At 42.0% G+C, this 57,994-nt stretch overlaps 2 protein-coding genes across 3 annotated transcripts; one reads left to right on the top strand and one right to left on the bottom strand.

Annotated features, from left to right (window-relative positions):
* The first annotated feature begins 2,423 nt into the window (after positions 1 to 2,423).
* On the top strand, positions 2,424 to 43,477 carry HLF (HLF transcription factor, PAR bZIP family member). Of its 2 annotated transcripts, none has more exons than XM_050920131.1 (4): positions 2,424 to 2,835; positions 4,579 to 4,914; positions 36,657 to 36,877; positions 41,389 to 43,477. In XM_050920131.1, exons 1-4 carry the CDS (start codon positions 2,730 to 2,732, stop codon positions 41,605 to 41,607), a joined length of 882 nt encoding a protein of 293 aa, XP_050776088.1. In that variant the 5' UTR covers positions 2,424 to 2,729; the 3' UTR covers positions 41,608 to 43,477. The 2 variants fall into 2 exon arrangements, with proteins under 2 accessions (XP_050776088.1, XP_050776089.1); XM_050920132.1 differs by having other exon boundaries at positions 2,426 to 2,835; positions 41,392 to 43,477.
* Positions 43,478 to 50,488: 7,011 nt separating this feature from the next.
* LOC127032184 (60S ribosomal protein L6-like) lies at positions 50,489 to 53,197 on the bottom strand. Its single transcript, XM_050919188.1, has 3 exons — positions 53,078 to 53,197; positions 51,796 to 51,846; positions 50,489 to 50,973 (listed from the first exon to the last, which is right to left on the bottom strand). Exons 1-3 carry the CDS (start codon positions 53,195 to 53,197, stop codon positions 50,536 to 50,538), a joined length of 609 nt encoding a protein of 202 aa, XP_050775145.1. The 3' UTR covers positions 50,489 to 50,535.
* Between the last annotated feature and the right edge of the window lie 4,797 nt (positions 53,198 to 57,994).

The following is a 57,994-nucleotide window of genomic DNA, read 5'->3' on the forward strand; positions in this document are numbered from 1 at the left end:
GGACTGTTTGCATAAATACCCATCAAAGTGCCTAGAGTAATCGATAGACACCCGTTTAATAGGTTTTTTTAAATAATGGCCATTCAAAAGCAAAGAGGGTATGAAAATGTGACGTGTAAATCTTTGTAAAGAAATGACTAGATCAGGGCGAATATATTTTTTTCTTTTTTTAGGCATATAACAAATGTGAAATAATTAAGGGACTGAGTCTGAGGAAAGTTTAATAGAGCAAAATAAGGGAAAGTACAACTTGTCTAAGTGATAACCAACCAGGATGAGACGTAAAAGATATAAGTGAGTACAGGTATTTGAAGAGTATAAACACCAAGGGTGGAGTGGAACTGTTTAAAAGGGTCAAACATAGTGAGTGCTCTGATCCAGTGATGAGGGGTGAAAACCTATGTGGGCAAAAAAAAAAGAAAGTGGGGTGTGTAACCAGGACCAATTGGGGGGGCGGGGGAAAGCCGGTACAAATTACTGGGGCCCGGCAGTCCGGAAGGGGGCCCAGGACCCAGCTTCCACGGCCCTGTTTAGCCAGTCCACCCTTGCTGGGGTGCCCGAAAATATTTTTTCATGGGGGCCCGAACCCACTCTCGGTGGCCCTGTATGTAACTGAGAGTGAGGTCACAGAAATTAAAGATGGAAAAGCCCCATCAGGAAAATATAGATAGGAGATCAAGAAACCTTCCTAATGGTAAAATCTGTGGAATAGTCTTCCATGGTATGTGCTGTAAGTAACAATCCTTCACTGACAGCAAGATGAACTAAAAGATCTGTTAGGTTTCCTTCATCTCTAACTATATGAAAGCTACAAAATAAAAAAGCTGTAGTGTGAAACTGTGAAGCTAGATACCGTGGTTAGTACCTAGATACCAGAAGAATGATTTGGGTGCTTCATAAATAGACTAGATAAATATAATGTCACTTCACCCACACCTCACTTAGTATTTTCTTGTGTCATCAAAATGAGGCCCCAGGGCAAAAAATATTGGGTTTTTTGGGGGTGGGGTGGAGGTGGAGGGGGGGTGTTCACTGTAAAAATGTATTTCGGTCCATTGACCTAAGCTTTGTTACAAACAAGAACTTTTTTATGTTTGTCAGTGACTTTGGGGTGGAGGGACGGACTCGCTTAGCTGCACAGACAGAATTCGAAGGTGCTGTTATACTGGCAACTGCCAAGAGCTAGATATACTTGCTGCTTCAAATTCCCCAACAAGGAGTGAAGTCTTGGTTGGAGTGTGAACCAACTGGTACAGGAATGTTCCCAGGTAGGAATAATTCATGGCAAAAGGGATCACCTGCTTCCAAATCAGCACCGTTCTGTTCTGTCCCAGCTATGAGCTGATCTCATCTGCAACTGCTCCAGAGCTTTCACTTATCTTTTTAGTGTTTCCAGCTCTTTCAGTGGTCTCCTGAGTCCTGCAATATTTGCTATTTTTTCTTTCGTGTTGCAGATAAAAGCTTGGAAGAAAAATAAAAGGAGCCTCACAAAAACCTAGACAAATAAAGAGAATCCAAAATGTATGTTTAAACTCATAAATTTTAAGCCTCCTGTTTTTGTTTGGGTATTTCTGGTGGCCTGACTCATGATTTTTGGATGCTTGGGGTTGACAATACTATCTATTTTTCTCTTTGAATGCAGTGGAAGTAGGGTGACCAGATGTCTGGATTTTATAGGGACAGTCCTGATTTTGGGGACTTTTTCTTATAGGGGCTCCTATTACCCACCACCCCACCCTGTCTCAATTTTTCACACTTGCTGTCTGGTCATCCTAAGTGGAAGGAGGGTGTCAACACCTCATGGGATAGGAACCTAAATAATTCCCTGACCCTTGTCTGATTAGTCCCATTGCAATGTTGATATTTGCATTTAAGCTTCTGTGCCCGCGTGAAAGTTTGTTGTTGTTGTTGCAGCAGCAAAGAATCCTGTGGCACCTTATAGACTAACAGACGTTTTGGAGCATGAGCTTTCGTGGGTGAATACCCACTTCGTCAGATGACATGCCACAGGATTCTTTGCTGCTTTTACAGATCCAGACTAACACGGCTACCCTCTGATACTTGTTGTTGTTGTTGTTGTTGTTCCAGGTGCGCTCTGGGCATGCTCTGACGCACCAGGACAGGTCAAACTGATTCAAACGCTGGTTACTGTGGAAACTACCCGAGCACCCGCTAGAAGCCCTCCCAGGCTCAATGGCGAGAGAGTCACAAAGTAATAAATAGACGGTGGTGTGGAGGTAACATTATTGCAGCCCAGCAGCGCTCTCCCTTCCGCAGCCGGAGCAAAGCGGGGCGTGGGCCGCGGGAGGGTTGTGCTGGTGTCACCGAGAGCAGAACCGGGCTCGACTCCCCCTAAACGAGTCAAGCGCAGTTCGCGCACACGCGTGGAAAATGCATTCAGGTGGGGACAGGAAACGCACTTGCAGTGCAGCGCTCCGCGGGGACTCAGCTGGCAGCTCCTCCCCCCGGAGGGCCTGTCCGGGGCTCTGACGTCATCCTTGCCCGGGGCTGCACATGGCTGCGCGGATGATCTGAGCTGAGCGGGTCTGGGCGGAGGAGTCAGCTGCCTGTTTTGTTGTTGTTGGGTCGGTGTGTTGGCCAGGGGGCAAGCGCAGCCGAGGCGGGGGGAGCTCCGGCCAGAACGGATCCAACGCGCTCAGCTGGCTCCAGCTTCACCGAGCAGTTCAGGAGATTTTTAGTATCATTTTTATTTTAAGCGGTAGAGAAAAATGTCTCGACCTCTCCCTTTGAACCCAACTTTCCTACCTCCGACTTACGGGGTGCTGAAATCCCTGCTGGAAAACCCTCTCAAGCTGCCGCTAAATCACGAAGACGGTGAGGCGCAGAAAGTTGCTTATATATAAATTGGGGAAGGGGGGGGTGAGGAGGGGATGGGGTGCGAGTCGAATGAATGTTACAATATTAAGTTGCATTTAACTGGTTAGTCCCAAGTAGGGTGACCAGACAGTAAGAGCCTGTATAAGAAAAATACCCCAAAATTGGGAATGTCCTTATAGAATCAAGACGTCTGGTCACCCTACTCCCAAGTGCAGGCATGTCTGGATGATAGTACCAAACCGCTGCCTTTCCAGTGCAGAATTCCACTCTTGCATCTGTTCAGTACATTTCCCTTGAGTGTTCTGCAGAGTTAGAAAAGCAGATAGAAATAGGAGGAAAACTGCCTGCCGTTCAGCTGTGAACCCCAGCAACATTTAGCTTTTGCAAGATTCGAATATTTTTATTTTTTAGATAAAGACAGTATGATAACGAACGATAAACATGATCAATACGTAATGAAAGACAACTGTCTTTCTTTTGAATCAATGCAGAGCAATCACTTTCTAGTGAGGCGATGGGTACTAAACAGCATGTCTTCAGAAAATAAATTCCATCTGTACTGAATGAAGACGGACTTACTAGGAAGGAGCAGGCAGCACATCTTCAAAATTTTCTTCCAGAAATGAGTATAAATTCTGGGTGACTGAAGTTTGAGCTTTTTTTTTTTTAGTTTTGTGACAATTTTACTTCCTGATTTTGCACTCTTTTTTTTCAATGAACATGTGTAAAACGTATTTGGGTGAATGGTAACTAATAAGAATTTTAAAGCTGAAAAATTGCAACTTACACTTTTGGGGGATGATAAGAAAATGCAGTCATAACAGGATTTTAACAGGTGTGTTATTACAAAAATGTGTGTTACTTAGAAAACGTACAAACTTCCCGCAACATCTATGGATTCTGTTCATAATGGTAATATAACTAGGAAAAAAACTATAATAATTTAGACTCTAGCAAATCAAGGGGCTAAATCTTCTTAAAATGCATGGTGTAATTGTGTCTTGCTAATTTTTAGTAGGAGTGTAAAGCATTTTCCTAAGTAAGAGTGAATAAGGGCACCTTATGTTGTTTTACAACTAGTGGATTCTTAATATTTTAGTCTGGGCATTTTTCTTAATTTTTTTTTACCTGTTTTTACATCTCCTGAGTATATTTATCCCAAAATATTTTAATCATTATTGTAAACATAAACAGCCAAAAATGAAGTAGCTTAACATTATTTTTAATTCTACAGATGATTGATATACGGTGTTATTACTTATTATGGGCCCGATTCTGCCACCTCAAAGCAAGCAAAACAGCTTAAGCTCAGTGGCTGATTTGTTGTTTAAGGACTGCAGGATTGGGCCCTTTTATTTAATAATGTTAAGGTATTTGGGGTTTTTAGATGACAACTGTTCCTTTCAAACACAATAAAATACCTGGCAACATCTGCCCCATAACTTGCTTGGTCAATTAGTACAGACATTCTCAAGAAATCTGTGAGCATTTATTTAAAGCCACACTGAATTCTGCTGAATTGTTAACTAAAAATAGACAGAACTGATGAAAATATGCCTACATTCAGTTCGTGGTCGTTTGGTTGGACCTTTTAATTCTGTGCCAGATGAAAAGAATCAAAGGACTTATGTATGTGATGAGATGTTAGGCTCTTACAATAGGAGAAAGTGGAAAATATCTTCTTGAAAATAATAAGTATTAACTACTCAGCACTTACATCTTTATTGTGTTTTTTACAAGCATTTGGTAAAGAAAAAGACAAAGAAAAGAAGCTAGATGATGACAGCACCAGCGACTCAGTCCCCCAGTCAGCTTTCTTGGGGCCAACATTATGGGACAAGACACTGCCATATGATGGAGACACTTTCCAGTTGGAATACATGGACCTGGAAGAATTCCTCTCGGAAAATGGAATTCCGCCCAGCCCAGCCCAACATGATCACAGTCCACACCAGCCAAATCTCCAGCAAGCTACCTCAGCAGCACCCTCTGTCATGGACCTCAGCAGCAGGGCATCTACATCAGTCCATCCGGGCATGGTGTCTCAAAATTGCATGCAGAGCCCAGTCAGACCAGGTAATCAGCCATAAGACCTTCCCTAGAGGTTCTTAAATGAGCCCCGCAAACAAATGAAAGAAGTAGATAATTATTTCTGACTGCGTGATTGACACTGGCAACATAGAGAAGTCCAACACGAAGCAAGTCATTGGCAGGGCCAATAATAATAATGAGGCCTGTCACGTGATTAGAAAAATTAATCGTGATTGATTGCATGATTAAAAAGATTAATTGCATGATTAATTGCACTGTTAAACAATAATAGAATACCATTTATTTAAATATTTTTGGATGTTTTCTACATTTTCAAATATTTTGATTTCAGTTACAACACAGAATACAACATGTACAGTGCTCACTTTATATTTATTTTTGCTTACCAGTATTTGCACTGTAAAAAACCGAAAGAAATAGTATTTTTTCAGTTCACCTTATACAAGTACTGTAGTGCGATGTCTTTATGATGAAAGTTGAACTTACAAATGTAGAATTACGTTTAAAAAAAACCCAAACTGCATTCAAAAATAAAACAATGTAAAATTTTAGAGCCTGCAAGTCCACTCAGTCCTACTTCTTGTTCAGCCAATCACTCAAACAAACATGTTTGTTTACATTTCCAGGAGATAATGCTACCCGCTTCTTGTTTTATAATGTCACCTGAAAGTGAGAACAGGCGTTCTCATGGCACTGTTGTAGCTGGCATCGCAAGATATTAGGTGCCAAGTGTGCTAAAGATTCATATATCCCTTTATGCTTCAGCCACCAATCCAGGGTACATGCGTCTATGCTGATGACGGGTTCTTCTCAATAACAGTCCAAAGCAGTGAGGTCCGACAGATGTTCATTTTCATTATCTGAGTCAGATGCCACCCACAGAAGGTTGATTTTCTTTATTGGTGGTTCAGGTTTTGAAGTTTCAGCATTGGAGCATTGCTCTTTTAAGACTTCTGAAAACATGCTCCACACCTCATCCCTCTCAGATTTTGGGAGGCACTTCAGATTCTTAAACCTTGGGTCGAGTGCCATAGCTGTCTTTTAGAAATCTCACATTGATACCTTCTTTGTGTTTTGTGAAATCTGCAGTGAAAGTGTTCTTAAAATGAACATGTGCTGGGTCATCGTCCGAGACTACTATAAGATGAAATATGTGACAAAATGCAGGTAAAATAGAGAAGGGGATAAACAGTTCTCCCCCAAGGAGTTCAGTCACAAATGTAATTAACACATTATTTTTTTAATGAGCATCATCAGCATGTCCTCTGCAATGGTGGCCAAAGCATTAAGGGGCATGCACATGTTTAGCATATCTGTCAAGTAAATACCTTGCAATGCCGGCTACAAAAGTGACATGCAAATGCCTGTTCTCACTTTCTGGTGACATTGTAAATAAGCAGGCAGGATTATCTCCTGTAAATGTAAACAAACATGTTTCTTTTAGCGACTGGCTGAACAAGAAATAGGACTGAGTGGACTTGTAGGTGCTGAAGTTTTACATTGTTTTGTTTTTGAGTGCAGTTATGTAACAAACAAAAATCTACATTTGTAAGTTATGCTTTCACAGTAGAGATTGCAATACAGTACTTGTATGAAGTGAATTGAAAAATACTATTTCTTTTGTTTATCATTTTTACAGTGCAAATATTTGTAATAAAAAATAATATACACTTTGATTTCAATTACAACACAGAATACTATATATATGAAAATGTAGAAAAACATCCAAAATATGTAATACATTTCAATTGGTATTCTGTTTTGTTTAACAGTACGATTAAAACTGATAAATTGCAATCATTTTTTTCTGAGTTGAATTAATCGCGACTAATCGACAGTTCTAATAATAATCTGGAGAAATGCTAACCAGTTCTGCAGGATTTTTTGCTTAAATCATGTCAAGAATCAATTGCCTGTCATCTTTTTCCTACTGGTAACCTAGCTATTAACAGGCTAAAACTACAAACAGAAGTAAAAATAGTAATACACAGATGCCACAATGTAGAATGAACAGGGGAAGAAAAAGGGAGAATGTACGAATTCTCTTTTGCGCTGTCAACAGGACCATATTCTTTAAGACAGAAGAGAATTTAGGGCCCCAGCTGTCATTTCAGTGGTAATAGTAGGGAGGAAGGTTCTTGTTTGTAATGTTGGCCGTATCATTGTATGTCCTATAGTCCTGTAACATAGCAGGCAAAAAGCACACACAATAAAACCGGAGAAGTAATAGTTAAACGTCAAGCAAGAAATAAAATACAAAAATTTACATCAGATTCTGATCTGTTACACTAGTGTAAACCCAGAGTGTAATTATTGACCTCAGTTGAGTTACATGAGACTCAAAGCTACAGAAGAACAGCTATACCGGGTCAGACCAGTGGCCCATCCTGTCTTCCGACCCTGGCCAATGCCAGGTGCTTCAGCGGGAATGAACAGAACAGGCAATCATCGAGTGATCCATCCCCTGTCATCCACTCCCAGCTTCTGGCAAAAAGAGGCCAGGGATATTCAGAGCATGGGGTTGCATCCCTGCCCATCCTGGTTAATAATTATTGATGGACCTATCCTCTATGAACTTATCTAATTCTGCCCTAAGCAATAGGCAGAGAAGGAAACACCTTAAGGCTGGATTTTGATCAGAGAGCCTAATTCAAAACCATTTGATGCCAATGGGAATTTTTTAAATCAGACCCTTAGTATCTCTAATGGAGTTATGCCAGTGTCCGAGATGATAACCCGGTGCATAATATCAACAATTTGGCAGAAATGGAGCAATAAGAAACCTTATGCTTTCAAATAAAGGGGCATAGTCTTACTAAACTTTGATTGTGACCTTACACTCCTACAACATTTGAGAAAGGCAAACTTTGCTGCTGGGAGCAGGAAACCACTCCTCTCTCCTCTGGTTGATCACTTGCCATGCACAGCATGTAATGCCATTGTCAGAACCATTTGATAAAGAAGCAAAATAAACAAATAGAATGACAATAGTTAGGGAGGAAAAATAATGTGCAAAAATCACATGAATTGGCAAAATTCATTTCTTATTTAAAAAAACATAAAGCTATGAACAGTGTTGTGGGCCCAAGCTGGAAAGTTATTCTGTGATTTTTTTTATTTACTCGCCTTGACACTGGCTAGTTCTTGTGAAACTTTTTTCCCTCAGTTTTAAGGGGCCTCAGAGTTTAGAGTGAACAGTAATTGATACCATTCTTCTAAATTAAATAACACTTCGAGTTGGCAAGAGGAAAAAACACCCCTACTTTTCTTGAGATATTTTTAACAAGCCATTGTGCACACATGTGATTCTCTCTCTCTCTCTCTCTCACACGTGTGCGCACACAACATTAAGACGTGATTATCCCTTGCCATTCTTTTTTCAGAAGCTCCTGAAAGTGAGCCAGCCTTTTAATGATCACCTGTCAGAATGTATTTGTAATCTGAGTTATGGGGTCAGCTGTTTGCATGTTTTTTTGCAGCCCATTGATTTTTAGTGTTTTTTTTCCCTGAGCTGTTTGCAACATTTTTGGGGCTCATAATCTTTTTTCACAAATGCAGTTATACTTTTTTTTACTATTGCAAAAGAAATCCAGATCTCGGTGTGTGGGGAGGAAAAGGGGAAATAGACGTGAGTGCAGTTTTTAAAATTTCATGGCACCTTCTATTGCCGAACAATCATGTAGTTTATTTTTCTCTAGAGGAAGAGTTGAGTTCATGTTTGTAAGTCACAATATTTTTTCTGTGCTATAACTGGATGCAGAGTAAAACCAAGAAAATTTTTAAGCCGCAACTTTCTTAAAGATAATGCAAATTCACTGTGTCAATAGATTTTAACATGCATCATTTTATAAATATCTCTGTTTTCACGCACTCTGTTTTGAGGAAACATCAGAATTCCAACATGGACGTTAGTATTTGATCTACTTTTAAAATCAGACTACAAATATATTTTAAACATATCAAACTTCTTAATATTTAAAAAATAGCAATTAAAACTGCTATGGAAAGACTTAAACAAATGTCCTGTTCTGAAATATAGACGACATGAGCTGCAGCTAAATTATTATTCATAATGTAAAAAATCATTAGAATGGAGGCATGCCATTTACACATTCCATGTGGATTTTATAGTCTGTTTTTAAAATTTATGCCTTGAGAAAGAAGTCTTGGTTTGATAGTTGAGGGCTTACTTTTTTGAATTCTAATTGGTCCTGTGCCTTGGCATAATAAAATAAATCATGACAACCAAGCAGAAGTCATTTTGGTAACTTAAAAAAGGATTACAATACCAATACAAATGCGATTCATATGGTCTTATTAGTGTTGGCATAACTAAGATGCCAGGGTGATAACTCTATCGCAGTTATATTAAAATGTTTGTATTCTTTTGTGTTCAGCATGCATCCTCTGAGTTTCATCCTGCTTAATGTTGCTAGTGCTGCCTGTCTTGCAGTGTGGCAGTTAATATATATAGGACCAAATCTTGCTCACCTCCCATCAGATGGTATTGGTTTAAATGGGTCTGTTCCCATGAATAAGACAAACGGAATGTGGCCCATAGTATGTGATACATTGATGCTAAAATATGTGCATGCATACGTGTGTGAGTACTGTGTGTGTATGTGGGGGGGGGATATATACATGTTTGTGTGGTGCAACAGGGGCTCAGAGATGTGTATGTTTACAACTAGGGTGACCAGACAGCAAGTGTGAAAAATCAGGACAGGGAGTGGGGGGTAATAGGATCCTGTATAAGAAAAAGACCCCAAAATCAGGACTGTCTCTATAAAATTGGGACATCTGGTCACCCTATTTACAACATTCATATGCAAGCAACATAAAATGCATTGTTGAAATTATGATATTGCATATCACATGTATGTGTACTGAAATTTACCTATTGTTTGAATGACACAATTAGCTCCTAAGTACTAACTTACTTTACCACTACTGGAAATTACCCAGAAACATGCAGTGACATTTGCTCAGCAAAGCTAATCTGACCTTAATTGTAAGTATGACATTACAGAATTATAACGGATTGGTTTTCTTTTAGGAAAAATGCCCCCCCCCCCCTTTTTTTTTGTATTGGACTGTGTATCTTTTACATTGTGGTTGACAAAAAGATAGGTTCATCAATTTATCATTTGTTCTCTGAGTGAAGAATGAATAAATTAATAATACCACTCAGAGTAAGTGGAGGCTGGATATAAAGGATACAGATTTTATTTGGATCAAGAGCTATCCAATATAGCGAGTGCTGCAAGATTAGATTCTGGTTGTGATTTTGTTTCATAATAAGGCATAGTGACTGTTCAGCTCACCAGTGCAATGTTACATCCTTCGCTAATGTGTAGATGGACTTGGAAATATTTTCTCTTTGCTATCAGGAGCACTTATCTCTGATTTAGTTGGTTTAAATCCATAGTCATCTTAAGGAATATGTTTCTGCAACGTTAGTTTTTTTAATTAACTTGTTCACTATGAACGCATTTTGTTGATGCTCCATATTATGTGTTTTCCATCTTTGCAGACCTTGTGTTGTCTTTGTCTGTTCTGCAGTAGGACCACAGACCTGGATTTGGCTATGGAGCTTGTTAAAGAATCCTTAACTGCTCTTCGCTGTTTTTGTGTGATGAATGTTGAATGTAATACTTTGCCGTCATCAGATGATACCTAGTTGATGATCACAGGCATCTGTTTAACATCTGGCTTTTTATCCGTCATCTTCATAATTTAAATGGATAGTGCAGCTGTCATGACAGAGAGTGGGTAGGGCCACAGGGGGCTCAGTTGAAGCTGGGGTAGGAAGAATTTCCTTACATTTTTGCTTATTTGGTGTATGAATACAGCAGGAGTGGAGTGCTGTCCTGCACAATGCATGACATAGTTCTTCCCCTTTACTCGCCAAAAAGATCCTGAACCGAAATGAGAGAAACAAGTTACCATTGGGAAGTTTCCAGTTCTTCCTCAGGGCTTTGGATCCAGCCCGCAGGATTGCCCCCCGTGGCGCTGTGGGCCTTGGGCCACTCTCAGAAGCGGCCGGCACCATGTCCCTGTAGCCCCCAGGCAGGGGGGTTGAGAGCTCCGTGCGTTGCCCTTGCCTCCAGGCACCACCACCCGCAGCTCCCATTGCCCAGGAATCGTGGCCAATGGGAGCTTCAGGGGAGGTACCTGGAGGTGCAGCAAGGGCAGCGCACGTGGAGCCCTCCTCTCCAGGGGCCGCAGCGCTTCCTGGAGCGGTGCGGGGCAGGGGACAGGGCAGGCATGCAGGGAGCCTTCTCTAGCCCCGGTGCGCGCCGCTGCCACCCTGAAGCCACTTTAGGTAAGTGGTGCCGTGCCAGAGCCTGAACCCCTCCTGCACCCCACCCCCCAACTCCCTGCCCTGAGACCCCTCGTACGCCCTGCACCCGTCCTGCACCCCAGCCCTGAGCTCCCTGTGCACCCCAACCCCATGCCCTGAGCCCCCTGCCACACCCCGCACCCTTGCCCTGAGCCCCCTCCTGCACTCTGCACCCCTCCTGCACCCCAACCCTCTTCCCTGAGCCCCCTTATACACCCCACTCCCCTCCTGTGCCCCAACCCCTTGCTCTAAGCCCCTTCCTGCACACTGCACCCCCTTCCACACCCACATTCCCTCCCAATCCCCTGCCCTGGCCCTGCAAACAATTTCCCCACCCAGATTTGGCCCTCAGCCCAAAAAGTTTGCCCATCCCTGATCTAGCCTCTCAGCACCATATACAGAGTGACTTAATCGGTGGCCTAGTCCAAGGAGGGGAGTGTTTTAACACCCCTTAATTCGGGTTTGCCTTTTCCCTCCCATATATCTTAATATTCCTCCCCTCTTCCAGAACAATTTTCATAATCCAAGGACTTGCATATTCTCAGCAGCCAGGGACGCACACAACCTCCTCCTAAGATGTAATGCTTCCTTCAAGCAATTACTAGATGCATGGTCCATGCCATGAGCCCCCTTACTGAGAGGTTGAGGACACTACCTCCCTGTGAATTTCTTGAACCTTGGACTGCCATGTGGAAGTGACCAGCAGAGCCATCAAGCAGGCCCATACCGAGTGCTGCTGCTTCACATTGACTCTCCCGTGAAGGCTCCTCGGAGTGGCTGTTGCCTGCAAGACCATGTGTTTTAGGCACGTGGCACTGCCCTGTGCAGCCTGCTCAGCATGACTTTTGCTAGAACAGCAGCAAGCACACGTTGGGCTGTTTGTTCCTGCCATGACCAGCTGATAGTGAAATCACAGTGAAATGGAAAGGTTTAACTGCATGGGCTGCCAGGGAAATGTAATATGCAAAAGCTTCTCACCAAATTGTGTTTTGGATCAAAGGAAAAAGAGACAGAGTATGTTTTGGCCAGTATAAAAATAGACTCTCTTTCATTACAAGGAAAAAAAAAAGAAAAGTTCTAAATGCACAAGCGTAGCTAATGCTGGAAGCAAGCACTTTGTGTACCCTCCTCACTCAGTAGATTTAGTTTTAATATTTGCTGTTAAATTGTAATTATTGGTTAATAGATTCTTTTTTATGTGATCAAGCAATTTAACTTATTTAGAGGTTAAAAAGTAAACAAGAAGGATGTTCTCCTTTTTGTGTGATAATTTGGAAATATACAGGGCCGGATTCTGCAAACTTCACATGGAGTAGCTTTTACCAAATGAATGAGCCTACTTGTGTGAGTAAGTGCGACTCAAGGTGGTAAGTAAGGGTTGCCAGTGGGCAGCAAGGGTGATTTACTTCTGGAGAGACGTTTCAAGGGTGAGCAACCTGTGTGTGTCATGATCATCTGAGTAATGAGCTGTGGTGAAGTTCTAAGAGCCTTCTTTCACATCTCTAAATGTGGTGCAGTATTTGACTAGTTCAGTTATTTGACCGTTTAAGAAGCCAGGGTATCCTGTAGTCTTCACATTTTGTTTCATGATATGATTAGGAGAGGGGACACCATCAGCTATATGCGAAGAAGACATGGATGTCTGTTTAGATGTAGCTCCGAGTAAACATTTAATTGTTCAATTTTCATTTATTTATTTGGCAGTAGACTGGAAAAGTGGGAGATAACTATGGCCAGATTCTGCCCAGTTAATCACACTGATGAGTAGTTCATTCCTCAAGTAATCCTATTAATGTTGACAAGGCCATATATAGTGACATAGCTATGGCACTGTAGCTGTGCTGGCATAACCTTGTAGGGTAAGTGTAGCCTACAGCAACAAAAGGGATATTTTCCATCACTGTAGGAACACCACCTCACTGAGCAGTGGGCAACAGAAACATTCTTCCACTGACCTAGCTGCGTCCACACTGGGGGTGAGTTCAGCCTGACTATGGCATGTATGGGTATGGATTTTTCATACCCTTGAGTGCCGTAGCTATTGCAATCTAAGTTTTAAGTGTAGACCAGGCCTGAGGTGCTGCACGGCAGGAGAAAGGGGTTGAGCAATCGAGAACTTTGTTTGCCCCCGATTAACTCTAAGGGGTGTGGGAGAAGGGAAGGGTTCTCCTGTCTTTCTGGATTTTCTGTGAGGTGGTAGCCAATGGTCATTTCTGTATGTGAAAAGACACTCATGCTCAGGGGGGTGGGATAGCTTAGTGGTTTGAGTATTGGCCTGCTAAACCCAAGGTTGCAAGTTCAGTCCTTGAGGGGGCTATTTAGGGATCTGGGGCAAACTCAGTAGTTGGTCCTGCTAGTGAAGGCAGGGGACTGGACTTGATGACCTTTCAAGGTCCCTTCCAGTTCTATGAGATAGGTATATCTCCATATATTATATTATTAAAGAATGCTTTGGAGCATTGTATAATCAGAAGCTCTCATTGGCTGGTGGTGCCTTGCCAGGGATATATTTAACAGGCATATTAGTAACTAAAAATGATGTTTTTAAAAAATAAACATTTCATTAAAACGATCTCACTTTCATCAGAGGTTAAAATGTTATGAATTCCAGACAAGTTCCAGAAAAGCCTGGGATGGATAGAAAAGCAGCATCTTAGCCAACCAGTACCCAAAGACACACATGCTATAATCTTTAGCATATAAAATATTTTGGACAGTGCAAGAGCTGGAAAACCACAAATTGAAAAATATTCAGTGCATCAGATTCAGTGGTGTTCAGTGGAGTAAATTACACTTCTATTGGTTGTTTTTCCTACTGGATGCCCCTCTTTGGCATGGAATTTACAATATGCCCATTGAATTCCAGATTGGTGCAAATTACATATTTTGCCACTTACTCCCATGGTCTGCCAAATGTACACCCTGGTTGACATCACCGCTGTTACTGGCCCAGAGCCATCACAGGAGTTGCACCTGTTACTCTGGGCTGCATTTGAGCCAAAAATTTGAAGGGCCAAATTCTGCCTGGATTTACATCACATACAAACCCATTGTTTAGCCGGTTTGACACTGAGCCCTCTTCCATTGCTTCAGGTTTCCATTCGTAGCTGTGTCTTAATCTTTTGCTTTTAAAGTTGTTAATTTCATCCAAACAGAAGAACATTTCATTTACTATTCACAAGCATGCCGGAGCGGTAGCATTTGCTCATATGCTACCATTTGTGTTTTTTTTTTTTTCCTGTTTAGGATGGTAAAACCCCAATCTTAATAGGGCCAGGGAAAAATCTCTTAGATCTTCAGTGCTTAATTGGAGATGAAACATAGATAATTACTGAAACAAAATGTACCAGGTGCCTACAAATCAGCATCTTCCTTCGATTAGTGTACATTTGTCATAAACAGATGCCAGAATGAGCTACAGCAGTAAATCATCTGTGACAAAATGTCCTCCTAGAAATGTATATGCATAAATGGCCAGGCACAAATATATTGTTTGGCTCAGGTTTGGTAGTAGGGATGGCAATGACTTCTTTTCCAATTAGCCATAGGGATCTCAGTCTGCAATAAATTCTTTACTCTGGAACACAGCTGTGGACAATAGGTCAGAGATTAAGTAGTTCATTGCAAAACTGGTTGGTGCTCCTGAATGTAATAAACAAATGGATAAACCTGTCTCTTAATTCATAGCAAATCCATTACTTCGTATGGCATGCATTGGACCACATGCTTTCTAAAGTGCTCAGAGGCTCCCCTACTGGTTCAGTAACTGCCCATGAAAATGACTGTATTTTACATAGCTTGGTCACTCTGTAATTGTAATACAGATGAAAACATTAAAACCAAACACCAAGTGCTGTCTAAACAGAATCCCAGTAGTGATTTCTTTCATGGTTTTGTTTTCTAAGGGGGAAAAGAGACTGTAACTTTTTTTTTCCCTTTTTTTTTTCCCCAAATGGAGGAAACAAACATGATGAGAAACAGATTCTAAACATAGCATAGCTCATTTGAAGGAGTAGCCGATGAAGTTACCAAAGTCATAGTGCTCAATCCTCCAAGAGCAGAATGTCGCACTGGCCTTCAAAATGTATAATACAGAGAGTCAGTCAAAAAAGAGAGAGAGGAGAAATCTTGAAATAGTTTGATCTTAAATTCTGCAACATGCAATTTCAAGATCTCACCTCTAACGATGTGCAAAAGAGTAACACCAGGTTTAAGTATGACAGAGGTAAATGTGGGTCTCAAATGAGTGATGCATCATTGAGAAGTGCAATGATAATATCAAGTGATTAAATTCTAACTCCTGCTACATATGAGCAAGCACTTCCTAAGGGCTAAATCCTGTTCCTTGTCAAAGCTGAGGTGGTAACTGACTTAGTTCCAAGGACAATTCAGGGATCAGACAAATGGAATATTCCCTCTTTCAGCTGTTACTGAGGTCTCAAAGAGTCTGTCTCTACAGCTGCTGTACCTTCATGCAAGGGGGGTATTTGATGTACACAGTGTTGCTAACTCTTGCAATCTTATCACAAATTTCATGGTATATGGTGGGTTTTTGTTTTTTTTTCCTCCTGGAGTCTTGTGATGATATGAGAATCTTGGCTTCCTTTTTTAAATGTCAGTTTCTAGTCCTCGTGGCTGTGGAGAAAATCTTCAAAACATTGAACTCTAAAAGCTAAAAAGATCCCAACACTCACTCTTTTTTTTTTTTTAAGTCTCATTGTTTTCAAGCCAACTGCATGACTTCTTGAGGCCTGACTCACAGTTTATAATGCTTTGAAGTGGCAATATTGTCCACATATTGTAAGATTCAGCAGCTGCAGCTTGTCCTGTCTCCCCTCTGTACTTGGGCAGCGGGAGCCCTTACATAGGATAGCTTTGGCCTGTCTACACAGGCTTTTTGCATCCTGTTTCCCACTTTGTGAAGCAGAACCACCCTAGTTCTGTAGTCAAGGGCACCTTGCTGAAATGACTCTGTTCTCAGCCATGTCCCATTTCAGTTTGGTGCCTGCGATCTTGAGCACCTCATCTTATCACAGCCGTTGCAATATCAGTTGTGGGGAAATGGAGGGGATCGGTTAGGAATCAATAAGAAACATGGTGGAAGTGGGCTAGGAACAGTCAGGGATTGAGGAAAGCTAAGTTTTTAGGGGGATAAAGTAGAGAGGAGAGAGAGAGATTTGATTTCTTGTGGGTTTTAAGAAATTTGAGTAATTGAAGGATTGGATTAACCTGATATGACTCTTTGTTTTTCTGCCAGATTAGATATGTTGAGTTTCTTGGCATGGTGCATTGTACAGTACATCGTGTGCTGTAAATATGGGTGTGTTGGTAGAAAGCTTTAATGACACAACCGCCTTGCTGCATAATGTAGTACATCAGTATAGTACTGGGCAGATTATTTTTTTTTCCTTTTGCTTGCTAATCTACTCTGTATTACGTTTCCAACATACAATTAAATCACTTGAAAACCACCTTTTGACATAAAAAAGTCTTTGGATCTAGTAATGGCATCATAAAAGGGCGTGTGAAGTGAGGAAGGCTGGTGTATAAAGAGTAATGCTTTGAAAGAGAGTTGTTGTGACTGTTCCACGGACACAATGCTACAGTTTACTGGGAAATGTTGTGAATGTTTGTTTTTTGTTTTTATAATTGTCTTAAGATGTTGCCTACTCCCGGGGGAATTCCAAACCAAAATATTAAAAATTCTGTGACAGTATTTTAAAATTCTGCAAAATTCTGCATATTTTATTTGTTAAAATAATGCAGTATAAACCCACTGATTTCAATTATTTTGGTCATTTATTTACGCTGCAGTTCAATGAAGGATGAATGGGAATGAATGGGGAGCACTTGAAGAAATCCCCAAGCCCCCTCTGTCTAATAGTAATGTAGCTAGTATTGACCCTTACTTTGAGTTATTTAGTCAACAAATATATGGTCAGTGTTACATCGTAGGCAACTGAAGAGCAGGCGAGGGCTAGGGACTCAAACTCACAATTTATATTGGCTTCTGACCATCTCCAGAAAGCTCAGTAGCAAACAGTTCACGGAGCACATTTTGTTTTCAGTTCTAATCACTAAAGCACCATAAGCATTTATAAGGCTACAGAGTGTGACACTGTGACAGTGTGTGTTTGACACAAACTGTGACAGTGTGTGTGTGAGACACAGAGACTATGTGTATGTGTGTGAGAGAGCGACACTGTGATTGTGTGTGTGTGTGTTTATGTGACACAGAGACTGTATGACACCCTGTGTGTGTGCGTGTGTGCGCGCGCGCGCTGCCTGCTGGGAAAGTTTCTGAGACACCCTGCGCTGTCTCTTTAAGATGCTTACTGAAAGTTCTCCTGCTTTGTCCTGAGCCCTGTTGTCTCCCCTCTTCCGCTCTGCAGAGATGGGTCTCATGGGGCTGGGAAGGGAGAGACAGAGACTCTGTGAGCTGGCTGCTTGGGAAATCTCAGAAACAGTACACTATCACTTTAAGAAAGGCACTCATTCACCCTTCCCTGGAGCAGCTCTGAGTCCTGAGCAAGGCTGTGTCCACTGCCTCTCCCCTGCTCTGCAGAGATGGGGTACAGGAGGGAGGGGAGGGGACACCCTGCTGGCATCAGCACCTTCTTCTCCCCGCCCCTGCTCTGCACAGCCAGCAGGAGGGTCTCAGACTCCCAGAAGCAGCTGCAAGATGAAGCAACATGGAGGGAGGGCAACTGAACACATGCTCTCCTAAATTATCAGCTGAGCGGCACTTAAATCTCTCCTGCCCCACCGCTCAAGTGCACAGCTTACAGGGAATGCAGCTGGGGAGGGGCTTGTGACCGCTCTGGCGGCTTCCCTTTGCTTCCCTGTCGGAAGTCATTTTTCTGCGGAGAAGCAAAGAAGCTGCAGGGGCCATGAATTCTGTGCACCCGCAGTGATGTAGAATTGCCCAGGAGTAACGTTGCCTTAAGAGTAACTGGAAAAGTAGAAGTTAGATCTGGATCCGAAATGACTTCAGGTGCTGGGCTCGCCACTGTTTGAAATAAGTCTCCGTGCATACGTACTCTGAAATGAAATTTTCTCTTTTAAAAAAAATAGTTGCCCAAAGTTTTCCCTGAGACATTTGTAGTCACATGACTTAATATGGTGAATTAGTTTTGTATATTGATCATATATTCACACAGCTACCATTTGAAGTCAAAGTGAGCTTTGTGTATGTGTCTGAGAGTAGGTCTTTTCCTACACTGGCATCGGTCTGATTGTTGTTCTTGCTGGGCAGTACCAGTAGAGCTGCATCTGTGCAAAGTGTAAGAGGTGCAGCACAGAATTTTCAGCCCAGAGTAAATGGGGCTGAGATGATTCTAAGGCAGCTTTCAATTCTCGGCTGCTATGGAGACTAGACAGCTCAGGTTGCTACTTAAACTTTGGTTCCCCAGAGTCTTTGAAGCAGTTATATGCTGAGGCCCAGCCCCAATATGCTCCCTCCCTCCCCAGTCACACCACCTACACTAGGACTTGCAGGTTGGTCCTTTGCAGATTGTCTTCCTCAGTTTCTCTGTTGGAAGAATTTGCATTCAGGGGAATTCAGGCTTCTGTGTAAATAAAGGGTTAACTAAATATCTTTGTTCTTCATCACATTTAATATTATTCAGACCCTTAAAGAAAGAGCAGCACTCCATCATGGAGAGGGAGGAGGGAGACCTATCCAGGTGGAATAATCGATTCTGGTTTAGGTCAGCTGTAAGGAAAAGGTCACGTTTCTTAGCTTTCTGTTGCTGTAGTTCCTGACTCTCATCAGCCACAGAACAAACTATAGAAGTCGCTCTTGGGATGATACATTTTCTGAAGAAGTCCTAGGATGGGACGTTTTTTTAGTTGTTCGTTAATTTGTTCTCTCTTTGAGGACAACGCAGATTCAGTGAATGGTAACGGGCGTCCTATTTGTACCCATATAACCCAAAGGTTAAAATGAGACAGCTGAGAATTGAGTCCATTTAAAGGTAATCCAGGCACTTCCATTCTGAAAAGGTTTAGTGGAAAACTTTCAAAAGTGGCCACTGACGTTGGGTGCCTGTATTTTGGGTGCCAGCTTGAAACTCCTCAGGCCTTGGCTCCGATTGGAGTTTGGCCCATCTGAAAACCAGACCACAGGTGTCACAACGAAGGGACCCCCAAAATTGGGGCACCCAAAAATCCGTGGTTACTTTTGAAAAAACAGGCCTTTCTACTGTATTGGGTCCCTACTGCAGTTTTTGCTGTGTTAGGAAACTTTTGGGAAACTGTCTGGTCACTCATTTGTGTCAGCCACAAGGTTGTTAAAAACCATTCTCAAGACTAGTAGTGTCTGGCAGTCATGTCATCCTTGGGTCCTGCCTGCACCCAGTCATCAATTAGATTGTAAATGGTTTGCTTGCTAAACAGACTGAGCCAAGACATTTTCAATATCCATTGTCGAAAGCCGTGCAAGTTTTCCAGGATAGACCCTAGGCAGTATCTAGTCTCAAAAAAGATTTTTGTTTTGTTTTTAAACAAACTTATGACTCATAACACTAGTTGGGAAAACTGTGTTAGCAGAAATCATGTTAAAAAACATGTTTCCCAAGGGGGAAAACTTCTGGTTAGATGGGGCTTTAATAACAGATTTTGTGGATTTTCAGTTCCAGAATATTTAATCTGATTCCTAGAAGGACATTAAAAAATTGAGTAGTCTAGAGAAAACAGCACAGACAGATGAAACACATGCTTCGTACTCTGTCAAATCCCAGTGGAAGTTGGCTTGAGTGAGGTTTGCAAAATCAAGTCATCTATGTAGTTTAATGTATGAAATTATAAAAAAAAAATTGCATGTGCAAATGGATCACTAATATGGAAAGATTCCTCCTTTTTTTTTTTAAAAAAAGTTCCATCTTCAGGGTTGTTTTTACTTGTCTAAATGCATCAGATTTTGCATTAGATGACTCACATGTGGCTAAAGCTGGCAGTGGTTCTGTGGTTGCTCAATGCATTTTGTTTTCTGATCTAATAATCAGCAATCACAATGTAAATATCTTTTTATGAAGTAGAAAAAGCTGATAGATTCCACTTATCATGGCTTAATTCCTTGCACTGCATCTAAGGAGACAAGAAAACCAAAAGAGTAAGTGCACTCCATTAACTACTGCGAGAAAATCAAACACGTGAAAAGGAATCATCGGTCAAATAAAAGGAGAGAACTTGTCCATATCATTCTGTGATTTCAGAAGCTTCTGTATGTGTCTTGATTATCCTCTCATTTCTGTAGTAAGTAAACAGATATATTTTCATTCTGTATCCCTGCTTCTGTTTTATCCTTCGTCATTCTTCTCTGCAGCAAGGATATATTTCCTGTGCTCTGGTGCTGGAGGCTTTCCGTTGTATTATACCTGTAACATGCTCTCAGGTGTAAGAGAGTGAATCAGTCACATGCTGATACGGATACTGGCAATGGCTGCCCCTTGTTGTTACTTAGGTCCATTAGTTAAATGCATTACTGCCATTAATATCATCATAACAATAATACCGTACAAGTGTAGCATCATTTATCCCAGGGGGACCCAAAATGTTACTTTGGGTCAAATTGTGCCCCGCTTACTTTGTGAGTACTCTATATTTCCATGGGACTGCTTGGGGACGACTTTAAGTAAAGGTATTGGAACCGTGAGCCATGTGGCCCATCATCAGATATGGACTTTTATCATTCTTATACTGGGCCAGATCCTGAGAGGTGATGGGCACTTTTAGCTCCCACTGACTTTGGGATTTGAGGGCACTCAGCACTTTGCAAGATTGAGTCCACTTTCGGTCTACTCCCGTGAGGTGCTCAAAATCCTCATCCATTGGCAGTTCTCAGTCCCTTTCAGGATTAGAGCCTGTGTGCTGGTGTGACGGTCCCAAGCCCGAGAGGTGCTGATCATCTGTAACTCCCATTTAAATCCATGAGAGTGAATGGTGCTCGTTACACTTCACAGGACTGGATCCTACTTAATCTACGGTTCAGCAAACCCCTAAATAATTTCTGAAGTTGCTTCTCCTTTTTCTGCTGCATGCCAGGTCATAGCCTCTGGCTTGTTCTTTCCCACTTTCTCACGTTTTCCCAGAGCCGCTGCTGTGTACAGTCTGAAGATCACATTTAACCAACACAAGGAAATCGGCTTCGCCGTCACGTGGATTAGAATGTGTTCACTCTGTTCTGCCAGATTGTGGCTAGCTGAGCAAAATACAGCAAAGTGCTGGGCTCTTGGCCAAGCTTTTATTTCAGTTTGGAGCACGCAATCACACATATGCTGTTTGGCAGGACATCCACACTAGAGTATATTTGGATAGTAATCAATCTTTCTTTCCTTCTTTCTTTCCATCCATGCTGGTCATATAACACCACCACTGGTGTTTAACCAGCCGACTTGAGTTCAGTGTTTACACTCTGTATATGTGTTCAGAACATGTTACAACCATGACATGGGATGCATTTAGGATGAGGCTATAATTCTACAGCTTGAAAACCAAACTTCTTAACTACGCCCCCACCCTCCCCACTGCCAGGGTGCTGATGACACAGTTACACTGTTACTTTTTCAGAGATCAAAAGCTTCTCCAGGATGGATTGAAGGTCAAATATGGAAGGAAGTAGCTTTGCTGGAGCTCTGAAAATAGCAAGAATTGTTAAACTAATAGTCTGTCCTTGTCTCTAATCTTCTAAACTTTTTTTAAAGTTTATTGTTTGTGCCTCCAGCTATAAGTGAAAAATACAGATTGTCAGTGAAAATATTAGTAAATGTCTTGGGAAATAGGAGGGTGCAGTTAGAATTCCGGAGATAGATGCTTGTTCCTCTTAAGGTCTCTCTCTCCCGCCCCCAACTTGCCTTCCTTTGAAGCTGTTTGTATGCAATCTGACTCACCCATGAAAATAAAGCTGGATTTGATTTTAGCAGTCTAGGAGGCTTTTGGATTCTTGGGAGATAAAGGCTTTATGATGCAAACTCGTTTATTTCTCTGTGAATCAAAAATTGACTTTTCAAAACCCAGTGTGTGTTTTGGAAAGTTGGCATTGTGGTCAAAACCCCAACATTTCTGATGATGCCCTTATAAAAAAAAAAAATACCACAGCCATCCAAAACATGGATTGGTAGCGCTGCTCTGGCATTTGGGGCTGCTATGAGAGAACACTGTAGTATTTTATAAGGGACTATTTCTTGTGATTTTTTTTTTATATATACATAAAAAATAGCTGTCCTAGACAACTTTTGTGATTGCATTATGTGAAACTGTATAGATCAACAGGCTGAAATAGCTAGTCCCACAATAGCTATTTAGCAGCCTTTCTAAAATAAATGCAGAGGGGTCTTGAGAATATATAGCAACCGTCACCTCTGTCGGACTCTCCTAAGTTCACAAATGTGTAGAAGAAAGGAAATAGTGGGCCAGACCCTCTGCTGATGTAAATTAGCAAAATTGCATTAAAGTCAGTGGAGCTATGCTGCTATACACTAAGGGCACAGCAGGACCATTCTCTCAAAAGCTCCTGATTATAAAGTGAAAGGGGCACTGTAGGAGCCCCTCCAGCTCTAGAGATCTTAGCCCTCGTCCAGACTAACCCGCGGCATCGGCGGGTTAAAATCGATTGCTCGGGGATCGATATATCGCGTCTAGTCTGGACGCGGTGTATCGATCCCCGAGCGCGCTTACATCGATTCCGGAACTCCATCAATCCGAACGGAGTTCCGGAATCGACGCGGAGAGCCGCGGACATCGATGGCGCCCCGTCCAGACTGGTGAGTATCTCGATTTTAGAAATTCGACTTCAGCTACGTTATTCCCGTAGCTGAAGTTGCGTATCTAAAATCGATTTTAATTCCTAGTCTGGACGTGGCCTTAGAAAATGGGCCTTCTTTGTAAGGTCAGATTTAGGTTAAAATACTGTGTCAAGCTGTGTTGCTACAGGTCACCTAAAATATATGTGGTATCTCCATGTCTTCTAATGATTTATAGTTTGTTTAGTGTACGGTGGGAAAGTCTTGAAGCCTCAAATTCACTGTCATTAGAAGCATTTGAGGTGTGTTTACTTAAAAATCAGGGGTTCACAGCCTGCTCCACAAAAAATCAAAGCCTCCCACTGACTTCATCAGGCCATTGAGGGAGTGATGGAGAGGGTCAGGCTTGGCCCTTTCTAAACTCATCACGTTTCACTGAACTTGAAATTTCAAGAATTGACTTTCAAAGGGTCGCCCCCTCTTTATAACGCATACTATTCAATCCTGTGTGTATTGAGAAGTGTCTGTTTCTGGTCCACCAAGCCCAAGTAAAAGAATTTGGAGCAAGAGTTGGGGCAGCTGGAATTTCTGTCCTGAAGACTGTATGCAGAGCAGCTGCACAGCACCCACTGTAGTCTCCAGACAGCAAATTATCCTCTATGGGAGGGTTTTGTTCAAAGGATCTGTGTTCACTGGACCCACTCTGGACACAGTCTGTAGCTTAGCCTGATTTGCTGCACCCTAGGGTCAGGGTTGTTTGTTTTGGGCAGAGTCCGGAAATCCTTCATAAGAATCAGCTATACATACGTTTGACTTGAGCTGTGGCAATGATAAACCTTGACCTGGCAGTAAATCTAAGCTTTGGCTGCAGCTGACTTGTTTGTAAGATCACTTTTGGTGGTAGCCAGGTCTTTCTCCAGTTTCCTGAGTAACCTGAAGTGATTTACTGATTATTTGCTAACTAGAGAGAGAGAGAGAGAGAGAGTGCGTGTGTGTGTGTGTGTTAAAAGAAATAACAAGGAAAAAGCTAAATGCAAGAACCGGATGGTAGGGTAGTCAGTGCAGCTCTTTTCTCCTGAGCTGTATGATGATGTGTGTCAATAACAACCACACTTTCTTTCATTTATAGATATCACCTTGTTTTACAAACAGCAATTTAATGAGACTTTAGCGGAAGGTATTATACCCATTTTACAGATCACAAATATCAGGCACAGAGAGTTAAACGAACTTGCCAGGCTCACACAACAAGTAAGCGGCAAAGCCAAAATTAGCTGTCCTCATTTCTAGCCATTAGAACACACACTCGAAATAGGTGTGAATATATTGTCTCTTATTTCAATAGAATTATTTTTAGAATGCAAGTTAGGCCAGTGAAGTATGCCAGACAAACAAAGAGAACCATGAATGTGCAATATTGTTTGGGGGAGTGAATGCACATAAATAGGTCTGGGTATGAGGAAGCATACTTTTTTCACCACTAAATAGATGATTAAGGTGTACCAGAACACTGAATTGTATTCTTTGTAAAGCCCAAATAAACAGTGGCACAGAATACCTTCCTCATCGTGAGACAGACTCCTTATAGATCTCATTACCCTGTAACTCCTTAAGTCTGTTCAGTGCAGTTTTCATTGTTCCTTATTCATTTGTAAAATGAAGATTAAGAGAAAAACGCGGCATAAGCCTAGCCATTAAAAAATAAACATCATTTTAAATTAAGCCTCTTCATTACCCACATTTTCGTATATCCAAAACGCAGAGGACATTTAAAAACATGAAAATCCATGTGCCTGAATTTACCAAAAAAAGAAAAAATATCTTAATGTCAGACTGCAGAAATGATCTGATATGACAGTTGCTGTGGCAACACCACCTACTTCGTGAAAATTGGAGTTAATAGGAGTGTAAAAGGTAAAACCCACATAATTTTCCAAGCACATGAATTTTCACTGCCCTCAGCTGCAGGGCTTTCCAAACCGTCAGATGTTTCTTCTCCTGTTTAGGGGGTGCACGTACCTGTTTCCTCAGGGTCAAATATGGAGGCTTCACTCCTGTCCTATAAGTATGGACTATCTGATTAGAAGCATACACAACTCCTGCACTGAAAGGGGCTGAACCAAGATTAACAGTAGCCAGGTGCACAAGGAGGCAAAGAGCCTTAATTTACTGTGGTCATCGTTAAAAACTTGTCAGTTGCCTTAGGTAGCTAAATACCATTATCTCTGTATTTACAGTGTCCCCTACAGAATATAAGGACAGATGCAACTAGGGCCCAATCCAGTCAACTGAAAGACTCCCATTGATTTTGGAGCAGGCTCATACTAAGAAAATATCCGAGTATGTAAATCAAATGTTTGAGGGTGATCACTGTACTGTAGAAATTGATAAAACTCTTAAAGAAAAATACATGGTCACTTTTTGGCCTCATTAATGATCCCAAAGCTGTGGTGTTGCATAGCGATGATTAACTGTACGGTTAGCTGAGGCTAGAAAAATATATAGTTTTCTAATCGGAGTGACATTTAGCTTGTTTTGGATGTTGGGAAATAAAGAGTAAAATGCACCACACAGATCATTTTGATCGTTTTAAATTGGTATGGTCGATATATTGAACTGTGTTCTGAAAGGTTTCAGTGGTTTTTGGTATCGGCCAAAAAAACGAGGAGTCCTTGTGGCACCTTAGAGACCAACACATTTATTTGGGCATAAACTTTCGTGAGCTAGAACCCACTTCATCAGATTTGTTAATCTCTAAGGTGTCACAAGGACTCCTTGTTTTTTTTGTGTGTGTGTTCTGAAAGGTAATGCATGGTATATATTCAATGTGGGTGTCTGTTAGCAGTGTTTCAGGAGCAAGGCATTTTTTGAAAATTCTTTCAAACATCTGGCTGGGTGATTTAATTTTGAGATCCCCAGCTCTGATTGGTTGGAGAAAAGTGACATTAAAGTACACCTCCAGCTGGTGACTGACATTTTCTTTATTTCTCAGTGAACAAAGTCATACGTGCCTGTGTATGTCTATACAATGCAGGCATTTGTGTTTAAAAGTGCCTAAGCTCAATGAATGGATAACGACATTTGCTAATTACAGCTGGCCTGATAATCATCAATTATGGTATAGTAGAACCTCAGAGTTAGGAACTAACCAGTCAACCACACACCTCATTTGGAACCGGAAGTATGCAATCAGGCAGCAGCAGGGACCCCCTTTCTCCTCCACCCCCTCCCCCAAAAAGCAAATACAGTACAGTATTGTGTTAAACGTAAACTACTAAAAAAATAATGGGAAAGCAGCATTTTTTTTCTGCATAGTAAAGTTTCAAAGCTATATTAAGTCAATGCTCAGTTGTAAACTTTTGAAAGAACAACCATAACGTTACGTTCAGCGTGATAAACATTTCAGAGGTGTTTGTAAGTCTGAGGTTCTATTGTGTTCAGTTTATTAATCTCTCTTTGGCAGCTGTGTGGGGGAGGGTGGCAAGATTTGAGTGTGTAGCTTCTGCTTACCTACTTGTACATTTAAAAAAAAAACTTTTTAAAGAAAACAAGCTTTAATGGTAATCATAAGCAATTCTCATCCGCTGAGACACTTCCTGAGGGCACCATGATAAATGAACTTTTACTAATAGACAGAAGAGGAATTACACACTGAGTAGACTCTTTAATCTGAACATTCAATAGGCGGTGTGTATGTTATATGCCATGTATGTACTAACACATGGGTTCTCAACATGGGGTCGTGAACAGGTTTCAAAGGATTGGAACAACACCTCTGCTCCGATATAACGCGACCTGATACAACACAAATTCGGATATAATGTGGTAAAGCAGTGCTCCGGGAGGGGGGGCGGGGCTGCGCACTCAGACGGATCAAAGCAAGTTCGATATAACGCGGTAAGATTTTTTTCGCTCCTGAGGACAGCTTTGTATCGGGGTAGAGGTGTATCTTCATTTTCTTCAGTTAGACATGAAGAGGGCCCCACAACTTTCTTCTGGTATATTATGAGGTTGCAATGTAGAAGAGGTTGAGAATGAACATGAATAGTGGGATTTGCTCAAGAAATAATTCCACAGGCATGTGGATTTTTCAATTTTTCTACCTTTTTAAAGATGATGCCTCAAACTGAGAAGAACACAAAATTTCAACACAAGTGCCTTTATTTGCATTGTTAATTTTAATTGGAATTTTTTGTTGCTCTGCTAAACATGATTTTTAAGTAAAGCAGAAACCACTGGCCCTTGTTACTGTTTCTTAAAAGCCTTTAATCTAAAACATGGTATTTCTTCACACTTTTGATGCTAAATGGCTCTTCCAGTAGGAGAAAGAGGAAATGTCTCTTTCAATATTCAGTAATATAATAGTTCCTTTTTCTTAGACTTCCTGTATATGGCTGCCCATTTTCTTCTGCATTTGATGTACCATCAAGGTCCACATTAAGCAGCCATATGCGGAATAATTTCTTTTTGGAACAGTCTGTTCTTTTGGAATTTGCCCTAAACATCATTATGTGTTCCAGCTAATCCCAAACCCCTCTCAGCCTGCTGTGCTATTAATGCACTTATGTAAATTGTGGGCAAAGACAGAGAGATGCTAGGTACATACACTCTCTCATGGGACAAATTCTGCTTCTCCAGCTATCCTGTGGGATGTAATTGGTGGCAGAATTTGACCCATTACAAATATATATTTCTTCTACGCATCAGCAGCCCTTAATTTATATGGGAGGAAATGAAATGTACAGAGCCACAAATTATTCATTATTTGGAAGATGTGTGATCACCACTATTTACTCCTTTTGTAATTTGATAAGCATTTCTTACAAATAATCTTGTGTAAAGTATCTATTTGTTTATGGCAATGTAACAAACACACTATGTTTTAATGAATAACAATCCTTAAACTAAAGCCACAACAGTTGCTAATAGTTAGATGTGCAGATCAAAAAAAGGAAAGGAAAGGTCTGCAGGGATCTGTAACTCTCTACAGTGGTTCCCCCTTGCTTAAAGGACTCTTCTGTACAGCATCTCTTAGCAACTGTCAGTGATTTTAAGAAAGGGATGGAAAATGCGCTCATTTTGTTGGCTTTACCATAGTGACCGTGTGGGGTTTTTCCATGTCGCTGGACATCTCACGCTGCAGACTGTCGAGCACACGCAGCTAGTGAGATGACAAGATGGGCTTGGGTACCATAATTCGGGAATAGATACATGAGGCAGGGGCAGCATATGCTGTCTTTGCATGAGATGTGTTCCATGCGAGACACCTGTCCTGGATGTTCATTAGCCAGTCGCTGCAATTAGACACCCAGGGCTGGCTTGTGCCTGTTGATTCGAGCTCATAGACTCATAGACTTTAAGCTCTCGGGGCTTGGGCTGTGGGGCTGCTTAATTACCATGTAGACGTTCAGGCTTGGGCTGGAGATTAGGCTGTAGGCCCCGCGAGGTGGGAGGGTCCCAGAGCTGGGGCTGCAGCTGAAGACGGAACATCTACACCACAATTAAACAGCCCTGAGAGCTCGAATCAGCTGGCACAGGCCAGCCACGGGTGTCTACTTGCAGTTCAGATTCTCCCCTGCAGGTTTTTCTTTCCAGTGTAAACATACACTTTGAGGCCTCAATCAATGAACAGGGCCCCATTCAGCCAAGTACTGTGTATGCACATAATAAAAACACAGCGGGTAAGATTTTCAGACATGCCTAATCCCCTTTTTCAAATGTAATTTAGGAGTCCAAGTCTAAGTGAAAGTCAGTGGGGCTTAGGCTGATAAGTCACCTGGGCATTTTCAAGAATTTTATCTAGTCGCGGTCCCCAAAAGCTTACAGTCTATGTGAAATGCCTTGTGCATGTGCCTGGGATGTTCTTTTGCAAAGCAATGTAGTATAGTATAGGCATAGTATATATACTACACACAAGCTGTTAAAAGAACACTATTAAGCTTACAAAGTCAAGCACTCAAAAGTGAAGTTGCCTGTTGGAGCCTATAGAGTAATGTTTGCTTATGCTAATTGAAAATGTGCTGAACTGCAAGTACAGAGTAGACCTTTAGGCCTAAAGTTTAAGCTTTGCATTTGCTAAAGCTATGTTTGTTAGCATGAGTGAATGAGGTATTAATAGAAATGAAGCAAAGCACAATCTTGGGTCATGTATTAAATATGTTTGTGTTTTCACTGCTGTTAGCAGGTATTGTAGGGGAACTTCTGGATGTTTTGGAATATTGGTAATCACAGACTTTGCATTGACGCAAATGATAATTAGAATGATGTTTGACATTAATAGCCAATAAATGATATTTGGGTGTTGGGATTAAATTTGGTAGCAGAAATACAGATATGGTAAAAGGTAAATTTAAGGAAATAAGGGGTATTATTATAAGTGATTATAAAAAAGGTAGTATGCCAATTTTAGATTAGCGTTTCATTCACCATCAAGGTACCATTAGAGAAAGGGTTATACACCCATTCTTCTCATCCAGGGACTAATCACCCCTGAATGCACCATTTCATCTTGGATTGTGAGTATAGATGCAGTGTGTGGCATAATGCCTGTTCGTTTGAACTAATATTTTATTTTATGTTTTATTTTGAATAGTCTTTAAATCTATCATGCATGTCATTCACAAGTCCTCCAGTCAATTACATGATCTGTAAGTGTTCTGGAGGCTCAACCCTTAAAGAGTTTAGTTTATGGCTATTCCTTATACTTGAACTATTAATTGGGAACACAGAAAGGTTACACTCTGCAGCCTCAATTCAGTCCCCCACCCCACACCTTGTGCTATGCATTATTGTACAATATTTTCATACAGGTCCCAAGCAGGAATGCCCACAATGTATAGAGGTGAAACATACTGTCTGGTGATTCTTTTAGAACTCAAATGCAATTTATAAACAACACTTTTGTTTTAAAAGGGTTTTTTGTTTTTTTGTTTTTTTTTTAACTCGCCAGTCTTTTATCATAATGCTTTAGGAGCCATTAATTTACCAGAGAGGTTGTGTTGGTCATTCAAAGATATTGTTCCTTCAGAAAATTTTACTGCTCAGCCCACAAATGCATATTATAAAATCCAGTTTGTATAGCACTGGTACATAAGAACGGCCACACTGGATCAGACTAATGGTCCAGATACACTGGTCTCCTGTCACTGACAATTGCCAGCATCAGATGCTCCAGAGGAAACTATAAAATCCTGATCATAATTATTTGCAATAACACACCCAAGGGTGAAGTTTCTTCCTAACCCCAGCAGCTAGTGGTTGGTATTGTCCTGAAGTATAAAAGTTGATATCTCATATACTGTGTGTTTTTATTCTATTTAGTGTAAGCATAGGTTATGTTCTTAGTCTCCATATAATTGTCTCTATTTCAGTAAAGCACTATTAATGCTAATAATATAAATGTGAAGATAAAGTTTAGTTTCTGTTAACGTAATCACATTTCTAGCTAGCAGTTGCATTAGTTAGTGGGAGATTGCCCTAAAATAATTACCAAGCTCCTACGTGCTCCTTTTACTTCCCCCCTACATTCTGCCAGTCTGCAAGTTCTGTCCTGATTGCTGCGCTGGTGATCTGTGCGCAGATGTGCTTATCTGGATGGAAGAGTTAACGTAAAAGTAGATCACAGATTAGACGGGGACTGTCTGTGATTTTGGGTCAGAGAACTACACCCAATGGCTAAACAGCTGCCAAAGGGAAAGACTTGAAAAGCATATTGACACTGCAATGTTGTTTTCTAGGGCAACTCTGAGAGAAGATTGTATGTCAAATAAATAATGTCAGTTTAACTGACAGACTGTATTATAATTTGACAAACCTGAAGTACATTTTAGTTTGCATAAGAAAGTCCGTTAACTGAAAGTACATAATCTGTTTCTGCTGGGTTCCTAACAATTGCATTGAACCCCGTGTACAAATGTACAAAAACTACTAGATCAACAGAAAAAAAAAATTCAAGACAATGTTTTCCTCTCCCCTCCCTGTCATTTTTGTATAAATTTTTTAATCAGTTTTAGACCAAGGTGAAAAATGGGGATGGGAAGAGAGAATTTCCAGGAAACGAAGTGAATTTATTTTTGATTGATTGCAAATTTGAATTATATAAAATTTTCTGACCAGCTGTACCAACATAATTCAGCATCCTGGTCCTGCTTGGAACCTAGGGGCTCGACTCCATCACCAAGAGACACCTCTGAAAAGGTTCTTTTCACTTTTACCTCTTGTGTATAATGCTGGTAGTAAATGTTTCTTAGTGGTTAGACAAGGGGCCTGTGACTCAGGACACTTGTTACTGAGTCACATTGTGACCATGAGCATTGCACATTATCATTTTTGGCCTCGGTTTCCCACTCTCTGAAATGGGGGTATAAAAATACTCTCCTATCTGATGGGTTTGTGAAGCTTAATTAATGTTGGCAGTGACAAAAGTTGTTGCTTTTGAACACCTGTTTGGTGATCTAAGTGACATAAGTTGCTGGCTTCAGTCCAGTTCTCAGTGTACAAGTATCTGCGTTGCCACCACATTTGCTTTCCCACTGGCAACTGTAGCAGAGAGGTTAAGGGCCAAACAGCTCATGACTGCTGATCTGTTCACCTGCTCCCAAGCCTACCACCCGCCTACCATTGCTAACACCTGGTGTGGCAACATCAGAAGCATTAATGAAGACAAAGGCCACTATAGGTGTGCGTCATGTCTGGACCTGCTGGGAGCAAGATGCCGTGGTTAAAAGGCATGGAGCCACCCGGAGCCCTGTTTACACTAGCATGTTGAGTGTGGCTCTGTACGAGAGGGAAAGCTGACCCAGTCCTTTTCCCTTTTAGGTCAGGGTTGAGGCATGTCGCTTGGGCTGCATATGGGGAAATTTCCGCAGCTTCCTTTAACCACTGTCCCCAGCTTGCGTCCGTCATAGGGCTGGATTTCCGAGCTGTCAGTGCTCATCAGCTCCCATTTATGAAACGTCTTGATTTTCCAAAACACTCCGGACCCCATCGGCTCCCACTGACAACAAAAGCTGGGCGTGTGTGAGAACCCGGCCACTTCACTGAGGTGCCCAAACAGAAGCTGATGTTCTTTTTTTAAATTTGGCCCCAGTTGCCAGTGCTGAGTGCTTAAAAAATGACTCTGGCTCCTCATGTTCAGCAGCGAGATGCCTTATGGTTGCCCGGCCTTTGCAACAGGTACCATTGGCTTTCTTCGTGCACCACGGTCTCTCTGGTCTGTTTACCGACTCTCTTGCTGGATGTTGTGACAGCTGCAGAGCTCACTGAGGTGGAGATTAGTTGGCCACTAGGCACGTGACCTTTCGATCGCTGTTCTCTATTGACCTGTCCCTAATTGGGAGGAATTTAGTGCATAAAAAAACACCCTGCACAAACTCTGCAGAAGGAGCTAAGTCTCAAGTGCTGAACAAACAAGAGACAAGAAGGTTGTATGACAAGGTAATATGAGCCCACATACTGTACATTTTACAGTAATATCTGCACTGGATCCAAAGCTGCCCACGCGATCGTGTTAGGTTACAACAAGTTCCAGCACCGCGTAGCTGCAATGACCATTAGCCAGTCAACTAACAAAGACAGGTTGCTGGCTAATGTTATTGGCAACAGCAGATAGAATAAATACAAAGATGCAGAGCGCCAAGAGTTGCCTAATATTGGACAAAGAAGAATAGATTTTCTTCCCTCTTGCACATTCCTATTAATTCCATTGACTTCAGTGGTGTTACTGATTTACACCAAATGTAAGGGAGTGCAGAACAGGGTCCTATGTAGTGGTAAACATTTCAAAAGCAAATGGCCTGTGGGCTCCTAGATGATTTATGGACATCTAAGGGCATCTGGACAGCTTTATGAATGAACTGTGCATTGACACATGTGTCCACCTGTGTGAAGTTGTAGGATCAGGGCCTTGGTGTTTGGATCCTCTGGATCAGTGTGTGTGTGTGTGTGTGTGTGTGTGTAAGCAGAGAGGAAGTAGCTTAACTCAAGCTGGTCTAAAAGGTTTCTTTGTCCCATGAAGTTTTCACCTGAAAATGTTGAATGAAAACCAAACTTTTTGGCCATAATATTTTGATGAAAAAGCTAAATTTTCTGTGAAATCCAGACACTTCTTGCAAAATAATTCATTTTGTCAAAACCCTATTTTTTTCTGCTGAAAAACAATTTTGATGGGAAAAATATTTACTTGTGTGTCACAGCAACACATAAGGAATTTATTCTTTTTATTCACACAATGTTTCCAAATCTCTGCTAGAATTATGTGTTGTTATTTTAAAATATATGCATTATAAACATAGAGGAGCACATTTTGTATCTGAGAGATTTGTTTAAGGAAGGTCCAGTGATTCAGATGCTAACCTGGTACACTGGATATTCAGCTTCAATGCCCTGCTCTGCCACAGATTCCTATGTGACCTTGGGCAAGTAATTTAATCTTTGTGCCTCAGTTCCCCATCTGTAAAATGGGGGAAAATAGCACTGGAGTGCTGTGAGTTTAAGACTAGGAGACGCTTAGATGCTATGGTAATGGAATCCATACAAGGACCATAGATAGATATCAATCTTTAATCCAGATATTGAACGTTTCAGAGTTCAGAATTATTTAGAACCAGGTTTTTGGTTCAGATCCATTAGAAAGCAAGGGGCCATTTTCAAAATCCACTCTGTTCTTTGAACACCCCTCTTCCCCACAAAAAATAAATATGTAAAAATATTCACAGCTATGGTTTTGGTTCATTTCTACCCTTAATATAAAATTTACAAGATCTATTAGTGTGTGTGAGAAAATATCTGGCAGCTCTGTTCTGACAGATACAAATGTACTAACATCAAAGGAAGGTGCCTCCATTTAATCATTTAAATAGGCCTGTTTCTGCCCCCACCTCATATATCTGAAATGAGATTAGCCATCCATTTACAATAAAACTACAAACAGTTGCCTTTAGTTTACTGAGTCAATAAGCTGGCTTTTTTCCCCCACCTTAAAAAAGACATAAAATGTATTAGGCAAAAATGATTCCATCCAAGCTGTTACAAACTACATCCGGTGTATCCAGGGGAACGGAACATCTTTTTTCATGAAATTCTTTCAAGCAGACAAAAAAAACTAGTGTGCCTTGTTTCTTCCATTAAGCTTTCAACTTCATTTTGCTTCACTTGCTAAAATACATCTGACTTGCGTTTTCATTGCTATGTAAAATATAAAGAGATCTACTAACCATGCATCACAGTGAAAGGTCAACTACCAATGGTGTTCTGAAACGGAATAGGTAACTTCTCCATAGCAGCATGCATGCTGCGTGCCCCGTCTCAGGATTTTCACACTGTAACTGCAGTTATTACTGGTAGTTATGTCTGCTAGGTTACTGTCACCCATGTGGTTATGCGCTGGGATAAATTCTTTTTTCTGGTTTTGTTAATGAACCACAACAGGAAATGTCTAGTTTTTAACAATGGGATCTTGGCAGCAGCGTGCCACATCCTGAGAGAGAGAAGGAAACACTCCACTGTTGGTACAACACTAGTAACTGAATTGTCTCAGATTTCTTTTTCTTTTTGGGGGGAAAAAAATTACTTTGATCCACCTTTTTCTTCTCCTGCATCCATCCCAGCCTTTCCTAGAATCTGATGTTATTGGTGCTATTTTAAAATGGGTGTTACTGAAGCCATGATTTCTGAGACCAAAACCTTGTCTTATGCAGTTTCCCCACAATGTTGTTTATATAGAATAATAAAAAACGATGCTGCAGATAAATCCCTTGAGTTGCAGTTAGAAACAACCTTTAAAATAGTGATGATTTTAGGTATTAATTTGCACAGTAAATATTACAACTGTGTATAGAAATATGTAGATGTTATGAAAAGTAACAGTATGTTAGTAAAGTTATTATGGAAAGCCATCGTATCTCTAAAGTGATAATGAACTTACTGCCATAGTAAGTGTAATAATGATGGCCAACATTTTCTAAAATAGAAGCCCCTTAAATTAGGCTAAGTCTGAAGTCAATAAGACTTGCATTCCTAAGTCACTGAGGTGCTTGTGAAAAATCTTACCCACAGCACCTAAACATTTTTGGAAACATTGGCCTGTGTTATTAAAATAGATTTCAGTAGGAATACTGCCCAGATGGTGACTGCAAGATTGGCCCAGGATGAACGGAAGTCTATAACATTTCTTTTTGCATGTGTAATAGTTTTCATATTAGTAAAAGATGTGAACAAATTGGAGAAAGTCCAGAAAATAGCAACAAAAATTATTAAAGGTCTAGGAAACATGATCTGTGAGGGAAGATTGAAAAAATTGGGTTTGTTTAGTCTGGAGAAGAGAAGACTGAGAAGGGACATAACAGCTTTCAAGTACCTACACGGTGGTTACAAGGAGGAGGGAGAAAAATTGTTCTCATTTACCTCTGAGGATAGGTCAAGAAGCAATGGGCTTAAATTGCGGCAGGGATGGTTTAGGTTGGACATTAGGAAAAAATTCCTAATTGTCAGGGTAGTTAAGCACTGGAATAAATTGCCTAGGGCGGTTGTGGAATCGCCATCATTGGAGATTTTTAAGAGCAGGTTAGACAAACACCTCTCAGGGATGGTCTAGATAATACGTAGTCCTGCCACAAGTGCAGAGGACTGGATAGAGACCTCTGTAAGTCCCTTCCAGTCCTATGATTCTATAAAAATGCATCACATTAGCAGTTTACACCTGTATAGTTCCATTGGTGTGGCTACACTGGTACAAATTTCCCTAATCTAAATAGAACTGAAGAGAATGAAACCCGAGCAGTGGAAATGGGAAAAGATTTTTTCAGTCAGATTGTTTAAAACTCTATTTTTTTATACCTGTTAAACTCCATAAAAACACTTGGGAGGAAAAACCTCTTTCTGTTAAAGATTCAGGCATTCCCCCACACTTTGCAAAGAAGCAGTTATCTGGTTCTCAGAGAAGCCATCAAAAACAGGGAAGATGAGAATCACTATTTACTAAGATAAAAACAAGAAGTTAAAACCTCTGTTGGGTACAGGCCCTTTTCATCCATTATAAAACCGTAAAAAGGTCATAAACCCATGTTCTTTCCCCTTTGCAGGTTATTTTTAAGCGGTCACCATAGTTCTTAATATTTCTAGTTACTTGCAGTGTCTTTCAGAATATCACTAATAGAATTTCATGACGGAAGCAGAATTTGCACAGTTGTATTTTGCGCTCATGGATGAGGTATTTTAACAAAGCTCAATAGCTTTTACACCAGTCATTGTATGCCCTGCTGGAAACATGATATATTGTTTGATTCCAAATCAAATTTACCCTTTACTTAAAAGTGGCACGTAAACAAATATGTTTATGAGAAGAGTGGGGAAGACTATTTAGTCAAGTGCATAGAGCAGGGGACTGGTTCTATTCCTAATTCTATGACCTTGGCTAAGTAACATAGGCGAACATGTTCAATGTCCATAGATTTTAGGAACCTTAAATTTTGTGTCCCCGACTTGAGATGTGTCTCTGGGGCTATATAACCCTCTTCAAAATGGATATTTTTATGCTTAATAAACAGAGTTCCTCTCAGGTGTGTTTAGATGCTTAATGAATTATTGCTTGTAATGTATTTTGAAACCCTCTAAAATTCAAATGCAAAGAGCCTGTTTGCTTTTTATTTTATAACACATCTTGAACCCATCTTCTATTGCTATAGGTCAGATCTTGCCAACAAATCGTAACACGCCAAGTCCCATCGACCCTGAGACAATCCAAGTTCCCGTGGGTTATGAACTTGACCCCGCAGATCTTGCTCTCTCCAGCATTCCTGGCCAGGAGATGTTTGACCCTCGTAAACGCAAGTTCTCAGAGGAAGAGCTCAAACCACAGCCGATGATTAAAAAAGCCCGTAAAGTCTTCATTCCAGAAGATCTGAAGGTAAATTGGAACTGGTGACCAGGCGGTTAGGGAACAAAATGCGGAAGCTCTTTCCTCAAATGAAGATTTGGAGTCTGAATCTATTCTTATACACTGATTTAAATCAGGAGTGACTCCTTTGAAGCCAGTGGAAATAGGCAAATGAAAAAATTGGTGTGAGATTGGGATCTGATCAGGTCTGAGGGGAAGGATGTCTTTATGGTTAAGGCACCAGGCTGAAATTTAGGAGATCAGGATACCATTCCCCAGATCTGCCAGAAACTTGATGTGTGACCTTGGACAAGTCTCTTTCACTCTCTGAGACTCATTTTCCCTGTATAAAATGAGCTAATGATATTTCCTTTCTCCCTTCCTCGCTGTCTGTCTTGTCTACTTACATTTTAATCGCTTTGAGGCACAAACCATCTCTTACTGTAAGTCTGTACGTCTAGTCCGGTGAGGTCCCTGTTCTCAGTTGGGATCTCCATTATTCTTTATTCCCGTAAGGGGAAATTGATCCCATGACAGAGGCATGAGGCACTACATATTCCCCACTAATCCCTTAAGTGGGGCATAAAGCTACCTGCCCCTGGATGAAATTCACCCAGAACGAATGACTACTGAGCAGTTATCTGATAAATGATAGTGAAGCTCTCTCTGCGGTGCACCAATCTTGAGACTACCTTAATTCTGTCTATGACAGTCAAAGGACAAACAAAGTGCTGAAACATCACTTTCCCTAAGGGTATGTCTACACTACCCGCTGGATCGGCGGGCAGCGATCGATCCGGCGGGAATCAATTTATCGCATCTAGTCTAGACGTGATAGATCGACCCCCGAGCGCTCTCCCATTGACTCCTGTACTCTAGCGCTGCAAAAGGCGCAGGCAGAGTCGACGGGGGAGTGGCAGCAGTCGACTCACCGCGGTGAAGACACCATGGTAAGTCGATCTAAGTACATCAACTTCAGCTACGTTATTCACGTAGCTGAAGCTGCATAATTTAGATCAATCTCCGCACCCTACCCCACCCCACTCCCACCCCTCCATGTAGACCAGGGCTAAGTGTTGGTGGAAGGGGCTAAACTAAATCTAGTAAAATATAGTACAGTGTTTCTAAAACAAATAGTTCAGGCCCATAATTTGACCTCCTTGAAGTTGTCTGTAATGTGCCTAAGAACACTGCTGTTGCTATATAGATTTTTATAAATACATACACACACACACATTTAAATGTATAGTTTCAAATATATAATACTCTTCAGGGGCTTGAGGCTTTTTTTGTTTTAGAATTGGCTATTCAGATAGGACCTACACTATCACAGTATTTATGTACTTATTGTGCTGACCGCAGCAGTATTAAGAATCCTGTTCTCAGAACATCCTCCCATCAGTGTTGATGACGCTAGCACACAGACAAGGCATGATAATTTCATCTCTTTTTTTGTGAAGGTTGCCAAAAGTCAGAGGCCAAAATCAGCAGGGAAAGAAGCGTTTTCAAGCATCTAAGACTATCACAGAGCAAATTAAAAACTAACTTTAAAAAGGACTTGACTGCAGCCCTGTTAAAAACAGAAAACGGTCTTGTGTGTGTGATTGGAATGGTCCAGTGCTATCTGATTGAGTATCTGTGGTGAGAATAATCCCATTAATGAACACTATTGTCAGGGTTTCAAAAGTGTGAATTTTAAATGTAGTTCTATGTAGGGAAAGGTTACATTGAAAAAAATAAAATAAAACCCACCACCTTCCTCCCATCTCTGAGCCACAAATGCAATACCAGAAAGAAGGGACCCCAGTAGCATGAACAGGGGACATGCTTTACTGAAGACCTGGGCAAGTTGTCTTTTACATGGAAAATGCTATTTGTACAATGCAGCTTCCGTGAGGACATAGTGCCGTGCAGCATTGCATGGCATTGAGCTGCTGCTCTTTCCTCTGAGACAGATCCTTAGCCAATGGATGTTAGTGGGAATCTTTCCAACGACTGCAGTGGGCTTTGGATAAGGCCCCATGTAGACAGAGAACTGGTATGTGTTTACAGTAGGCTGATGGCAGTAGAGGACAAGTCTGTCATCATTTGCTATTTTTATCCCTCAGGAAAGTGTTGTCAGGAGCAGGTGTCATCATAGTTAAAGTGTAAAAAAAAAAAAAAAAAAGTCACATGTCAAGTGGTAACCAAATGATTTGTTACTGTCTTTCTCCATAGTATCCCTGGCCTTCCTTTATACATATTTCCTGATAACATGTGATGACTACACCAAATTCTGCTTGTGGGGACACCCTTAAAACTCCACTGAGATCACTCATGTTTGGGCTGAGGGGGCCTATCTGTGTAAAAGGTGCTCAAAATCAAAAGGGTTACCAGATGTAAGGAAAGTGGGAATTTGACCCAGGTTTGTGTTATCTCCAAAGAATCGTTATGTGCCAGTTTATATTTATAGTATGTGGAGGAAGAAAAGAAAATTATCAGCCGAGATGCTCTTGGAGTATTTCATATCAGCAGCTGAAAACGTAGTATTCTCTATGCATGGAGGCTTTGTGTTTTCAGTGTGTGATTGAATGGGGACTCAGGGTCCTGGTTCCTATCTAAGATAATCATATTTGGTTGCGCTTGTCTGTTAACTCAGTGCTTGACCCAAGCTCTGGTTCTGTCCTGGTGTGAGGATTGGCTGTTGGGAAGGGAAGGGTAAACGGATGAGGCCAGTCAATTGTTTCTGGACTGCACATGTTTCTGAAACACCAGCCTGGCCTCTCTCAGGCTGGATTAAGGGATTTGCCATTGCAGTTTGTTAAAATAAAGATGCATGAGGTCTAGATGGCACAATAATAAATTGGTTAAAGCTGATTTTTGTGGAGAGGAATGAGATGGGAAATTGTAAACCAAGATTTAGGGTGTGGCTTTTTGCGTTTTTTAAGGGGCTTTTTGGGGGTCCCATCTAAGAACAGGTGAATGGAGATTTTGATACACTGGGCCCCAACTCACCCTTGCCCTGCACTTGGTATAGTCACTTACACCAGTGCAAAGTGAATGTAATGGGGGTATAAAATGCAGCCAAACAAAATGGGAAGTGTTTTCCTCTTGTTTTGCACTATTGTCTTACAAGGTGCAGAACAGCAGTACAGCAGGCCTAGTGTGCTGACTGATGGTGGAGGGCAGCTGCAGTGTTTAAAATATTTGCCTCTTCTGTTTCCAACCATCGGAATTTGGGAGAAAATATTTCATAAGAGGTACCTGAAAAGTTCAGTGCAGCCTAAGGACAGAATTCGCCTCTCAGCGTAAAGCTCAGGACTGATACACTATTCTGCTCCCAATTTGTGTGCAATGGGGAATCCACCCTTGGAAGGGAGGCAGAACATGGGAGCTGAGATGGGCTGTGTGGATCTGAGAGAAGAATTTTGACCTACATTGTTTTTGCCAGGCGGTATTCTGAGTGTGGCTTAATCAGCATACAGGCACTTTTTGGACCCTGTCAGCATGTGGGCAGAGGTGTGCTTCCAATCTGCGAAGATCAAAGTAACGCCAAAACTACCGAATGCTTATTTAATTGAAGTCTGTTTAACGCTAAGTGAGGGGAAAAATCCAGTACAATTAATTGGTCATTTGTCTCCTTTGATGCCCAACAAGGCTGAACTCCTGATGGCAACATGAGTTTTATGAATAATACTTTTAGCACATGTTAACATAGGAAACATACTGAGGCACTTTGGGACAAATGCTGGCAGGCACTCTGCATAGGCACGTGACTAAAAGCGTATGTGCGGCTGTGAGGCAAAAGCAGTCCACCCCTAGTCCCCACCCCCACCCCCCCGTCTCAAACCCAGCACAGTGGCCTCTCCAAGGACATCTGTGGAGAGCAAGTGAAGTGAGGCTGAGGAGTAGAAACTCTGGCTCAGACAGCCAATCAGCACAGGGGAGAGCACGCCCAGCCAGGGTGGGGCATTCCAGGCCAGGGCACGTGCTTCACAAATTGATATGCTCTAGGACCTGATCTTCTTTTGACCTCAATGGAGATTTGATCTTTGCTTTCATTGGATCAGGTTTTGTCCCTTAGCTCCAGTGAAATCCCCAGTTACTTCAGGGGAAGTGGGTTGGAGCCCTTAATCCCTTGACTTGGCAATGACTCCCATACATAGTCCCCATTTCAGCTTGATTGTGCTCCTCACTGGGGTAATCAGGGTGAGTGGTATCCTGCTGCCAGTGCTTATTAATTATTCTTTGGAAGTCTTCAGAACCAAGATATCATGATGATAAGCTTAGTGCAAACATTTGGCTAAATAGGCAGGCCTACATGTATGCCCATTTGAGAGCCTATTGCACATAGATTTAGTATTTGCCCCAAGAATTACTGATATTGTCACTGTTCAGTGGGATGTGCAACTGAAAGCAGCAATGGCCAGTGAAATATCAAAGTTAAAGTCCCTTCGGAGCTGAGAGACAGCAGTGTGGTTAACAGTGAAACCTTGTGCCTTAAGGAGTTCTTAGTTTACTGAAATCTAATATCTTGTCTCTTTCTTTATGTACTTAATGAGCAGGATGACAAATACTGGGCAAGACGTAGAAAGAACAATATGGCTGCCAAGCGATCGAGAGATGCCCGGAGGCTGAAGGAAAACCAGATTGCCATCCGTGCCTCTTTCCTGGAGAAAGAGAACTCAGCCCTCCGCCAAGAGGTGGCTGACTTACGGAAAGAGCTGGGCAAATGCAAGAACGTGCTGGTGAAGTATGAAGCTCGTCATGGGCCCCTGTAAATGGCGATTTTTATTCCTTCTTTTTTGTTGTGGGTTGGCATTTTAATAGATGGACAAAGTGTTTCCTGTTTGATAGCACCACACCCAAACCAACCTGTCTGTCATCAGCACTTTACCAGAAGCAGAAACAAAACTGACTTACTATTATTATTTTTCATTTGTGTATGCGTGTGTGTGCACATCTCAGCACCTCCCGTTTTTATGAAACCTTCTTCAAAGGGTGACACATTTTTACCTGGACTATTAAGAACTGCCATGTGCTTTTCATTTTTTGTTGTTGTCAGTGCTGCTTCTGATTTGGATTTTTATGTTGTTCTAAACAGTTTCATCCTCACCATTTACTTGCAAAGATCCCAGTAAAAATAAACCATAACAATTAAAAAAAGGTAGATCTCAGTTTTCAAGAGTAACAAGCTATTGTTTAATTATGTCTAATCAGAAAAGTTAACATGCTAATGAAGTGCACAAACAATAATTCAGTACAACACTACAGAAATATTAATTTATAGATTGCTTTTGTTGTATTTTAAGTTTTGGTGATAGCTGTCGTCAGATTTAAAGTGCTGTTAAACTGAGTTAGCTCTGCTCGTTATAGATCCCATTATGACTTATCTATATCTACTAAGCTTTCTTTTATTTCCACCAACACCAGATAGATAGGAGTACTATTAATAAAATACAGAGTGTGTATTTTGCACTGTCTGTACCTAAAGCAATAATCCTATTGTACACTAGCGCATGCTGCCTGGGTGTTCCTAGTGGATGTAGGATGACTTCCCTACTTAATACAAGTTTTAATGTCTTATAAATAAAAGACCCATTGATATGAGCATGGTGAAAGCATCCCTGGAACAGAATGTGTGTATGAAAGAGAGAGGACAATTAGTCGATACAAGAACAAAATTAAAAAGTATCAAATCAGATTTGATTTTGAAATTAGAGGAGTTTTTCTTTTAGTTTTCATTTAATTTTGAATTGCTTGGAGTCCCATTTTGTGATTAATTAACTATTCATTTTTCCACTTTTTGTAATATATTTTCTGAGGATTGTATCTTGCTGTTTTAAAATCATTTTTATTCAGTTAGAAGAGTCACAGTTTTGCAAACCCCACTTTTTCTGGTGATGTTATTTTGAGCATGTCTTGAACTGATTGTTCTGAACTTTATTCTGTTTTCTCTCTACCTGCTTTTGAACATATGTTCTGTTACAAAGTGGACTTCTGAAAACGAATGTAAGAAACACTGGTGAATTTCAGAAGGCAATGGTGTTGTCATATACTGTGGTTAATCCAATCAATTTATATGTTTACTATAGACCAAAAGAATAGATATTATAAAATGTATAAAGTTTATACAGAATAATTATAGTATGGGGTGTTTTGTACAGTATTTTTCAAATACAAATACTGACAGTGTATTTTGAAAGACATATTATATATAGCAAAGAAAAAGAAAAAGCTATTCCATGTTTAAAATATATAGCAAAGATATATATTCACCAATATTGTACAGAGAGGATGTGCTTTAGGTTTTTTGAGGTCTTTAATATTTTAAACCTACCACTGACACATCAGCATATGTTGTGCTTTAAATTAAAATTTTCTGAAGGTAATATGGCTTGACAGGGTGATTCATATAACTAAAATATTAAAAGGCTTAATAATTTTCCATCAGAAACATATAAAGAATGTGTTTGACACAGACAAAGTACAACATGGAATTTAGGCAAATATATATTGGACAATGTAATATTTTGTAGAGGCAGAAAAATAATGTAGACTACAAAAAAATCTCACGCTCATTTCAAATCTGCCACTGCTAGAATTTGTTTCCATCTGAAATCTTAATAAATAGCCTTGGTCATTTATACACTTTTATGTATTGCATACATTTATTTACCTGTGAGGAATAAACGGTGCTACGTGTCTGGCTCACAGTTTTCTAGGGTTTTGTCCCCCGTTTTTTTTTAATAAAAATGGTTGTTCATTCCAGTAAATCATATTACTGCTTAAGGAAGTTGTTACAAAGGACTAAATATTTTTTTTTACATTAAGCATATTCTTTCATCAGTGGGATTTTTCCATTTTTTTCCCCCTTCAAATCCACAGGGTCCCTTAATACTCAGTAGTTTCCTGTGGACCATTAATTCTGTGGATTGCATGTGCATGAGCTTCAGGAAGGGTCAGAGCACAGAAAGTCAATTATTGTCCAGTATAAACCGGATGGGCTGTGTGAAATATGTATTGGTTGGATACATGTTAATATAGCCACTGACCAGAAAACAAACTGATGTTTTAAAAAAGTTCTTTGGTAGTGGCAGGGTTCTAGAAGATGCCAGTAACGTGGACACAAAGTGGCAAATTGCAACAGTGTTGGAAGTCATCTTTTGTGACATCCTGCAGCTGAAGTTTGAAATAGCAGAAACTGTGGTTGCAAATTCAGCTGGGAATTATTAGTAGTTTGCATTGTTGTCACAATCGTTCATCCAAACGTACACAGGCAGCTGAAAAAATTTATAAATGAGCACTTTTGACATTTTTTTTTTAGTGGGGTAAAGGGGTGAGTAGACAAACTTGTTTTTGTAGGGTGGCTATCTCAGACTTATTTATTGGGCGAGTGGGGGAGGAGGAACAAGATAGGCTTTCCACCGTGTTCCAGCAGAGGTTTCTAGCAGCTACCTCATCCACCATCACAAACACTTCTGAGTCTGTTCAGGTGCCTTATATGTATAGGTCATGCATATTGTTGTCATGGTGTGAAGGTTTGACAAATGCACCCTGCACAACAAAACCAAACCACGTTGTTTGACTTGGACAGACTCAGAATAATTAGGAAGGGCTGTGGAAGTCCAGTAGCTAATCATATTAAAGTAACGCCCAGGAGCGCTGCTATCTAGAGTTGTGTCAACTTTTCCATAAAAGCCACCATTGGCGCCATCATTTTTAGGGGTTTATAAGTAGGACATTTAGGCTAGGATTGTCTGAGGCACCTAAAGGAGTCAAGGACTCCTCTCTTACAGTGGGATTTGGGTACCTAACTCATTTAAAATAATCATCTGGGATAAACCTTGAAATAGAAATTCTCAGCCTAAGACACTTTCCCAAAAGAATAACAATTTTTAAAACATTCTTTTACCTTGTATTCAACTTATAAGGACACTGTATCAGGGATACTCAAGATTCTGATGGGCCTTATTGACTCTAAAAGAGTTCTTAGGTCTGTCAAATTATATGGCCCTTAATAAGGATCTAACAATGTATTTACACGATAATCCACTGAAATCTAATAAGTAAACAATAAGCATTGGCTAAATGTTTGCTTTATGGTAGCCCTTAAGTCAATTATTTCAACTTTAAAAAATAATACCACTGTTTAAAAAATAAATCATTTTCAATTCTAGGTTTTATAGCCTTAGGAATTAGAGGGTCTTCTGATGCTGTTGGCACTTAAATAACCAGCATCATGGAATGAAAGTGCTGACTTTACTCCACAAAAGCAAGGAATTCAGAGCTGCAGGACAACATTCTGGGCTGACATTTCACACTTAATTCCTTCTGCTGTGTCTATCCATTGCAGCGTCAATATGCTACATAACATCACAGACACTGAAGCCTCTGCAAAATGGGATGAATTAAGGATTGAATTATCTTGCCTTTGTGGGTTTGTCAGCCATTAATGTCACTTTAAAAATGATTGTTGTATGTGGTTTATTGGAGAGAGAAGTGTAGTTTAATTTTTGTTTTTTAAAACTTGGAAAAAATACTTAAAAATTACAAGTGATCAACCATTGTATTTTGGGCAACACCACAAGACAGCATCTGTTTAAATACAAGTTTATAAGATCAAATTAAATGTATGTCATGAATTGGATTGCATCCTGTATGCTGTTCAGCCCAGATCTTTTTGTCTGTTCTTCTTAATGTTTAATAAACTTTTAAATTTTTCTGCTCTCAGCTGTATATTTGCTTTAGTGTGTCAGAGAGTAGAATGGTCTTTTTTCAGCCCATACACTTGAAGGTCTATTAGTAGTTATCATTGGTCCTGAAGAAACGACCCAAAATATAGCACATCTCTGAGGGCCCCTCTTCAGTTAGTCTCAGCTCCATACCTCAAGTAAATCACATGAAAATACCCCTGTCCATAAAACACTTGCCGCTGCAATTACGTAATACCAGACTACCTTTGCTCATGAAGCTACTTTCCAAAATACCCAATTTTTACAGGGGACTGAAAGTTACTTAAATAAACCACCTGGCTGCTCTAATGAAGTAGATACACATCCTAAGTTCTTTGTGTTCCTCAGTACGGATCCTAACACTCGCTCCCTACTACCCCCGGGAAAAACAAACAGGCCTGGTATACTGCAATCTGTTTATAACCCCTATACTTTCCACTATCCCAGTAGTAGTACAATCAACAAATAAAAAAATGTCCCTCTTGCCATGACAGACTGAGAAAAAGCTAAGGGAGCCTTACTAATCTGCTTACTATATGTTCCATTCTATGCATCTGAAGAAGTGGGCTGTAGCCCATGAAACTTATGCTCAGATAAATTTGTTAGTCTCTAAGGTGCCACAAGTACTCCTGTTCTTTTTAAGGGAGCCTAGTTTTCTTCTTTATCTTAGTATCGCTTCTTGGCTCTCTGTGAGCTAAGATCAAGCGGCTTATGAGACGCCTAATGGTCTCGGACACTATGCGATGGTCTAGAGACATTTAGACAGAGCACATCACCGTCCACCGCCAATACCGAGTGGGAGCCGGTGTGACTCTGTGAACCCACGAGGGGGAGGAAACTTCTGGACCTCCCCTGCTGGACTTTATCCCCTGAGCCCTGAACCCACCCAACCGAACTCCACCATGTGAAGGTCATCCTATCCCCATTACCCAGCCCACTTATCTTTACCCATGACTGTCTGTAACCTGTATGTATGAGCAATGTACCCCCACTGCTTCCTGACTGTATCTTGATCTCACCCACCGTACACCCCGCATTGGGAACACGGCAGACTGTATATGCTATGTGCCGTTCAATACCAAACTACTAGCATCCCCCTATACTCTGCATGCTACCCCCGATGATCAATAACTGACTTTTCAAACTCTCTGTATCGTTTATTTTTAAACATTTTCTAATAAACTTTTAAATTTGTTCTTTCTCATCTACAATAGTGATCAAATTACCATGACTTGCAAGCCTAGGGGCCTAAGGAGACAGCTTTGCAGATGACCAGTAACTTATGGATTGAGCAATAGACAGAAGGTTTAGGGACAGGACTTAACGTGCTCATGTGCTACTCTTTTACAATAGAGGACCTGATATGCAAGCTACTGTTGATTGGCAACATGGCATGGTCACAGCAGCCCTGGTTCGCTTTAGATGGCAGTAGATACATGGGACGTGCTTCAGATCTCACACCGGTTTTCAGACTAGTTCAAATGCATTGCTTTCACCCTGCTCTACATTCTGCTCTCATGCTGGAGTAAATGCTGAGTACCTCCACTGATGCCATCAGCATCACACGGGGGTAGAATTATGGGTGAAGATACCACAAGGCCCTTCAAGTCTCTGCAAATGCACAGGGAGAAATGATTATCATTCAATATTTTGAAAAGATATTAGGGGTTTGGAGTTCCAAATTGGCCACTGTAAAAGGGCTTGATTTTCGGTGGGCAGCTGCTCGGAGTGGTCTGAAAATTGTGCTCCTAAATATTAAGGCATCGGTCACTTTTTTGGGAGGGGGAGGGCGGGGGGAGCCTTACCTCATAACCTTTGAGTCCACAGTCGCATGGTGGTGACGTGAGAACATTAACGCGTGACAAGCTACATCTACATTTCCTAGGAAAGACCAGCACTAGAGTGGGTGTGTAATTTTTCGACCAAACTTGCCAATTTGTTGCAACAAAAAATGTTTTTGGAAACAGGTCATGTGCAACAAACCTTTTGTCTAGAAAGGTTTCTGAGGTCCAGGATGGAATCGAGAAAGGTGGGGAAGGAGAGGGAGGAAAAGAGAGCAAATGGAATAGCTAATAGCCTGGTGATTAGAGCACTCACCTGGGACCTGCTTGACTCAGAGCAGCAAATTGACCCTGGTCACCTGCATTCCAAGTGAGTGGCCTAACCAGGAAGCTATTGGCTATAATGGTTCTTGCTCTTGCTTCTCCATGACAAAAGGTCTCAGTTTCAGCCCCATGCAGAGCAAGATCAATTTGTGAAAGCTTGAAAATTTCCAGCAAATCTGTTTCCAGCCAGCCGTACCTAGGGCATACATTGTACTGACTGCTCTCATGTCTTTTGAAATTCACTTAGGTCAATGAGAAAGAATTTGGGTTTTGTCCCTTCCCCGGCAAGTTATAGCTAGGCTAGATTTGAAGAGGACAGACTAGGCCATGAAATTTTATTGAGACTGGCAAGCCAAAGACTAATAATTTAAAATTACTAAATAATTTCAAAAAGTGTGCTCATCGGGGCAGGGACTGTCAGCTATTATACGTTTGTACCGTGCCTAGCACTGTGCATTCTAGACCTGTATGAGCCCTCTGGGTCCTACCACACTACATGTTATAGGGAGACATAAATCACTATTGAATTGTGCTGAGCTATAAAGTGAGAAGCTTCTTCCAGCCAGCTAAAAAGATGATTTTTAACCAGGAATTTGGCGTTACATAATGGGAAAGCAGAGCCACTCAATTAGGGTGTGGAAACAGTCTTGCATTCTTATGACTCAGAAGTGGTGTATGACATAAACCTAAATTCCAGGTTGTCTGTTTTCATTTACATCATCTGCTGCTCTCTGCTAGACATACCATGGATGACAGCCACAGATAGAAACTGCTTCTATTTTGCTGAGTCAGCACTAAACATGCACAACCCCGAACGTCAGCCCTCCCTTTAGAACCATGGTACTGTTCTGATTTTGCCATCCTACCACAGGGGGCGAGCCAGGCGGCTCACGTGACCAGGATGGTGGAGCCATTCAGTTTTGGGTCATACGAGGATTAGGTCACCTTTCCCTACAACAGGGGTCCCCAAACTTTTCCTCTCTAACCCCGCCCTTACCAGTAATAGAATGTGTCCCTGCCCCCGCACCACAGGCCAGTAGTGGCGCCGTGGCCAAGAGCAGAACCATGGCTGAGAGCAGGGCCTGGGCCAGAGCCGGGAGCAGGGCTGGGACGGTGGAGCCCAAGTCTGGCTGGAGCCAGGCTGGGAGGTGCACTAGCCCTTGCCCCTCCTGGGGCGGGGGACGGTAATGCCCCCCCCACAGTTTGGGGCCCAGTGCCCTAGAACTGTGGTTTCAACAATTTTTTTAAAATTTGTGGCTCCCCCCTTTGCCCCCCCCATGTCAAATGGCAGCATGGACACACACACACCCCCTTTGGAAATCTTAGACATGGTCTGCAACCCGTCCCCGCCCCCGCGGGGGGCGGGGGTCTGCAAACCACAGGCTGTAAACTATTGCCCTAGAACAACTGCTAGGGAAATGCAGGGGTGTGCTATACCTGGGTCAGAGTCAGGCTCCTAAAGGCCCATTGAGCAGCACCTTATTCTGCAGCTACTCAGCCCAACAGCCTAGTCGCGATGAGGCTGGGTGGCAGAACCTGCTCCATGGTGTGGCAGGGGATTTGAGGATTATACTGCGCATGTTTTCCCAGGGGTTACGCATGGATGGAAGCTGTATAATCTTCGTTAACGGTTGGCCCAGCCGTTGCCTTTCTAACAGTCATTCAGCACCTAGCATCATAGCAGCTCAACATGCTTCATAAACACTGCATCCAGCAATTCCAACTCATGACCATATGAGGTGTCCCAATGAAGTCATTGAGATGCCTCATATGTGCACTATGCTTATGAATAAGGGTTGAGCCGGCCAATTTATTAAATTGCTGCACACCAAGGAGACAGGTATTATGTCCATTTTACAGATGGAAAAACTGAAGCACAAGAGTGGTCAAATGACATAGCCAAGGTTTCAGCCAATGCTTATTAAAGTCAATGGGAGCTTTTCCATTGAGGGTAATTGGACATGGGATCAGAGCACTACTGAATTAGTGGCAGGGCTGGCTCTGGACGCAGGTGTCCTGGCCTCCAGCTGTGATCCTTGGGGAAGAAATGGATTGGCAATGGGTGGAAGAGCCAGCATTGGATGCCTATCTCTCTCATTCAGTTTGATCACATACTAGAAAATAGCCTTTTCTGTCAATAACTGTTTTACCCGCAATGAACATTGAAAGACACTTAGTGAGAAAAGGTGGGCGAGGGAATATTGTTTATTGAACCAACTTATGTTGGTGAGAGATACACAGCTGGCTTTCAGTGATTTCATTCCTCCAATCAAAAGTCTTTGCCTTTCAAAGACTTGCTTGCTGTCTTAAAAAAACAGAATGTCCTTGACATCGATTTAGCTGTTCACGCTCTTGCTTGTTCAAATAATGTCCTTGATCAGCTACACTAGCTTAACTTACCGTGCCTCCAATATACCACTGTAGCTGTCGCTTTAGCGAATATATGGCAATTTAAATCGTGTCCTAATTTGTTTGAGCGTTGCCATTTAAGAGAGATGAAACTTTGCATCTAGTGTGCGCTGGATGAGGTTAATTGTTACAGCATGGGCCATTTGATTTGCAGACAGGGCCTCCCTTTCAGGTTCCAAGCTGAAATCCTGTTGAGACTGTAGTTTCAGTGGAGATTACTGATTCTTTGTGAAATTAGCCTTGGGGTCCCTGGATATCGTCTGGCTGTGCGTGACAGAACATCAATTGGCAGTCAAAATACTGTCTTTACAGAAGCACTATGGCAAAGGTAAATGCTTCTTACTGGCTTAAGGCCAAGAGAGGTTGCCACCATGCCTAAAACCATTAGCCCTTCGCTTTTGATGTGCAACTAATTTTTTTTTTTCAGTATTTCCCCAATTTTAATGTGTTTCCAGAAAATTTAGAACACCAATTTGTGAGGATAAACTCCATTGGAGAGATAAAATACAGAACGCAGGTAGCCACGGAGCTGAGGCACCTTCTTGATTCTTGACAGGATTTGTGAGTCCACTGTCTTCTGGTCTGCCTTGCGTTGGTCTGTTATCTCATATTTTTCTTTCTCAGTGTCAAAGATCTCGCCTTCTTGATGTTTGGGCTTACGCAGCCTCTTCTTCTTGACGTAGGCATCGGTGAGATGTTTTGGAAGTTTCACCTCAGAGATATCAACCTTGCTAGATGTGGCAATAACGAATTTCTGGTGAGTCCTGCGCAGAGGGACACGATTGATAGCCAAGGGTCCCGTTACAAGCAACAGGCCACTAGCAAGCTGCTTCAGGAAGACCACACGCTTGCCTCTGTGGCGACCAGTGAGAATGATCAGAACAGTTCCTGGACATAGCTACATGTCTGCAACTGGGCTGTTCTTTTCTCGCCCATAACTGTTACCGGTCCCCTGCTGCCTGCAAGCTAGAGAAAGTCATCTGATTGCAGCCTGCCTCCTTCCTGATTAACCCAGCTCTGCGGTATGGTTGGTGCCTTACAACAGCATATATTTTTGCAGGTTTCTTCTAATGGGCATTAAGATGGCTCGTTCCTGCATGCAAAAAAAAAAAAAAAAAAAAAAAAAAAAAAAAATCCCTGCGCCATCATATTAACAACAGAAGCTGCTACTTCATTTCCAGCTAAATGGAGGGATGATCAAGGCCGAGAAAAGCTGTAATTCTTGAGCCGCTGCAGCTGCAGATAAAATCCAAAAGGGGCTGCTTTAAAATGAAAGTGGAAAGGGATTTAAAAAGTCCTTTGGAAGCACAGACTTTTAAAATGGTGCCAGAGTGCTAGATCGTGCCTTGGACAGTGGACTACATGCCAGCACAGGGAAGAAATATCTTATGATTTACTTAGACTGTAGCTTTAGACGTGCATGGGTAAATGGATACCATCAACAAAGGAGGTGGGCAGAGTGTGGAGCAGGAGGGGGGCTGAACCTGAACGCCACTGTTAACACCCATAATATGCCTGTCTGTTAGACAGCCACAGACTGTTGAATGGTCTGATGTTATTTTCCCATGAGGTTGGAATTAAGATTTCACATTAGAGAGAGATAGAGTGTTGTGTTACGGTACGTGCTGGATACGGCTGGGACTTGTTGACAGAGGGTAGTGTCTGAATGCACATTGTAAAAGTGCTGTAGTGGCAGGGCATCGTTCAGGTGCCTACTTACCGTAATTGCCCATTTTTCTGCTCGTGTGGATTGCTGTGGATGGATGGCCCCCTGAAGCACATGGGAATACACCTACACACATCTGTATGTTGTATGTCATTCCCCTACCCTCTGTCTGTCTTTAGACTGTGATCTTGTTGGACCAGGAGTGTGAGTTCACACTTTGGAGATTTTGGGCTCTAGCAGAAACAGACATATTATAACAAGTAGTGCTGTTCTGGGCTGTAGTTACTCTGCCTTTGCAGCATGTCCTGTGCAGGGTCTGTCTTGGCGAGACCCAGCTGTGCAATGACGGGCCCCATCCGGGGGAATGCAGCCAACGTGGAAGAAGGAAGAGGCGGAGGAACCCATCAGCGTTTCACCTTCACCTCCCAGTCTCTCCTGGCCCAGAAGTCTCTCCCCAAATTGCATTGGCTATTTTCACTGCCACATCGCATGTATGACTTATGTATACTTTCCTATCAACCCCTCTTGTACTGGTAAAATATTACATTGCACTGTATAATCGAATTTGCAAACTCCTGAGGAGTTAGTAGTTTTGCCATTAGCTCAGTATCCTGTATGTAACCCACATTCTGTATAGCTCTTTGTCCCCCTCTAGTGGCTACACCATGGCTAAAGTTTTATTTATTCTTCAGATCAAGAGGTTCTGGATTCTCTTCTGGTTCCTGCAGACCACTCAGCCCTTGGGGAATCATTCAAAGAATCAGCCACCAACCCACCTTTCCTGCCCCATATTAAATAGGGTAGTGTTCTATGCACACAGAATACAATAAAACATTTTGTAGCACTGTCTTCTAAGAAGACTACTCTGCACTGAGATTTGCCTGCAAGCAATACTTGTCTTGGGTACACAGCAGTCACAAGTTTGCTCAGCAGCCACTGGTCCCTCGAAAGCTGTTCAATGTGTAATTGTGAGTCTTAGATACTGGAATATCCCATGACATGCTGTAGTTTCCTCTTAGTTATTCTCTCCCATTACTGGAAGGCAAAGGAACTACTGAAAGGGCCTATAGCAACAATTGGCTGTGCTGTCTGAGCAGCACACAAGAGACACTGAATCCCAGAAGGAACTCATGTGAAATTCATGCTAATTGGCCATCACATGGTTCTGCGATAATGGTATTATCACAGTGGTCATTTGATGGCTAGATGTAGTGGCAGTTCCAGTCCAGGCTAAACTTCATGTAAGTTATGTTGCAAGTACAGCAGCTTGGTGCACAAAGAGAAACAGCAAAAAGTGCATGTCAGCCCATAAGTGAAGTCAAAGTGACAGGCCTACAACATGATCAGCTGCTGTGGAGCTGCTCTTACGCCCAAACAGGCTGAGCGACTGGCCTGGGCTGGGTGACTTAAGTGAATCTTCAATGAAATGTGCCAACATAGCTGCTTTCAGTACCATTGTCTGATCGTATCTATGTTTCAGTCACTGTTGTCCTTGCACTAATGCAAACCCCAAGTTCAGGCACAATTTATACAAGTGTACGCTGGTCTTCACCAGTGTCGTTTACCTTCATGTCAAACAGGGCAAGCTGCACTGGCTCCGATCACACTGCCATAGTGTAAATCATGGCTACACCATTGCAGCTGAAGTCCTACATTTCTCCCTACTGCAGTGCCAGAGGGAATGGTCTGCAAAGTGGGTGAGCCAATGCGAAGTAGGCACCTAAATACCTTTCAGTATCTGGTCAGTAATCTCTCCGTGACTCTGTCTTCCATCTGTAAAATGAGAATATTAGCACTGCCCTACCTCACAGGGGTGCTGGGAGGATGGCTACATTAAAGACTGTGAGATGCAGAGATATTACACGGAGGGTCTCTACAATAGCGGCATCAGACGTGCAGGCGTTGGGAGAGGTGTAATTTACACCCTTTGCACCAGCCCACAGTAGTAATTTGGAAAAGCCCTGTACGCCTCTGCCCTTTGCTTTTGTATCTACTAGCCGGAAACTTATTTTCTATATAAACACCACCCATCCACCTTAGGCAGCAGCTCCAAGTAGAACTGGTTACCGATGCCAACCCGTAATGCAGCAAGCAGGAACGTAATTTTCAATTATGTTTGCCAGCTGCCTTCCTGGAAATCAGCAGCAGGCGCCAGGCCTGTCAACACACCTCAGGCTTCCTGTTGATACTGGCTTCTAGCAAACCTTTTCTGGTTTAATTTTTAAGTTGGTCAGTAGTTCTTGACACTCACTTTCTTCTTCTGTAAACCCAGATCTTTCAAATTAGCATGTTACTTACTAAATATGCAAAGCAGCAGCAGTCCCAAAATACTTGTGAGTTTTATTAACTTCTGCCACCGCCTATTTTATCTATCTATTTCAGGGCAGGGAGGAAAGAAGGAAAGGTGGATTTTGTTTTAATGGATTCATTTTTGCCACAGGTGTTGAAACACCTCTGTGGCAAAGCCCTTTTGGGTTGAGTTTTAATTAGAAAAGTGGCAGCTTTTCAATTATATTTTATTGCTTTCACTTGCATGTGGAGGCTGCCAATTGAGTGAGAACTCATAGGAGAGTTGAGCCAACGTTTGTAAGGGGTTTGGTTTGTAAAGGAAAATAGCCACAAACTAGTTTATGATCCTCCAAGGCATTTAGACAGTGAACAATAAAAGTCCCCTGGTTTTAAGCAGAAGGCCAAATTCTGCTCCAAATGTTGCTAGTGTCAGTCTGGACTAACTCCATTAGCATTGATGGAAAGATTCCAGATTTACATCTGTATAACTGACAGCAGAATTTGGCCCAGCATGTGAAGACAAACTTTTTACAATCTAGGGAACCAAAACTGTGATCGTGTAAGGAACAGACAAGCCCCTTCAGAGTGTATTAAAGATGATGTGTGATTTCATGCATAAACCTCCCAACAGCTAGCACTACAGGCTGCTGTTCGGAGTGCACAGGCATTAGCACAGCAAGCTGGACCCTCTTCAGATTTTTAAAGCTACACAGGTGCTTGTCCAGGTCAGGCATTGTCGGGGAGCCTGCAGGGTAGTAGCACTGGTGGTTCAGTAAGGGGCAGTCTTTGCTCAGAGTCAGTATTGAACGGTGCTGGTCTGTTCTCTGGTTTTCCCTCTGCTCTGGTACACCGGGGCTGGGTTATTCCTCAGTAGGGTGACCAGATGTCCCGATTTTATAGGGACAGTCTTGATTTTTGGGTCTTTTTCTTATATAGGCTCCTATTATCCCCCACCCTCTGTCCCAATTTTTCACATTTGCTGTCTGGTCACCCTGTTCCAGAGCTGTGGAGGGGACTGAAAGGGAGCTGAACTTGCTTCAAGCTGTTTTACCTGCCTCCACAGAACTATCTGGGGACTGTGCCACTGAATGTGGGTGGGTGCGTGCTCTCACACCCCAGCAAAGTCCCCTCCATCAGGGCTGGCTTTATGCATGGCGGGGCCCGATTTGAATACCCGGCGGCGGTCCAGGGCTTTGGAGGCACTTCGGCGGCGGGAGGTCCACTCCGGGTCTTCTGCGGCACCGAAGGACCCCCCCTCCCGGCCACCGAAATGCCGCTGAAGACCCAGAGCGCGCATGTGCGCGCGCTCTCACTCACTCTCACACACACACACACACAAAATGCCGCTGGGTGAGTAAAACAAATTAAAAAGATGCTTAAGGTGCGGGGCCCTCGTAGGTGCGGGGCCCAATTCCGGGCAATCGGCTTAAAACCAGCCCTGGCCTCCATGCAAAACTCTGGGGCAGCATTGTGGTTTTGACTGAGGGGGCCGAGTTTCACCACTTCCAGCTGTGCTAGGCCCCCAGTATGGATGTCCACGGTGGCCCATACTCACCAATACTCCAGGGGGCGCTGTATAATAGTGGCCTAAACATTACCACAATCAACCCAACAGCACCAGAACCACACCCCTAAAACTACAAATTAAAAAGATCTGATTGACCAGAATTGTTCACAGGAAGAAAGGGGAATAAGGATGGAAGAGACACTGGCAAAGAGAAAGGCTGACCGTGTGGGTAAGGCATTGGACTGTGGCTCTGCCTCAGACTCTGTATGAGAGTTTGGACCAGTCACTCATCTCTCTAGTCTTCAGTTCCATATCAGTATAATAGGAAAATAACTCTTCCTTTCCCTGTCTTAACAGCTGTAAGCTCTCTGGGGAAGGGTTTGCCTCTTACTATATGTATGTACAGAGCCTAGCACTCTGGGCCTTCTTGGCACTCCTGTAATTTAAACAATGATTTATAGACAGTCCATTCTTACAAGCTTTGGCACTCTCTGTGTAGCCACAGCTAGCAATCCATCAGGCTTTTTTTTATGTGCAAAAAAGACAGAGACAGGACACCTATGTGTCTGAATAATATCTAAATCCATAACCCTCCCTAATCAGTCATGTTATTTACACAGTGACAACACTGATAACAGACAAGAAAGGATCCAAACACCTTCCCCTGGGGAAATATAGGGAAAGCAGATTATGAATCAGACAATGAGATGTTGTTGTAGATCATGAAGGGGCTGAATGGGTGCAGACTGGCAATATCTAGGTTAACCTAAATCCAGAGAAATACAAATTATATTTCGGTTGATTGGTTTGAACCCACAGAAGATATCAGGTAATGCTGCAAGCAACAACCTTACCTATGACTTTGCTCATTCTTTGCGGAATTAATAGGATTTAAAAACTGAAACACACCTTCAATGATACCAAAGGAGAAGAAAGCACAACTCCTCCTACTCACAACTTCTGCCTAGCAATAGTGATATTTTGGACTCCACTAGCATCTTCAATCTCAAAGAGATTGCGCCGCCCACCAAATCTTTTCAACTACTCCTTTATGCCAGTCCTCTGAAGCTGATGCAAGTCAGTCACACAAGCAGGCCACAAAAGAGTGGTGAATGGAGACACAGAGAAAGACAGGGCTCCCTACTGCTTAGAGCACAATGCTGACCCTGTGGCTGATACACGAGCACTTTAACCAGATGGCTCTCAGGATGATCAACTTGCTTCATAGTGGAATGTGGGTGGAGCATTGCTAGCACAGGCCCCAGTCTCCCCAACATAACCCACTAGTGCAGTGTTTCTCAAACTGGGGTCGCCGCTTGTGCAGGGAAAGTCCCTGGTGGGCCGGGCCAGTTTGTGTACCTGCCCCGTCCAGAGGTCCGACCAATCGTGGCTCCCACTGGCTGTGGTTTGCCACCGCAGGCCAATGGGGGCTGCTGGAAGCGGCAGCCAGTAAGTTCCTTGGCCCGTGACGTTTCCAGCAGCCCCCATTGGCCTGGAGCAGCGAACCGCGCCACTGGGAGCCGCGATCGGCCGGACCTGTGGACAGGGCAAGTAAACAAACCGTCCTGGCCTGCCAGGGGATTTCCCCACACAAGTGGCAACCCCAGTTTGAGAAACACTGCACTAGTAAGTGTATGGTGCAGTCCCCTCTGCGCTTGATCCACAGAGGTTTTGAGTCAGTTACAAGTCCAGCTAAGAAGCTGTAGCTCAAGCTTTTAGCTCCGCAAATCCACAGTTCAATTCCTGGGGTGTCTGCCAAGATGACAGCCATCACACCAAAATATAAGGGGATATTTCAAAAGGAGAATAACTTCCAGTCCTGTTCCCAGTTTGACTTCTCATTGGTCAGCAGCACACAGAGACGTCGGTGGGAGCAGAAGTTAGGCCAACACCAAGCGTTTTCAAGATCCCACCTTTACACATGTGCTTCTCTTTACACATGTGAGCTTCAACAGGGCTCGTTTTGTGTGTCAGGTTAAGTGCGTGCGCAAACTCTGCAGGGTCGAGTCCTTGGAGGATAAGGAAACCGACATTCCCTTTGTTTGCCTCCTTTCCCAGTCTTCCTTCTCATTAATCACTGACATTAACTTGGCTGTCTTAGTGAAACCCCCTTCAGGTTATAGGCATCGCAGGAGAAATGCTGATACTTAATTGAATCCTTTTGTCACTTGCTAGGCAGGAAATACAGGATACAATTCACTTCACAATGGCAAGGTTATTTCTCAGCACGTGTAACACTTCTGTCAGATACTGCTGAGAGCAAAAAGGGCTGGGTCCAGTGTTTTAGGGATTCCTTTCAAAAACTTAACCAACACTGGCTGGCGCCCACACCCAGAAACCTGGGAAACTATAGACACTGCCCTTGGCACCCTGGATGGGCTTCTCCACTTGCAAGCACTGAGTCCAGGGTTTGAACAAAGAGACAACAATATAAACTTGGACAATCCATCAATTAAT

The sequence above is a fragment of the Gopherus flavomarginatus genome, chromosome 12 (assembly GCF_025201925.1).
Source record: "Gopherus flavomarginatus isolate rGopFla2 chromosome 12, rGopFla2.mat.asm, whole genome shotgun sequence".
NCBI classification, from domain to species: Eukaryota; Metazoa; Chordata; order Testudines; family Testudinidae; genus Gopherus; species Gopherus flavomarginatus.

Bases quoted from the DNA above. Each gene is read 5' to 3' on its own strand.
- HLF (XM_050920131.1), top strand. From the start codon at position 2,730: ATGTCTCGACCTCTCCCTTTGAACCCAACTTTCCTACCTCCGACTTAC. The intron at 4,915-36,656 runs GTAATCAGCCAT...CTATTGCTATAG, and splicing joins GCAGAGCCCAGTCAGACCAG to GTCAGATCTTGCCAACAAAT. The intron at 36,878-41,388 runs GTAAATTGGAAC...GTACTTAATGAG, and splicing joins TCATTCCAGAAGATCTGAAG to CAGGATGACAAATACTGGGC.
- LOC127032184 (XM_050919188.1), bottom strand. From the start codon at position 53,197: ATGGTACTGAAAGCAGCTATGTTGGCACATTTCATTGAAGATTCACTT. The intron at 51,847-53,077 runs GTAGGCCTGTCA...CATGTGCTTCAG, and splicing joins CCACAGCAGCTGATCATGTT to GGGGCCATCCATCCACAGCA. The intron at 50,974-51,795 runs GTAAGTAGGCAC...GCAGACATGTAG, and splicing joins CAGAAAAATGGGCAATTACG to CTATGTCCAGGAACTGTTCT.